Here is a 72,089-nt window from a genome sequence, read left to right as displayed (position 1 = left end):
AACGACGTTTAACACATTCGGATAATCTGACTAAATCGCCACAGTCTCTCTCTGGGACGAAATTTAATTTGATTCCGTGGTAATTCACTTATATGTAACTGAAACGATATCATGGGTCGGTCACCTGGCTTTACATGGATTTGTAAGCTGTATGTGTTTAATTAAGTAATTGAAATGCACCCTTTTAAATTATATTCAAAGGAGATTATGGTAAATATGATACGCTATAGTATATAAGTAGGAAACATGAGACTTAGGTACAGTTTTTGGTGAAACGAATTGTATTAATTCATTAACTGTATTACTGTTAATTTTAATTAAATAAAAATAAAGTTTTGCAAATAATTTTAACAGCAATCTAATTGATCTTTTTATAATGATAATTATAATAACAGATGACTGTATGGTGGATTCCAACAGAACTAAGTTTTTACGTCTATCAATCCTTTTTTTTTCACTTCAATCTAAAATTATTAGTTATTTAAGAAATCGTAACGAAATAAAGTACGGGGTGGTAAATCGGACGTTATCTCAACATTTATAATGACAAGCTTCATTGCTATTCACATAAAAGCAATGTCTCTTTACGTATTTGGGCCGACATAGAATCAATCACGTCATTTGGCTTGATGCAAACGTTTCTTGGTGAATGCAAGCGTAGGCGTCTTCGCTCTAACCTGACATTTATCAAGTTCATCTATTATTAATGCTTCACTTAAAATTTCAAGTAATGCTTCAAACGGAATATGTTTTAAATTATCACAATACAATCGGGTGACTTATTATCGCCATTTCATTTGGTAGCCGTATAAAATAATCTAACCGAGAGATCGATGTCTGATACGCGTTCTGCGTTCTTGCGTTTTGATAAATATCATTGTTTGAATCTGTAGAATAGATGGTCGGGGCGAGAGGGGGTATTTTTAGGTGGGAGACTAGCTGTATTGTCACAGAACGGCTGACGGTAACAAATTACAATGGCTGTCAACTTAGAAACAATATAACGGTTGGCGTTTAACTTATCTCTGGAGTTTTCGTCTCGTAGATAAAGCGTTGTATTACTAAAATGTCATTATGCTCAAGGCAGTACTCTTATGTCGGATAGATAATAATTCATTGGAAGTAGAGGCGGTATCTCGTCGGTCGGCATCGCGGTTGCGACCAGGGCTTGTAGCGTTATCTACGATACTTTGTTTGAGGTTGATAGGTCAACTTTAAGGTATCTCGTGCAGTTTAATCTACGTGTTCAATTGTTGTGAGGTTTAGAGTTAGATCGTTTGTCGGCTGTTTTTGAATATTCCACTAAAGTAGTTACGATTTATAAAACTGACTTCTACATCTTTTCGATTATGTACATTGATTGTATTTATTATATATTATACGAAGGAAATTTCTTGTAATAAAAATGGGAATGCTATCTTGTGTTTTACATATTGCAATACATAAATAGGCATAATACTATTAACCATGAATTAATATGAATTTAAAGTATAATATATCTGTTGTGTTTGGGCCTACAACACTTTCTATAAATAAGTAGGTAGTATGTTTTGAGAGCATGAAATGCAACATATTTCTGTTTGTTAATTATACGCACTTTTAGGCGACCGAAACGGAACGATTTTTTTTTGCATACGATAAATCTTTTTAAATTGAACACATCACGTTTACCCTAATTAAGAGTTAAACATCGGACAACCTCTTAGTTTTACAATTAAAAGATTTGCATTTTAAAATAAAAACGTGTTAATATTTGAATTCAAAATGCAATTGTTGTTTTTTGTTTGACTACACGAAACATGAGGTTGTTCTTGTAACTGTTTCAATGGTTAAATTTAAGGTGTAAATTGTGCAAGCAAAAGGACGGAATTAAGGAAAAATTGTATCTATAGTAATGACTAATGTGAAACATTACCAGCAAAGCGTTACGAAGATATTTGGAATGAGAAATCTTTTGACGCCTCGTGAGTTGTACCGAGTCCCCTACGGCGCTGTTCCAGAGCATTCTGGAAGCTTTAATATTAGTATTAATATGTCTCTTCCTATAATACTCCGGTACCACAAGAAGAAAAACCTTAGTTTTTTGGTGGGGTAAAGTGGGGACAGACCCAGAGCCTGTTTATATTTAAATGTGTTTTTGGACTTAGAGGAACAGTTCAGGCTAATTCGTGGTAGTCATACTTCGGACTAATGGATGAAATTTAAAGGAAATAACTAAAGGAATGGGATGGAATGTTAAATCATATGTATACAAATGAAATCTATGACATTAGAACTTTTAAAATTATGAATTTTAAAATTATGGGCAGACGTTGGCAAAAGTAATTAATACAATACTTACTAGAAAATCACTAGAGTTGACCTTATTTTTATACTCGCATGCATGGTTCCGTTTTTTCAGTACATATCTATAGGTATATACTTTTACCTCGTCATTTTCAAGCACATTGTATGTACCGTATAAACCTCGTATTAAAGCCGTTTTACTTCTTTTAATCTCAATTGAAGAACGTAGCATTGTTTTTTATTCTACAAAAATTTAAAGTAGACTATAAAAATGCGATCCATTAAATAACGAATGAATGAAGTTATTAAAGTCGCAATTTTTTTATATTTGTATGCATGTACCTTCTTCTAAGGTGATTTGTTTTATCGCTCGCTCACACTGTGAAGAGCCCTAACTACTTACGCAGTTAATTAACCAACATACGTAGTTCTTAATTAGAAGCCCACCTGCTTGTCGGGGATTGCTAGATTAGCGTCAGTAATCTGCTTCACCGTTATTTCATGTTTAATATAATTTAATACTTTCAGTAAGTACATGTTTGTGTGACGCAATTTTGTGTGTGCGTGTGTGTGTGTGTGTGTGTATCACTATTCGATGTGTTTTAATGAAAACCTAGATAGCGTGTGGTACGTTGCAATTGAGGTGATAAGTTTTTTGAAAATACTTTTTTGAATAGATGCAACCTGCACTCGTTTTAATTATTTTTTATAGATTCTTTTTGCCAATATTTTAAATGTAAGTTATTTAATTTCTTCATTAGTAAATTTTGTTTATTTAGTGACGCGAAAGATACATTGTTATCAATAGCGACTGCTGGTATTTCATATCATAGTCAATTTGCTAATAATTTTGTTAATATGACGTTCTTTTGCGAAAACGTTATTACTTATTACGCAAGTTACAATGGATAATAAAATGAATAATGGATTAAAAAAATTTCTATCGCAAGAAAATGTTTATTTCATGACATACTATATGGTTTATACGTTATATATACAAAGCCTACGGCCTAATAATGCGATTGTTTCCTGACGAGCGATAATAGGAACTAATGGTTAAAACGATGTACTCTTCGTTTATTCTTACGTAATTGCGAAACGAACTGTTTCAAACGAAATAGGATTTTATTCTTCAATTTAATTCCCCACTATATTTCTTTTATCAAAGGCTGTAATAAAAACAATTTGATTTACTTAGCCAGTGTGTTGAGAGATAGACATCGTCCTTTCTGATACGATCGTTAATGGATTTTAATTGGTTTCTGGGTATTCTTTTAGTGTTGTGAGTATCCTTTATAGAAAAATCAACATATTGAATGAAAAATGAGATTATTGCATCCATACTATAGTGTTTTATGATCTCTTGTTTATCGTAATTGAATCATCATATAATTTGAATCACCAGGAAATAGTTGTCCGGTGCGCTTGTCATAATAATATAATCAATACTGATTTCATATCAAAGTATTTACGTATTACGTTCATCGTTTCAGAGGAGTTCAGTAAACAAACATGATAATTTATGTGATTGGTGAACTAATTTTATGAAAAAATACCAGAAAAAATACCAGCTACTGTTAAATTTAAATTAATTAGGTAATTAGGTAGATATCTTCTTCTGATTCGAAAATACTTACCTAATGCTATTCTGACCTTTGTGTTTTATTTAAACTACATACTGTAATTGTAGGTCTTGGCAGTATTACGTGATTTAATCCCGTTTTGTTGAATGTTGCTCATTTTCTATGGACCTAAACGGTTTATCTGTCAATCACTGCAACGAACACAATGTCATATGTATAAGAATTACCCCAACGGAGTAGCCTTGAGAAAAGACTGACAAGAAAGGGCTTTACTGCAAGAATTGACTTCAAACACTGCGCTTGTAAAATCGTTATCTTGGTAACATTGATACGGTTTCGTTATTCTGAAGTTGGATGCGGAAGGAAACCTTACACGGGTATTAGAAACCTAGAACGTGGTACGTGTGTAACGTTTGTTACTGGAGCAAAATTCTAAAAAAAACCGTTGTGTTTAGAGCTGATTAATTATTTATCAGAATTGCGGTGGACTCGATTCTATTTTAAAATAAAATAATGTGTACGTATCGATATATTTCATCGATTCATGCTACAGCTTACGTGTTTTAAGTGTGTTTAAAAGCACGTTTAAAAAGAAATGAACTCTTCGTTGCGCTAATCACTAAAATTGGTAAATCCGGTGATACTAAAAGAGCCAATGAAAGCGAGAATCCAATAATGATGATTCGTTTAAATGTGCATCGGATAAAGTTAAATAAGATCCAATTATCTAGCGCGTTCTGTTTATCGAGCACTCTACTGAACTTGGAACGATGTACGCTTTATCGAAAGAGAAAAAGCATCAATTAAACTGCCTTCCATCATGTAGCCACGTAATTTTGAATGGGATTAGGGCCGAGTTAATCTGACAGAGCTGTACACGATAGCATCTCATCTCAACAGTGATATATTGCGTTCTTATAGAAACAGCACGGCCCACGTACAACAATCAGTGTGGCGACCGTAAAAACTAATCATACGACTTTTTTTACAGGCACCGTGGCTCGAAGTGATTTGTCCAAAGCAATGCATCATTTGTGGATGGGAATAATTAGTGTCAGCGGTTGCATCCTGGCGCAGTCGCGACTACAATGAACAGTGACGCTCCATTCAAACAAATCATTAATAATTCCGTGCGCTGCTTTTTTTGACACGTCTACTGTTGTAAATAAATGGTACTAGTCTTAAATAGCTACTTACGGGGACATTTTTTACGGCGGCCATTCGAATGTGAAAATACCTAAATGCCTCAAACCGCTATTTGCAGCGAACAAGCGTTAAAGAGTTAATGATTAAACGCGGGGTCGAGGGACTGCCGCCTTCCGATTACTTTTGTTTTGTGTAAGAAAAAATGTTAAAAATATTAAGGGAATACACGTACACGACCGCTGCGTATAGGCACCGATGTGATGTGAACGACCTCTGTTACGTTTCAAGATATGTTTTAATACGCATTTTAATAATGCTCGTATTGTTTGCTAGTGTGTCGGAATGTATTATGCATAGATGTTACTAGTTGTAACAGCGACGTATCGTTGTTTCAAGAAATATGACTACCATTGTTAGTACATGCTATGTCAACACGTGTAGAACTTTCGATATTTTATGTAATTATAGCTTTATCAAGAACAATTGCAATTATTTCCTTTTGATTGTACCAACATATTAGGTACATATAGTTTAAATACTAATGTTCAATTAACTATAATTAATCTAACGTTATTGTACATTGTTCTTGGTGTGATGGATTTTATTTGAATGATAATTTACATTTTTTTATAGTTTCCAGTTAATGCTATTTTAAGATATTACATTTAAATAATGTACAATTAATTTGAATATTTAGGCTCATTTATGTTTTTATAACAGCGTTTGTTAACGACTGTTTTAAAAGTAAATTCAGAATAAATTAAATTTCTGATAAGGTTGGCGCGTAAATGTAATAAGGATGTAATTAAACCATTTTGATTCGTATGAATACAGCAGATATTGTTTTTTTTTTATTATAAACATTATTTGTATCACTAACCGCTCAATAATAACAATGTTAATTGTTCTTTAAAATTGTTAAAGTTACATTAACAACAGAATATAAAAGCGCCAATAATCTTTTAGCACTAATAAACTTTATGTTGATGGGTGTGCAAGATCTTTTTACCGCGATAAAACTTATTTGGGTTTAGGAAAATCCTGAATACATCCTACTTATATTATAAATGCGAAAATTCGTGAGGATGGATGTGTGTGTATGTTTGTGACTCTTTTACGCAAACATTAGTGCACCGATTGCAATGAAATTTAGTATGTAGCTGGACAACTGGAATAACACATAGGCAACATTTTTATCCCGATATTCCTAGGGCATACAGACTTACGTGGGTGAAACCGCGGGACGCAGCTAGTGTTAACTAAAGACATTATAACGTTCGATGTTTAATTAGTTCCAAAAAATGTTGATTATATATTATGATAACTCTCTAATTCTTATTAGTATTAATTGCGATGATGGTTTATTTGCTTGTTTGTCTTTCTTTCACGTTGCAACGGGTTGAATGATATGATTTTTGTGTTCGGAAACAGTTTGTAGGCTAGAGAGTGAAATAGACTTCTTTTTACGGCGATGAAACGTCACATTCTCATGAATGTTTTCGGACGGACGGATGAAACTTTTTATAAAATACCTATAGTGCATTCCGTAGTACATCTAAACTACTTACTTCTTCTACCTCGTCAGAAAGTTTGAAGTAGTAAGTAGTTTTTATATCATCTGGGGGCACGGTAGTGCCCCCAAGTGGAGCAAAAAAAAGCGGCATGGCCGTACCATCCTTTTCTCGAAGCAATTCAGGCTATTTTTGACCCCCACATAATCTCGTTGTGGATAACCTTTTCCGTTAGTTTGCCATATGCACTTTGCAGGTCTTGTTCTTTATTTATAGATACCTACACTATCGGTTCCTACCGATAGTATAGAATATAGGTGTACTTTTTTCAAAATTATCGGGTTCGATTCCTGGTTAGGAATAGAAAATTTTAAAATATCTGATGATGCAGTTTTAGTCTTCATGAAAATCTGGCCCGACTCTCTTCAGCACGTGTCTATATTCCCTATAGTTACGGATCTCGTCCACCACGCCCTGCGAAAAAATCCACCCTGTATATTAATAGACATAAACTTTGTTAACACGTTTCCGTACGGTTGGCGTTAGTTCCAGAATTAATATTAATCCGCTATCATGACCATGCTGCGGATGAGATTGTAATTTAATAATGGTAACCGAATACGCGATACGTCCATAATACCTTTTTAAACCGTTATCAAAAACGGCTCCAATCATTTTTGTTCGCTGTCTGAAAAAATTACGCGGACACTGCTATATGATTTGGGACAACGTATCAGATCTTTGCCGGCTTTTCATGTTTTATATCGCTACATAGTATAAAACGAAGTCGCTTTCCGCCATCTGTGTCTGTGTTAGATTTTTAAAATTACGCAACACATTTATCCTTTTTTATATAGATAGATTGATTCAAAAGAAAGTTTATATGTGAAATGATATCGATTAAACTCCTAATTTAACGTGTGAAGCCGCGGACAAAAGCTAATATGCAATATAATTTTTTATTGGATTCTTTTGTATCATCAGATAGATTAAATAAGTAGTTGAATTAGTATCCATTCTGTGAAAAACTTCCCGTTAATATATTTAATAGGCAATAGTAAAGAAGAAGGCTTATTATGAAATAATACTTTGTATTAGCCAAAAACTGGATCATTATCATCAGCCCATATATGTTCACACTGCTGGGACACAGACCTCCTATGAGGGTCTAGGCCATAATCCACCACGATGGCCAAGTGAGGGTTGGCAGATGTCACATGTCGTCGAACTTTTAATCTTGGACCTGCCGTTTTCCTCACGATGTTTTCCTTCACCGTTTCGATCAGTGGTGACGCTACACATGCGCAGATAAATTGAAAAATCCATTTATCTCCTGCACGTTCGCCTGACTCGAACTCCGACTTGTCGATTTTAAGCCCGAGGCCCTCACCACTGAGCCACCACTGCTAAACCTGAAATATAAAGTGCTATGTCAAAGCATGATCGCTTTTTAAGCGCCACGTGCTTTTCATCATAGTGAATAACACATAACTCAATTATACCATGTAATTAACGTCAAGAGCTTAGTTAAAACAAGAACTACGCAAACAATGTATACGCATGACTGCCAAGCGAGTGGACTCAAAAACAGGTTGTATCACGTTGAATAGTTATTGCGGGTTTATCATAGTTATAATAATAAGTTAAAATGTAAGGAGACGTGGAATGGACGGGTGCGGAGAAGCTAATCTCATCCTTTGCGTATTGGAATAAAGATTAAATTACTATTCTGCGGTAGCGGCACGCTCTCGTGGGGAGGTTAACACGCTGATATTCATAAGTCATAGTATAGTAGTGAATGGTGATGTACTTATATGCTATCGTTGCCTATTAATTCCACATTAAACTAAGATATGAATGAGTTTTAATTTTTTAAACAGTTTTAATGGCGACGCAAGAAGCGTGATCAAAGGGCTAAGAATTTTTTTTATATATATTAGTTTTATGAAAGGAAAACTGACAATAGTCAGATGACTGCACTATATTAGAACTATCTGATAATCCAAACAGTATTTCAAACTTGTTTCGATGAGACAATAGTGTGGGGGTAAGGGGCGAGACGCGGGAAGTACGAGCCTGAGCTACAGATGGTAAGTTGTTAGCAGCTCGGGACGCTATTTAGGGGCTGCCATGCGCATGTTTCGCGCTTGTTTTATATTAATATATAATGTCTATGATTGAAGGTGAAACCTACGTAATTACATTGCTAAACGATGAAGTACATACTACCTAATACTACTACTTCTCTTTATAAAGTGATATTAGCATTTGTTAGATCTTAAATACTAATCGACACCAAGACTCGTAGATAACATAAAAAATCTGATAAAAATAAAAAATAATTATCACATGATTTAATACATTACACAAAAAAATATAGAATTAAAGTTTAAAACTTATAAAAATTATTTAATGCTACATTATCACTGTTTAAAAAAATGTAAATTTCATTATTAAAGACACGTTGAATATATAATTAGATCACATTCGTGACACCTTAGGTTACAAAGTTCATAACTTCGTCGTTCCATCTCTTTTCATTGTAGCAGAAGTAAAAGGGACGGATACATTATCAATGAGTAGGTCCGAATCTCGTACGGTACACGACTAACTTAGTAATTATGTCATATATATCCGAATTTGTATGTATCGATAGCATTTGTACACAATAATTTGATTTATTTAACCAACATTTATTTATGACCTAATGCGTAATATTTTATTGAAATATAACTCGATATAAATTATTATGGCATGTTAAAATTGTTGACTAATTTGATAAAATACAATAATGTGATTATTATGAAGATAGGAAAACGAGCTGATTGAATAAACCACGCCAGCCCAGTGCAGGTTGGCAGATGTCACGCGTCGTCACATTTGGTTTTAGGACATCGCGGTTTCTTCACGATGTTTTCCGCCTCTGATAATAGCGGGAGTCTTACTAGGCCTTCTCAGTTCTCTTTTATGGTTGCCAATACGTCACAGTTGGCAACCAATTCAACGTAGGCAATCGGGGTAAACTTTGCTATTCAGTATTATTCAAACATTACGATTTGAACGAGTGCTGTTTGGCAATTAAATTTCGTAGTAAAAATACACATCATTCAGTTATTTGTTGTTCGATAATCGATTAAAATGGAGAAACGATCCAGGCGTGACAGCGTAACAAACAGACAGTTTCCAAGTATGTAATGAACGCGATATTTCAAGCACTTCACACATCATAATGGGATATGTATACTATATCTAGTAATATTACTATAAACCTTTATTTCATTCAAGAAGGAAGTAATATTTTTATTGCTGCTTTACTAACTTCATAATATAGCTATATCATGAACCATTTAAAACTTAAACAACTCCAACGTAAAAGAATACGATCAAACCGCGTAATTATCAAATAATAACACAAATTCTAAAAATTTAAGGAAGAAAAAATTTGCAACATAATTTTTTATAGAGATTATATTTATAACTCAAAGTGAAACGATACAATTGCTTTAAATTCTTATTTAAACCAGTAATAACTAGGTATGAAAAACGGCATAATTCGCAACGGGGTGGCTTGTAATCTTACTTTATGTACGTGTTCTATGTGAATATTTTATTACGATTATAATTTTTTAACATGTTCGACTAGTACAACGATATTTCTGACGTTAATTAGTGTTTTTTTTTTAAGAAATTACAATGTAGTTACGGTTCAAATTAGAATCGTCGTGTTGGAATAATTCTATGCTTAATTTTTTATACGATAGTTGACTATACATGGGCTGTAACACTGCACGTTTATTTTATTTTTACATGTAAATTTATTCCCAAGCCTATAAACTATATTGTAGCTTTAAACCTATATAAAAATAAAGCGTGCGTCCGCGACCAACATCCTACTAATATTTGTTGTTTCAATGGAATATAACGCGTTGATTGACCCCTCTCATGTATCGCCAATTTCATAAAACCATCCGCTATGGATGTTTATTTGTCGTTTTATTCCTTTGATATCAGAGCAGAGAGATCCGGGCAGATTTTTTGGTATCATTGGCGCATTATACAGAAGCCGAGAGCCGATGACAGATTTAGCGACCCGCAGCGAACAAAACAGAAATCTTTCACCTGAGTCTTTAGCTCTTTGAATAAAAATAAATCTGCTCTTCTGGGAATAACAACAGTGTCAAGTCAAAGTGTCTTAGACAAAGATTATATTTGTCATCGACGATCGCACCGCTCGTTTACGCTTCAAATTAAACTAAACAGATGTTTTGTACACCTCGCCTTCGAACCTAAAATAAATAATTTTTGTACTTAGTACGTACCGATGCGCAGTCTTATTTTTAGATATGTCATTTTAGCTTAAAGACTTAATGAGCCGTTTCTAATATAGTCCGGTATGGTAATGCTCATGCGGCGAGATATATATCTATTTATTTAATTACTACTCCCCGTCACTGTTTTGCCTCGTTTGTATTGGGGGAAGTTTATTTATGGGTTCTCTATAACGAAATATTTCCGTTGCATTCATAATAGCAGCCTATGCTTTTGCTGTCACTTCAAGCGAATTGTGTATAGACAAATAAATATTGTGCGTATTAACCACGCGGATCGTGTATATTTTATTGTTTTTAAACGCATTAGTGTGTTCCTGGTTAAGGTGGATTCAGTTCGAGAACAATCGAGGTATCAACATTAAAATTATTCAGGTCCAAGGGTAATCAACGCAGTGAAATGAATGGCACAATGCGATGTGTTATTTGAAACCAACGCCGTGAAGGATTTGTTAAATATCTCCGCGCCTGCGTGACTCGAAGCTTGTCTCACGCTTTCTGTGTTATAGTTAAAACGAATTAACAATGTTGTTTGTATTAAAGGTTGCTTTTAGTACCCATTTGGTATGAGGAATTCCTATTATGATATATATATGTAAATATGTACATACCCTTACTTATATGATAAATTCGTGAGCGTTTGCTTGTTTGTTTCTCTTTCATTCACGTCGCAACAGAGATATTACCACACCAAAGAAGTACCACACCCGCACAGAAATCCGTCGTGAAATAGTAGCATGCTGCAATGCACGCATATAATGTATGTTTCATACGGTGAGTGGGGGAGTCTGGGTTTAGATTTTAAATGTAAGCAAATTTGTCAGTAGCGATGCGTATGTAATCATTAATACCTACCTACTCAATGTTAGATTCCTAATCGTGTCATTAATTGATTTAAAACTTTTATGTAACATTATAATTTGTTCGGCCACGGTGCTCAGTGAATACGCAGCTTAACCAAATCGTCAGTATATACTATGTCCAAACGGTTTCTGCCCATGTGTACGTCAGATTAGTCACCTGGCTTCTCCCACAGTCGCAATTTTTCGGAACCGATGCAAAGTTCCTTGTTAATATGCAAATTGAAATTTATCTGCTCGGAAGATTGCGATTTAAGGTAACTTTCGCATAAACAGCGCTGAATGAAAACTTAGTTCACGCCCTGATTCGGATTTTAATAATTGCATAAATTTTCAATTTTTAATAACCCCTTGGTGAAAAGGTCGCTCTCATTGCTTTATTAAACACGTTTAAATTATGTCGTTGATATATTTTTGTAGTAATTTACGAACAAAGCTTTGAGTACTGGTCGCAAAATTCACTTTTTCTTTTATAATATTGATTCGAAGTTGAAACCATTGACTGTATTCTAATGCACTCAATCACGTTATAGGAATTCTATTATTTGTATAAGCCATACATTATCATATGTTTAAATATAAAAATTGGGGCACAACTAAATAAGTAAAAATTTTAATAATGTGTTACAACACTCACATTCAAGAGAACCATAAAGAAAGGCATAAAACCGTTTATAGCTTGAATTATCTTATAGAAGATACAAATATTTAAGGTGTATTCATATGAAATACATTTGAGATATGCTCATTTAATTTTAACATTATCGTGATAATGGAGACGTAATTAATGGTTTTGTCCCATTGTTGATGTAATTAAGTGTTTATGAGGTCATTATTGAGTTGAATAACGTGGAATTAAAGTTAACTAAGCTTACTTTTGCCATTTGAACTAATTGAAATCATAATGTGATAGTTGAGTTGTTCTTGAGAAGTGTAAACTCTCGAGAATGTTCGATGAATACAGAATGTGCGTTGGTTATACAGTATAGTATTATGTTATCTGTGGTTACACTTAGTGTAAAATTTGTGAATAAATTATGGCCAGGATTTTTTATTTTATTTTTTATGTCACAGTCGGCAATGGAGCTGGTGGGACGCCTGATGGTAAGCGCTACCACCGCCCATGAACATTTGTAGAGGCGTAAAGTCGATTACGTCTCTACAAATGGATTGGGAAGGGATTAAGAAAGGATTGGCGAGAGGAATTGAGGGAAGGACTGGGAAGGGGAAGGAAAAGGATATGGGGCTCCGGCTCCGAACGAAACACAGCAGAATGCTATTTCACGCTGGTCTTCTGTGAGGATGAGGTACTTTCCCGGTGCGAGCTGGCCCAATTCGTGCCGAAGCGTGCTCGACTACCACATATAAAATTGATCACGTGACTTATTCTAGTGTGTGTAAAAACATAAATGTAACAATACAGTTAAATAAGACAAAAATTTGAATCCAATTGTGAGTTAAGATGACATTTGCACACTTAACTTTATACTAATACATATAAGTCACGTAATATAGTACCAAGTCCTACATCGGTACTGGTATTATTTAGACCCTTATCCTTTCGTGATCCTCATCCTTCCCAGTCCTTTCCTTCATTCTGTATCCCTTTCCTTTTAAGTTCAGTTCCAGTGACTCTCCGTGCAATTGTGCTTGGGCGGTGACGATGCTACCACCAGGCGAATAACCTTTTGTAATAAAATGCTTTTGCGCATACCTTAGTAACGCGGGCGAAAGCATGGTGGACCACTGGTTGTACGACGTACGTATATGTGTCTATTCCTTGTATTTGTGTGTATATATACCTTCATTTGTATTTTTACTTGCAAGTAAGAAATTCTGTATTAGAAACTGTATGGACATCAGATTGGACCTGATTTAGGTTGTAAAATTGTATGTTTACTGAACTTTACAATTTGTCAATGTATTTGCAATATATTATCAGTTCCCATTTAAAACATTTTAACATAAAATCATATCATTCATGTTTTGTTTTTGAATTATCAACATAATGTTCCGTATTCACCATAGTTAAGTTTGAGTAGTTAGTTTACATTATACTAGTTACAATTACATTATACAGATTTATCATAGTGCCAACATTATAAACAACGTTTTCTTTTAATACAATTCAAAGAAAACCTTGTTAAAAATACACTTAGAAAACTAATAACCAATAAATCAATCCATATTGAACTCGAATAAATGAATGCGTCACATAATGGCAATTAGGTATAACCCAACGCTGGTATATATTTGATCCACCACGGAAAGCAGTTCGTTACAATATAGCTGCAACCAATTACCGGGCGGCCGAGCCAGGAGCTATGACTGCGTGCAAATAAAGATTTGTCGCACGCTACTTGTATGGTTTCTTAGGCCGGAGTGGTCGGGGCTATTGATTTCACGTAGTCCTCGAATATCTAGAACAATCGCGTCTGTTTATTGTGTAAATTAGATCGGCATAAGATACTGGTTTGATTGAAGATTTAACGAAATTTTTATTTAATTGTTCCAAGACGATGTAGCGATAGAATATAGAAATATAAATATTTGTTATTATGGTGTGATATTCAAAGACACGATTTCTAGATGTTTAAACGCACAACATTTTTCGTTGGTTACATTTACAACTTACTAACACAGGAAGCGTACGTCAGGAATACTAATTGTTCGGATTACAAGTACCTATCCGAAATAACATTTTTTAATGTAGGTTATTCTTCTACGAGGGGATTTATAATGCTCATTATTATATAGCTTTATGTAAATGCATTATGTAAATACTAAAATGAAGAAATGAAAAAAAGCGACGTTAACGAAGCTAACGGTATACGAACAATGTTAAAAATTGTTCGAGTTAGTACCTACACGCGATTATCGAAGCGCCACAGCTAATTGCCCTAATTATTATGTACAAATTAAAACGTATCGAATGACAAACGACAAATAAAACAATAAACGATTTTTAATTCATGAGCCTCCTAAATATGCCAGCCGTTAGCATCATCAGCGCTGATTGAAGTCCCGAATTAATTATATTTCAAATGTATCACAAAGAAAAAATAAACCACAATTGTTTATTTGAAATTCCAATAAAATAACATTTAGGCGGCATGACAAAACCGATGCTCGACAGGATTGTTGGCTGAATACTAATATGGTTAAAGAAGAAATAAAGAATCGCATTATGTTGTGTCGTATTTGTAATATGGACGTCGATAAATCATAGGGAATGAGCACAATCGTTCCGATGACATGGTATGTCCACAAAAAATAATACAAGCCGTCATTCAGATGGTCTGGAGTATTGGGTGGGAGTTCGAACCTCGTAGGGTTGGCCATTGGAAGTGCGAGGGTTTAAACAGACAAGGTAGAAATAATACGAACGCAATATTGTGACTGCTGATGTACTGACTGCTGGTATAATATATTAAATATATTTAATTAGTAAATTTGTACCAAGTTATACCCGCCAGGATTAAGGACAGTTCAAACAATTCTATACATTTTTAGTTCCCTAACAGATATAGCTATTAAGGGATAAATCAATTTATTAAGCAAAGTTCTCTTCATTTCTCTATTTATATTGTGACATACGTAATTAATACGTTTGTGAAAACCTCACTTATATAATAAATACAAATATATCTCTGTCTGTCTGTCCGTCTGTGTCTTCTTCATGCCTAAATCATTGCATCGATTTGGATAAAAAATTGGTACAGAGATAGTTTGAGACCCGAGAAAGGATATGGGATAATTTATATCCCGGAAAACTAACGGGAACGGAAGCTATATGCACAAAACCCCTGAACTCCATGTTTTGTTTTTGGTAAGAGTGCAACGCAGTGGCCGAAATGTATATATTTAATTAATTCAAGAAGTTCATTAGTTGATGTTATGCTTAGTACTGGTTCATTATTTAAAAACATATTTGTTCCATGACCAATTACGTCATCACTTATTAATAGCTTCGTTAAAGGTGTAACGTTCTGTTAAGGAAACTCTTATTATAGTATTTATTCCAGCTCTTGGCAAAATTATATGCAATTTATAACAATTTAATGGTGTTGTGGTTATAAATTGACTTACCTCAAGACAACCAGTTGATCGATTTCATGTTAAAAGATAACATGCTTAATATTGCAAAAAGTTTATTTAGTTGGTAAATGCAACAGCACTATCAGTTTTATAAGCATTTTGTTCTATCACGTTATTTCTTTTATTGTCTAATTTTCTGCTAGATATATCATTCCTTCATTATACACACAGCCCTGATATTATCAATATTTGTTATAAAACTAATATGATAACCATGTAGGTACCAGGAATAAATTTAAAATTAAATTATGAATTTTCAATAATGTCGAATCGCTTTTTGTCAACCTTAGCGGATCACGACTCGATCAGGAACAAAATATGTTTTTAAGATAAATGTTAATATGCATTTAGTATCTAATTTATTTATCTATTGTATCGACTCAAATAAGATTATATGAATTGGTCAGATATTTTCCTGAATGTAATGTGCATTTTTGGTAATTCAGTACTCGTGTGTTATTTATCTAAATATTAATTGAAGTATACATATATGGATTTAAGTATGTTTTTAAATTTTGTCCATTTTATTATGAAAAATTTTCTTGTTAACTCTTCACAGTCTGTAGATTTCGGCCATGTGGGGCGACGAATCTTTAAATATGCATACATTCTCTTGACGATACCGACTCATTGTTTGTATCCACAGAAAGAGCAAAACAGCAACCGAGATGGAGATGTCCAATATTTTAGATGGCATAGCAGTGGTCGCTACGAAATCGAAATTCCAGCCGTGGATTCTCACAAATGAGAAAATAGAATAGCAATTGTAAACCGTGTGCATTTAAGGTCCTAATTACTTTGATACATCATTGCACACTCAGACAGTATCTGGTCTTTCGAACAGCGCTTGGTTACTAACCAGGTATGCAATAGATAATCGTGTTTTATGCTAATTCTGTAAACAGTAACATAACTCAGAAATTTTCGAGGTCTACACGGGCCGATGTCGGACAAAGAAAAAAAATTTTGACGTATCTCACCCAAAGTGTCTGCTCGTTCATTTATACTTATGAGCAATCAACCCGTAGATTGTTACATTTGACTTTTGCTCGTCATCGACTATTAAGACATCTTTGTTGTAGAAACATGTTGGACTATTTACCCAACACGCTTCTCAGAGTGCTTTATAAAAATAACAGATTTTTTTGGCTGGTCAGCGTGTATCACTGGGGCATTGAAGGAATTCTTCAAGTCACTTAGCGCTGTGACGTTAGAATTTGCTTTGATTATACGAATCGTTTTGATAGCTTTATTATATGAGGAGACGGAGGTTATGGGCCGGGTGAAGATGTAACAATATAAGCGTCCGATGCGACAATGACGCGTGATTGCTGCATGAGAGTATTAATTGAAACGAGAAGACATTCAGAAGTGAATCATCACGAAGAAATGTCGATTGCCCTTGTTGGTTTCATTAAAAGTAATGTACAAATGTGTCGACTGCCAAAAGTTGATAGGTGATAAAATGTTAGGCCGACGTGTCGATAAACATTTCAATGAAAACTTTAAAGATCAGATTGAAATGTATATTTAAGTCGCTCCGTCAAGACTCTTTAATTAATAAATATTATTGTTATTAATCTCTTTTGATTGCGACTTAATAAATGATGACTTCACATAACAGTCTTGCGAATTATACAAGTGACAAATAAAACTTAATTAGGTGTCATTATTATTTTAATGTGCATTATGTATTATTATTTTGTTTTTCATTAAATAACTGGTATTTTTTTAGGTTTTATTGAATTCCAACTTCCGATCCCTCTCATTATAAGTGGGAAACGTAATAAGTATTTTTTTTTAATATTTATGATGCAGGCACGTTCCTGTAAAAAGATCGAGGCCCGTCACGATTCTTCACAGAACCACCAGCGTCAAATCATACACCATCGCCTCAAGACATCGTTCTTCTGAATATGCGGCCCCTATCACCGTTAGGTGATGCAAATTTAGAGCAGTAGATAAATCACGGTTTCACCTTTGCTTCGCACCTCTGTTACTTGTTTCTCTTCTTTGCAGTGCACTGTCAGCTGTGCCAGGCTTTAGAAGTGCCAGTAGGAGTGTAGGTGGGAAACAATAAAACCCTCTCTTTACTTTCTTCAATGTAGACTGTATTTTTTTCTTAATGTGTATTAATAACGGAGGCTCGTTCTTATACAAAGCTATGTGCTTATTAGACTATACTGAAGATTAACCCGTCGGTGGGAATTGCTCTACACATAGCGAAATAATAAAAATTGAAAAAAACTTGACTATAAACTCAAGTGGATAAAGATTAAAATAGCAATTAAAAAGACATAACAATAACATGCTTTGATGCAATATAATTATGCTAATATCATGAGTTTACATCATGCCAACCAATCATGCTATGTCCACAACACCCGATTGTATTTATATCAATGATATAAATTATAAATATAATAGGTATTAACTTTTAATACAAAGTATAAAATCCTTCAACTCTATTTAGATTATAATAACTATAACATTAGCAATTAACTAGTAAAGTCAAGTTTCACCTTAAACAAGTATTAAGCATCGTTTAAAGAACTGGTTTATAATTTATTAAAGCTTTGTGTTAACTAGAATTCATTTAAAACTCAGAACATTTTGGTACAGGGAAACCAGTGCAGCACTAAATCACTCATTGCGCCGAGATGTTCAAACAGAGCGGATGAAATGGATAATTGAGTAGTTCTCACGAATTCCAATATCGTACACCCTTTCAGCACCGTCACAGGCTCTTTACGATTTGTTTATTTATATTGTGCGCGCCTTTCATCTACGATACGTGGGCAAATAATGAATGTACGACACATTATAAGGTGAAAAGATGACGTCACCGGACACGGTCACATCAAAGGACTATGTGTTCTTGATTTATGCGTATTTGTTTAACTACGACCCAATTACGCGATGGAAAATTTGTGCATTTTCATAATGAAGTTATTACCAGTTTGCCTCTTTGATGTTCTAATTAGATTCGCGTGAGCTAAGTCTAAATTAGGTCTTATTTGAAATTGATTTAGTGGGCTCTGAAAGGTGAGTGGATCCGTGTAGCTCGTTATACGAAATTGCTTCATAATTTGAGAAGTATTCCACTGATACATTTGTAAGTTATGTAAGTATTATAGCGACTTGCAATATTGCCTGTTAGTTTGAATTGCGTTCTGTTTTGCGTTGCAAATTCATTTTGAAATATATTAATAAATAAGTTACAAACATAAATAAGGATGATAGAAGCAGTAAGTTCTCATTTTGATTTTTAATTGTTTTTTCAAGGATTGTATTTATAAGGGATATTAATAATGAAAAGCGAATATATATTTTGTGTATTAAATTTTATTGCATCTATTCACACACCTTCCTGTAGTATGGTCAAGAGTTTGAAGCTCACAAAATTATACATTTATAAACAATATTGCTTAAATTAATTTGTGAAAGTGTGCTCGTGTGAGTAATTATGGACAATTAAACATCGAAAACGTAAATCTGTCTAAATTTTAACATTATTTCTAACACATAGGAATATTTATTGATATATCATATGTTTTTGAGTGTTTTTTTTTTTCACAAAGAACCTACGTCCTCCCAGATACGATCGTTGCACACGCATTTATATATTTTTCTGATTCGATTATTATTTACATGAAAAACTTTCCTCTAATACAGAAATTATTGTGTTTATCACTCTTAAATATTCATATTACGATTACAATATATGTATACTAATAACAGAGACGTATGTATGTACAAAACTATAGACTCAATTTTGGACTTTCAGTCTCTACAATATTGGAAAAAATATTTTACACTTTATGGAAACAAACAAACGATGTCACTATACAAGTACTTTATTACAATATACAAGGCCATTCAAGACATATTTTGAAAGGATCTAGTAAAATTATAGGAAACAAATTGAGTAATTGTATGTTAGAAATTAAGATGAAATATTGTTACTTCGTTTATATACGCAAAAAGGAGTCTTTATATAGGAAAACAGACTGGGCACGGTGTAAGGAACAAAATTTACATATAAACTAATTTCTATTATAAAAATGCTTCTTGGTATAGGCATTGCATGGAATATCGGTTTAACATCTCCGCAAACGAAGAATAGCGGCCCAGTCTTTATATGATAACTAATCCCTTAATATTAACAGTTAGTCCATCTAAAGCGTCATTTCATTTATTGTTTAACATAGACAATCGTAGTCGTCTGACTAGAAATTAATAATTCAGATTTCTCAAAATCTGGTATCGGTAGACCGTAGATTAATATCGTACAAACAAACTGCTATTACTACTGACCTCGTATCAATAAATATTATAATTCGTATGATAGACATTTACGAAACTATTACACAATAGAGAAAATTGGACGTAATTAGGCACTAAATATAAAGAGAACATCTTCAAAATAATAATTTACACTCTACATATTAAATAATAGTCTAAAATAGTGACGTTGTTGTAGAAACGTAACACGTATTAATACCTATTTTTATTTAATCACTTCGTTTACCCCCTCCAATATAACTACAAGTAACATTTCGCAAGGTCCAATTTGAATTAGCACCTAGTATTGTCGGTCAGTCGGCGCAGAGGCGGCGACTTCGTTTGCGAGTTGTCAACCTCACGGCTCGCCTGTGTCCACTATCACAATCTAAGCTTTTCTAACGGTGCATAAATTATTATCACGTAATATGTATGTATACATATTTATAGTTATCGTTATTTACAATCGCATCACTCATGGGCCGAGATCGCGTTTATTGTCGATGCGCCAGGTGCGGACGAGGGGCGAGCGGTCAGGCGCGGGACGGGGGCGGCGGCTCGGCAAGCGAGGAGGTTGAGGACGAGGACGGCGACGGGGCGGGGGGCGCGGGCGCGGGCGCGGCCAGCGCGAGCGAGCGAGAGTACTCCAGCAGAGCCACGTCTGCTGGGTGCGTCGGCGGGTACAGCCCCCGGTACAGCTCAGGCCGGCTGTAGGGGTGCGCGAGACGCGCGGCCGCTGCGGCGGCTGCAGACTGGTAGAAAGCTGAGGCCGCCGCCGGTGGCGCGGGAGCTTCTCCATCTTTGCTGGCCATGTCAGCGAGTGACCATATCCTTGGTTTAGCTGAAGCCGGCGTGCTTCCCGGCGGGGCCCGGGATGGCAGATGCTGGAACGCAGGATGAATGGGCCTTTCATACGGCTCTGGCGACTCCGGTCCGCTATCGGCGCGGGATTCAGACCATTCTGACTCCGTCCTTTGCCCCAATAAGTCTAACCTTTGTTGCGGTCTGTCGCCGTCTTCACTCGATCCTGTTCCGGAATCCTTTCCATCTAAAATGATGATTTGGATGTTTAAAATCTATCGTTTACACACTTAAGACACGTTTATATTGACAATTGCACAAAATTAGCGAGATATTCAGATTTTAGTTAAAGTAAAGTAATCGCAAATATACGACGAAACCGAGGAAATGTTATTAGAAAGCGCTTTGCATCGATAATAATACATACCTAAGGCATCCTTTCCATCATTACTCTTGTGATCATCGTCGTCATTATTGTTATCATCATCATCCACTCTGTTGCGCGGCTCCCACGTCATTTTATTCTCCTTCTTGAGGCGTCTGCGGGCGTTTGCAAACCAGGTAGATACTTGCGTGAGAGTCATCTTTGTTATGATTGCGAGCATTATCTTCTCGCCTTTCGTGGGATATGGATTCTTCTTATGTTCATTCAGCCACGCTTTCAGTGTGCTCGTCGTCTCTCGAGTGGCGTTTTTCCGTCTTGCCCCGTTAAGATCCATTCCATATCTGCCGACAAAAGCAATATTTTAGTAAAATGTCATAACGGTAGTTGAAAATTACCTTACCCTGGAATTGGTAAATATACAGTAAAAACATGTTATTGTTTAAGATAACATTTCAAGCTCCAATTAATATAAATTTCTTTAGCATTCCTTCTTTATACATTCTAGCATTAAATTTTTTTTTTTTTAGATTGATTTAGATTAAATTTTTCGACTCAAACAAAAATGTCCAGATTTGATTAATGTGTTGAAGTTACGAACACATTTAAGGCTATATTTACTTAGAAACAAAAAACAACACAAAGTATTGTTTCAAACGCTGTAGTACCTACGACTGTAACGTTTTAAGTTAGGCATAATCAAGCGTAAATGGCTGTATGCGATTTGGAAGAGATTTTAGATAAGTTGGTTCGTGACCGCCCCTTGGCCGCCTGCCTCCCGAGACCGCCTCGCCGGCCCAATGAACGCTAGTATAATAATTGAAATCGAGATAAAGCTCTGGCTACTGTGCCGGCTTTAGGTTGCAGCTTATCTCCCGTCCCGTACGCATTCACTTGCAGGCCACGCACCGATGTATGCCTATCTTTATGATGCCCTGGTATCAAAATTCTATTAAGGTTAATTAAACGCCAGGCTAGCCCAACATGGTGGTAGTAATAATGTTTGATTAATTTGATAGTGCTTAATGAGTGTTATATTGATATGATGGTACTAGTTTTATTAGGTAATGTTACTTTGATCTAATTTCAGAAACATTTATCATATAGCTACGCCGCGCGGTTTCACTCGCGGGCGAACCTACGGGCAATAGCAAGTATTCATATTTCATACAGCGCATGTGTTATTCTGATGTATAAACTATATTATTGTAAAACTTTATTTAAATCTATTCAGTAGTTTTTACGTGAAACAGTAACCAACATCCATCCATACTTACAAACTTTCGCGATTATAATACTAGTAGGATATAACTAGAATTAAATAATTCTAATATTATAATGACATTTCCGTTTTTAATTTTATAACTCGTTTATAAAGGGAATAATAAACATAATAGTATCCATATGCCGCCAGTGCAGTAAGTAACTGAGAAGGGTGGAAAATAGGGATGAGTACTATGGGAAATTAATAAAACTGTCACTTAAATCGCAGAAGTGACGGGCATCGCCCCTGTCTCAGCGCGGCGCAATCGATTCCCTCCTTTACCAGATGAGATACAAAGTTCCATTTCACTCAACAACCCACACAAAATAAACACGGTGTCTATTGTAAGTTCGTTGTTGACTTAATTCTTCTCGCCCCCAACAGAATGAGATTCTCGTAAATAAATATGAAATGGAATATTTTGTTTTGTTACCGTTTTCATTAACTCAGCCGACTAGCCTAATTTAATAACGTTTGCAGCCATTGTGGCATTTTTTGCAATTATTAAATGGCGCATTTTGTGAAAGCGTTACATAAGCAAGAGCAAATCTTGGTATATTTTAATGACGTTGCAGATGAATGAGCTAAACAACCATAGAATTGAGGCGATAATGCGAAAGTGGAGCGACGCGGCTTAGGCGTATTCCGCACACAAAAAATCTTCATTTATTCACAACGTGCCACTTTCACAGCATCCGAGCTCGCGGGGATGGCGACGCTTCATTTTTTTATTATTTTTCAACGGCACAGCGGGGGGACTCCCCAGCCTTCAATTAAAGCCCTCCATCCACCTCGCACTTCCTACTTAAACTCATAAAAATGAGATAAACACAAAATTATTGCTGCCACCTATCGCTGTTGTTATTAAAACGAATCACGCCCTCGCCTTATTTGGATGCTCTCTTTGATAATATCTATTAATTGGTTTTTATCGCTTTCATTTCGTGAATGATTTTATAAGTCTGAAATGTTTACGCTTTGTGTAAATGTTCGTTGGTAAATGTGGTATATATTTGTAAAACATTTGATGTTTTTATTAGAAATTCGATAATAAATATTTCATAGCTTTCCAGATACAAGTAGATACAAATTTTTTACACAGATTCCATCTCGACTAATGCAATTAAAAAAACACATGCAATTAGACAAATGTCAATTAGGCATGATATTGCTTTGTGAAAGTTAAATAAAAATGTTTATTATGCACGGTTCTGGTCAATTGGTTATAGATAATTATGGATGTAATGCTAAGTCTGTACACGTCAAGCTCATTTAGCCTTGTGTGGACAAACCGTAATTTGCTTCTTGAGGTATACCTTAGTGCAAATGGTTTAACAAGGCATACATTTTTAGCTTAAAACCAAATTGACACCAATTTGAAAACTATCGTAAAATAAACGATCAGTATATACAAATTTCGCCATCATCATCAGCCAATATTTCTCACACTTCAAAACTCCGAGTTTTCTATTCCATATCAACTTTACAAACTAGATTTTATGAGCAAGAATTAATTGTTATTATGTAAACCGAGTGTGAAATAATGATCCACTAATTATTATTCAAAGAATAAATACGCTGGTAATTATCAAAGTATGTTAATTAAAATAAGTTATTACTAATATGATTTTTCACGATTTCATCACCTTGAGACGTAAATTATAGAGTTAATATAACTATAAACACAATAAAAACTGTGTGTTAAATTGAAAACGAAAGAGGGAAATTAATTTGATAATCCAATATATATGGAATTTTACACATATAAGCTTTAATAAAAACAAATAGCCCATTGAATATATATATAGTTACTGATGCACATCAATGAATTTTATTGCTAATTAAATTATAACATTTACAAGTTACAAGCAACGTCACATAATACACTGTTGTTTTTATTAAAAAACAAATTAATTGTAAAAATGTATTGTATAACATAAGGTATAAATTCGCGAAGCACAAGTCAACAGTGCCTTCGATTATTATAATATTTTGCATGTTATAAACGTGGATCTAATTTTAAGATACGTGTTCATGTATAAACTAATAGATAGTCACGTCATGTGCTCACTTTTTATCTAAACAAGTACCACTTTTATTTCTTCAGGCTTAAATGAAACAAAAAAGTGGACTTTCCTTTGACGCACCGCCTCATAAGTTGGTACAACTAGGATCATATTACGAATTCGATTTTACCAATGACATCGCCCTCAAACAAATGTGCACAAAGCAACGTACAGTTAGCAACAGCAGGGCGGTGCTATTTTGAACTTAGTTGCATAGCTTTAGAGGCGACAACTTGCCATGCCGACTGTTCACCTATTTCTTCCAGATCAACGAGTTTATCAGTCAAATGATACACCGCCTATGAAATTAAAGACGCCTTTTAACTCTCGGTGACAGTTTTGTGTTGAAAATTTATCGGGCATTGTGTAGGCGATCAAATTACAACTAGACATCGACTTGTGTTTCGTTACTGAGGGAAATTAGAAAAAATGCAACGACGTTGAAGCGAATTACTAGCGCATTTATTTTGAGTTACCTACTCTGCAACTTTGTTAGGTTGATAAATGTCAGTACAAATAGTCTTTATGAAGTTCTATTCCAGTTTCGTTTTGCACGGTTTACGTAAAAAAGTGATGGACGTGAGTTGTCAGATATCACGTGTATATAATATGAAAAGCTTTCATACTTCTTCATTAGGTTGCTAACAAAGTGACAGGAATAAAGCAGTAAAGCGTATCACAATTTGTTGGTAATTTACTCATCCAGATTCGTTTGCGGCATCATATCATTTTTAAAATATTGTATATGAAGAAGACGCTTGTTTTAGAAGTATCTCATAGTCATAGATAACTGACATTCGGAAACTATACACAAAAACCGTTGTTATTTAATCAAATAGGCAATATATAAAAATAGCCTTTCAATAACTCTTCAATTATACAAGACTGAAAAATTAAAAGTTTCCATGGAAACAAACAAGCTTTGATTACAACTTGCATATGGTATCATTACCTACTTTGCTGTGCAACTGTTTAATAATGTTGCTACAATTGCTACTATAATCATTTGTCCGTTTTGGCCGGCATCCAAATGAACCCGCTAATAACAAAATACAAAACAAGAGTGCACTCCGTTACAACTCCAACAACCGCGAAACAAGCTGTATTGAAAGAGTAAATAACGCAAACATTCTTTCATGCCACAAATAAATAACAAAGTTCGTAAAAACGCTGTCCGATAAAGCTAATTATTCGTCGTAGCAATATACGAATGGACTCACGCAACGACCAATCTGAGGGTATGGACGTAGTTTTAAAAAGGTAGTATACAGGTACTAAATATTGTTGGCAGATACGCGGGCAGGGGTGCGGCACGCCAAAAACACATTACCCGCTCGGAACGCGCTATTAAGGCCTACCGCACGCATCCACGTCGCGATAACCGTCCTGGGTGTATGATATCAAGGGACTAATTGGCCGGCTTCGTGCATAAAAAGCCCTTATAGAAACAGTCGAGGGATGCCTGTAATACGACGCAATAAGCAATAATCGGTCGGAATTTCGGACGAGTTTAAAAGCCAATCAGTAGGTTACCTTATTAAACTTGTAGGGCGTTCTACTGGGCGGTGCGTGATGACAAGCGAAGCGTGAACACCACCGGTGTCCTCAGCCATATTTGTTTTGTTTAGAGGGTTACTGCGTCCCCACAATGCCCAAATATTTTTCAGTTTCCTAACGTCTATTTAAAAAAGGTCACAGTAAATTGTCTATATGTATGTGCTGTATTTTGGGTCGTAATTTATTAATTATCATGTAAAATGTTTTATTACATGCTTGATTATATTACGCGATCGTAAAATTTTTAATTTTATATTCGTTGTAGTAATTTGCTTCAGCATCGTTATGAGATAAAGCGCATATTTTTAAGCAGATTGATTAGTGTTCAATAAACTCATCTGAGTTATCTAAAGCGTTGTTTATAAATTAAAATAATATCAATATTTTCTTGTAAGTTCGATTGGTTTACGAAAACAAGGCATAAATTATGATTGCCTTTATCTTTGGCAAATTATTTTTCTGTTTCACTTGAGTCTTGACCCCTTTTTTACGTAGTTGATAAGATGGTTTATTGCATACTCGGGCAGTGGGTTTTAATTAATTTAACAATAATAATACATCACAGTGATATGCTGTAGGTCTGGCAATTATAACGGTGTGTGCACATTGTTTAAAATATCTCACCTTGTTAGAAAGTAATCTCACGGTTGATACACGTGTAAAAATATTTTAGTTATTTCTTTTTATACTTAATTTAGAGAAAATGTAACGTTTTATAGTACTTTCTTTTTATATGTTACTGTTATTTAGTTGCGTTTTACACATTTACATATATGGTGGCGACGTTTTAATTTTTTAAATTTCATGTTTAATTTATTTGCAGTCTGAGCTACACTGGAGTACGATTTTTAAAAATTATATAAAGTAGATTCAGAAACTAGTCTAATATGTCGATACATATTATTTTTGGTTCTTTATACATTCTCCGATGAAAATATATATATAACAATCTTTTTAAACCTATTTTACATTCCAGCTTCTTAGCTATCTCCAGGTACAAAATACTTGTCAAAAAATAACTCCGTTGCGTCGTGACAGAAAGGCAAATGAACAAACGCATTTATTTATTACATAAATAGATAAGAATTGCACAATAAATCAATAAATATATTCACCAATCAATCAGAGAAAGAGCGCGAAAAGGTTACTCTAAACACCTCCTTACCCGATAAACTTACACAAAAATAACAATGATAAACGCGGTAAATAATTCGTTGGACAGTGTGGCTAATTAATAGAAGTGTTCAAATAACCTTAAATTAATCAATTTAGTATATAAACAATCGTTTAACCGGGTTTTATCTCTTTCACATTCACAGGGGTCATAAAGAAACGTATCGGAGCGTTCCCACTGCAATTTATAATCTAGTGATAAATGTTATCAATCATTGTTTATTAAAGTGAATAATAATTAATAGTTCTGATGCGGTAGCAACCGTGACTGACATGCTGGTGTACATTTGCAAAAAATAACAACGCCTATACCTTTAACTAGTTGGCTTATAACATGTGCTAAAAAATTATTGCTGTTTAGATTATGATGGTTTACATAGTTCTTTGAGTTTATCAAAAGGAATTTCAGCATCGGTCATTTACGAGTCGGACTAGCGACTAAGGGTTTAGAACGAAGCTAAAGATCGACTGTAAATTGGTGATACATTCAATTGATGAGCGTATAAAATGTTGCTGATCTAGAATTTTTATTATTTCAAATACAATACTCTGAAATTTTCAACTGTCAATAGTTCCTGAGGTAAAGACTGGTAATGGACAAATGAAGTAACATGGACGGCGAAATAATAGAGTCCCGTTTTACTCTGAGTCTACGGTAGCCTTAAAAGTGTAACTTAAGAACGTCACAAATTTATTTCTAGCAAGTTCTACATCTTAATTTTGTAAGTTATAAAAGCATTCTGTCAAAGTGCTTTTCAAGTATATATTTTGGTAGCGTTATTTTTGAGTTTAAAAGCAGATGAAGGCCGGCTCGGCTCATAGCGCATACTGCAGATAAATCTAAAATTATTTCCAGATACAGCAATAGGATAAATCCGCACTCAACATGTATAATAACGAAATCATTTCTTCTTGGCGTAATTTAAATTAAGTGGATTACATTTTTTAGTTCCATACAATCTAAATTACATAAGCATAGATGTTAACATATAGCCATCAATTATGTCAAATTATTTTTTGGGTTCTGGCAAGTGTTGTTGATTAATCTTATTATTTATAGCGACGAATGACCAGATATTATCCAAAGTGCAGTATCCACATATATTGATAAGCCTATATTAAAACAACACGTTATCTCCTAAGTGAAACTGAACAGAATAAGACTTAAGTCTAAATTAACTAGTTTAACACACTAATTCCATAGCACAGATTACTAAATGCTTCTATGTAACCCATAACAAGAAACAACTATCCTACTAATTTTATAAATGCGAAAGTTTGTAAGGATGTGTATATGTTTGTTACTCTCACGCAAAAACTACTGTACCAATTGGAATTAAATTTGGTACGTAGACAGCTGGACAACTGGAATAACACATAGGCCACTTTTTATCCCGATATTCCTACGGGATACGGACTTACGCGGGTGAAACCGCGGGGCGCGACTAGTATTATCATATACACCATAGTTCCTAACAATTGCTTACATCGAACAAATTTGTTTACCACCCAGAACTTATCAGCTCCCACTAGACATGTCAACAGTGGCTATTTATCAAATGTCAGTCAGCAGTTTATTGAAGTTCTCCGGTGTACACAAACAAGGGTATTCGTGTGCAACTATTTACGCGTTATAACCATATTCGGATATTGATTTTATCACAACCGTGGCGTTAGCAGATGCGTATCTTTTATAAAGTGACTACTAAATTTAAGCTTTTTAACTCTGTTAATATGATTGGACCGTCACTTAATATTTATGGTAATTGTTTAACAACATAGTTGAAGCAACACATTGCAATGTTCCCGTCAAAACGTTGCTTGCGACACTGCGTGATGCAGAGTTGATGAAGCACATTATAAAGTTCACGTCCAAGGAGTGACATCGTATTTGTCTCCAATACATAAGTCACTAATACGTTAGATCATTGCAGTTTAAATATATAGTGCATTTCGTAGAGAATTAATATTAAAAAAAATTCAAACAGAAGAATAAATACATATCACAAAACTACTTGATGCCTACGTGGCAAATGCATGCGATTTGCTGTGGACAATAAATACCATTTCCAATTTAGATTAACATGCGGCTAAATCATCGACATAAATGCCGCGTATCTCGTGTTCCCTCGAATGTTCTGGTTTCTCCGCACCGCTCTATAGCATCGGTGTTTGGCGCCGAGATCCGCGGGCCGCACAAGACGATGACATGACTATGTGGAGCGCATGAACGCAGTGAAAATTAAGTGTCGCGACCACGGATCACATATTATCATAGGTCACGTCATATTTTATTACTCACATATTAATAATATCGATGAGAACATTGAATTTTATGAACTTCCAAGGCATTGTTTCACAACGCCATTCGATATCGCCCGGTAAGTTTTTATCGACATGATGGTATAAATTAATTGTATTATTAATGTGCTTTATCTTGAACGCTTAATTATAGTTTAATGTTTTAATACACATACGCACTTTTATTTTAGATTGACGAGCAACATTTTATAACGTTACGATTGAAATGACGTCATTTTAAATACAATACATTGTTACTCTGCCTATCTCTAGGTAGCCAACACTGACAGAATCCGTCCTCAGTAGAGTTGAGTAGTTTAGATAGAATAATTCAAGTAGAGTTGCCATTTAAGATAATATATAGAGAAAAAGAAATTGTTATTTAATGGATTCGGTCTGTCAAAAATGTCGTTCATGTAGTTTTCAAATTACAATTCATTCTAACCAAAATATATAGAATAAATGTATGTTTACGCAAACTGACCTTTGGTTTTAATTGTTCTGGATTGAATACTAATTTGTTATATTTCCATTTGCGTTATAGCAAAAATAGCCCGAATGTAATGAATATTGGCGCGGTCACGAAGATTGAACTATTGACCTACAATATTATTTTTAGGTAGCACAATCTATGAAGCTTCCATTTTAGGTGAATGAATGTGGACTATACATGTCCTTCTAGTTTAGTATCGCTTGAAGCCTTCTTGGAATATAAGAAGTAACCAACACAATTTTTTCTTCACATTGTCTCATATCAATTACACCAATTTTGTGTAAACGTGATGTAAATTTACCTGAATTTGCTAAAATTTATACATTGAAGTGATATGTCATTTACGATTTTGACAGCAAAAAATTGACTTGAAACCAAATCAGTTTCAAATTAGTTTACATTCTTTGCGCTTTGACAAATTTCTATCTTCACCTGTATGTTCGATGTTATTTTTGAACTTGACTTTGACCCACTTAAAACGGACAGATTTAATTCAATTTTGTAATTATCAACGCTGGATGACATAACAAAAATCGTGAGTTTAATAATTATGCTAAAAAAGATACTGATCTATACGCCAGGTAAATTTCCTTACGTATACCCAGCATACAAAAGTAATTGACAATGATTCTATTAAAGTGAGTTTGTTATTGCCTGTATCTATTCATAATTTAATAATCCTCGAATACGTAAAGTGAATGTAATATTGTGATAAATATATCGGCTACACAGCTTTGGCCATGCCATAATACGAGTACATAAGGCTGTTAACGTAACCACTAATTCGTTGTTTGTCCGACAACAGATATTATGTACACCAAACCCAGATACACTCCACATGCCGCTATGTAATACATATGTCGACGGCGAAGTGTACACAAGATGCACAGGGATCGTATTAAGGTTCACCGTGTGTACTGGCCTTAATTCCCGTATAATGACCGAGCAGTGCGCATTGGCTTAAATTCGCTTACATAGTTACTGCCGTGCTTCTACTGTTGTTCCGTTAAGTCATACATAGATTCGTTTAGGTAAATGATTGTAAAATGGATCGCACCTACTCACGTTAAACTCTTTATACAACTTTTTTGTTGATTTATTATATGCCGGCAATTAGTATTATATTGCATTGTGTACATTAATAAATTTAATTACATATTGTTTGAATGCATAGCCGTATATTAATTTACTTACTACTTTTAGAACTAACATATTAATCGATAATCTACAAGACCGACACGTGTCCCCGAATATTCAATGACTGTATCCGAAAGGACATCCAGCAATATTAAAGAAGTAATGACAAATCCTGTTTGTGAGCCGCCTCGTGGCTGCCGCTGACCGATAGGAAAAAGGAAAGAGGAAGCGTTCTATGCGGCTAGAATGAAATTAGCCCGTCGGTCAATTACTTCGAACCGGCCGCGGCGTACTAATGGCACTAGCGCGCTGCCTGCATACGCCACCTTCATTGATATGCAGTAACGCGCTCTCTTTATTGTTCCATACTTCGGTAATACACGGAGGACTGGCAGTTTGTGCTGTAAATCGTTGTCTGTACACGTATACTCGATTAACTGTGGCCAGCGCCGTAGAAGGAACGCAGTGCGTGTCGACACACGCCGGCGGGGTGATGTCATGTCCGCACCGGCCACACAAAACGTGAAAATACGTGAGCGGACGATGATCTAGATGACACATTGCTATCTTATATAATTGATTTGTGTTTTATTAGTCCGGTACGGATCGCTGGCATGTGCATTCATGCTATCCGATAAAGGTCTGAGGTGCATTGCGTGAACTACGTAGAATCGAATGTCATAGTTCCTTTGTCTGGTTCATAAGATACGCGAAAAGATTAGTATCCACTCTGTATTCTTTCACAGTTCGTTGAATGCGGGTCATAGATGTTGCTATATTATATCTTGTAGATAATATATCAAATAGTATGATAGTACAAATATAGACTTCATAGTTATCACATTGTTTATAGTCGACGCTATATACCTAAGTTTTTCATAGAGTTGAGAACAAACTACAAAAAAGTTAAAAAGCTGCTTCAAAGAAGTTTTTATAATAAATTAGCATGTTCAAACAAACAAACTCATCGGTTTTATATTATTAGCATAGTTAAATAAAAAAAAATACAGCTCTACCTAGATGTTTCTAGAACACAGTATTATAAATGTTTTGACTTGAAAAGCAAAAGTAAATACTTAAATATCATAGCTTCGCGGTTCACTGGCAGTTACGTGGTAATTTTCTAGCGCCCTTTTCATAGCTATGTCAGGGATAAATATAATTACTTAGTTACTTATTTAAATTAACCAGATTTAAATGTCATAAATACTTTGATATAAGTTGTCATTGACAAAAAATAATTAATTTTGATTTTCCTGGCAGCTATCGAAAAATCAATTTATCAGAAATTACAGGAGTAATATAAATATATGGCGAATTTCCGCAACTCATTTTTGTATGTCAGACATATTGCAGGTACGTAACTGATTGATATAAATGAACTGTGAAATAAAACTTAATCACAGACAAACGTTGAGGCGTGTGGTATAAACAAATATTTTATATTCCACTAAAGCAATGGATATTTACCACACGATACTGCCACCAAAAAGTCAAGCCCAAAAACGAAAAGGCTTAACTCTATACAAAGCTAATTAAATAAGAAATGCAATACGATTATATAATTATTTGTGCTAACAATCGGGCGCCGACGTATTGGGAAGTTATAACCATTAGGAGAAAACAATCGCAATTTCTTCCTGTCGTAAATAAACTTCGGCATGAGTAATCATTACTTTGTGTGCACGATATCGAATCGAGTGGAGGCCAAATAGATTGGTACGTGCGTCGCATCCCGACTCTACGACACTCTAGGTTCAGCTGCTAGCGAGTTTCGCCCTTAATCCCGGACGGTTCGGTCGAATTTCTCCTAAAGCAATATTGTAGATAATTTTCGTTGTACTTCGACGAAATTCGTCTCGATTGTCGCGAATGGTGTAGTTTGTAATTATGCGAAGAGCGGAAGTGTGGCCAGAGGTTGGTACACTGGTCACGATCGTGGGTGACGACCATCGGCTAACGGGTTCGAGACCTTTATGGCGTTCGGCGCGACTATATCGCAAGGGAGTCTCTGTTATACAATAGGAGGAAAATTTTCGATTGTATTCTGTACGTACTGCATTATTTTTCTGAGCGAAGTGAGACATGTCAGTTTGCCACTAGTTCCAGAACATTATAAGCCAAATTCCGCTGTCCTATCATATCTACAATGATCTAATTGTTCACGCTAAGTGTGACAGTTACGTAATCAATATAATATCGTTGTAAATAAATGGTTAAATGTTACCTACCGCAACGACACCAGAAAGATGTGTCGAAAATGTATTTATTCAAATAAATGCAGAATTTTTCGGAATAGTCATTTTAATTTCACACTTTGTATGTTAATGTGTACCAATATGTTAATTTAGCTAAATTCTAAGTTGTTAATTAGAATGCCTAATTCGTTGGACGAATAACAATTCTGCATTGACGAAAAACCTTAACCTTGATTCATTTATGTAACAATAACAGTATCAGTTCGACAATGTATGGTAATTTATTATGCAAATGCATATTTTTTATAATAATATTTCTAGTCAATTAGTAAGATAGCGATACGAAAACCACGTTAATTAATAATTAGTTTAAATAATAATTAAAATTATTTCTATACTCATTCTCAATTACAATTGTTTTTATTCACAAGCAAGTGCCAACAGTCATAATTTAAGTGAAGTAACCACTTCATAAAATTATACTTGTTTGTAACCAACCCGATAAACATGGAAAAAATCTATGAAAAACTTATATCGCGGCGACGTATTAGTTTATGGTCATTTGAAAAATAACAACACAGCGTAATTATAATTCTTAACAACTTATTGTATGTACAGGTGTGTGTGTGTATGTGTGAGTGTATTTGTTTGCGCTTAAGTACTGGAACTGACATCTGAGCGGAAGTATTATTGGTAAAGGTCGATTTAAAATAATTAAAATTAAAATATCAACGGACTATATAATTTAAGCTTCTTCACAGTTATACAGATCGTAAGTGGGTATAGTAACAGGTACATTAATATTGCGTTAGGTTTTTATGATATTTATAACTATAAAAATATAAAGTTTGATTATCTGTTAGTTTGTTTGTTGTAAGCGCTATTCGCAGGAACATATCGGTCCATGATGAAATTTAGTACAGAGATAATTTAAGACCGAAAAATGTAATTTTTATGTTTTTATCCCGAAAATCCCACATTTTCAGGAACTACGCGGGGGAATCTCTAGTGACTATATTTCCCGGACAGAATTCTAGTGTAATTATATATCTAGTGATAATTAGATAATTTAAATAAATCAGTGTCACATTTTACTCATAGTCAGTATAACTAAGGTTTAATTATATGGATAAAGTTAGTTATATATACTTTAAATCACTTTCAATATGTTGTTAGATATATTTTAGCTTAACCCCCACTTTTATACTATATTGCATATGCTACGCCTATAACGCTTATTCGCGAAAATATAACTTGCATCACGTTATGGTCATAGTGTAATTCGTGATGTGGCTCTAATGAAAACGCCCAGGACGCGCTCTGACAAAAACAGAGAGGCCACAGCAAATCGTGTCGTGGCTGATACGCTATTCGACCACAACGCGTTGTTGTAATTAAAGAAACCATGACGCGCTTTGAACTTAAATTGGTTTACCATAACGCGATGGGGAATAAGTGAAAGAATGAAATGGATTTGATTCAAGCGTTAATTATTATTGATGGAGAGTTTAAGTTGTGAATCGCTCAGAGAAATATGTATTTAAATTATGCGTGAATAAATCCGTGCTAATCCCTATGCACGTCTCTTCTTCACGCCTAAACTAATCGACAAATTTGGGTGAAATTTTGTACGAATAGTTTGAAACCCGAGAAAAGATTGTTTTCATCCAGGAAATCTCACCGGAACGACCAATATGCAAGTATTCCCTTGATGACGCGGGCGAAGCCGCATACAATGTTAGTGTGCAATAAATATAATTATAAGTGAAGTTACATAGAAATGTTTGCCGTTTTTTGAATTTGCATACGGCCCGACAAGCCCGTGTCATACATAAAACTATTAATTGTTTTATAAATAAAAAAATGTGTTAAAATATACATTCAATGATCGCTAATATGCATATCCTTGCTATATATTTTGTTAAACGTATGGATACATGAGTACGATGACAGACGCCTTTATTTTATTCCTAGACTAACACTAAAATAAATACATAATTGTGTTTATTTTACATAAATTTTGACTTATCTCAATAATTCCACCGTTAGTTATTCATTTACCTAATGTTTAATGCATAACATGTTCTTTTATAATTATTCCACTAATAATTGCGTTAAATCTACAAAACTTAATAATATAATTACACGTTACTTGGTCTCATCTAATCGCTGACGCGAGGTGCTAGATCAGATAAGATGGACTGACACACACCTGCCTTTGATCGCATCAAAAACGGCCTATTACACCGTTTTTAGTTTCTGTAACACCCCCCAATTTACTATAATTTTATTGTCTTTAATACTAAATGTTTTGTGATTTTCAAAGTTTTTAATTTGAATTGCATTTGTTGTTTTGTTTAGTTATTTGTTTCATTGTGTATTTAACACTTATTGCCTGATGGAGGTTATTATTTAAATTAAGCTGATAAAATATCGTTTGTTTTTTATCAAAACATACACAATGTTATGCGGGGTAAGTTATTTATGAACTGAGGTATCTACTTTTTTATAATTTATGAAAGACATTTTTAAATAACACATTCTGATTTTAGTACCGATATTGCATAATGATATAAAGTTATTTAATGTTTATGTATAGATAAACAATAAAGATTATTCGTTGGATAATCAACATAAGTCTAGAATCGAACTAGTATAATAAACAATGGATAAAGAGGTGCAAATTGTGCTTTTACAAAGTGTCATAAACACATAAATTTCATATAATTGAATCAACCATTAAGTGCAATATTATCGTCACCCATTTGTTTACTTAAAGTAATTCATTTTATCTATCTACTTGAAATTATTTTAGTTTATATTAAAGTTTATATCTACTCACTGTTTATAGCTAGCGAGTTATTCAATTAGTAATTAAAATTAAAATAACGGTTTCAATAAAGTACTTGAGAAAGAAACGTGGTACGTGATATATATTCGATGTATGGAGTCGGTAGAGTGCGCCAATTAAAAACAAATAAATCATGTTTTCACCCACACGCCAAGATTTACTAATATAAAAGCGTAAGGTATTTTGAGTTAATCTTCGAAGTTTAATCGGGAATTTTTGTAAAAAACGTAATGTCTTTTTGTGGTTACGATTTGATTAATTTGTGTTATTTATCTACGATAAAAGCAAGTTTTAATACGATATTAAAATTAGGAAAATTCATTATAAATTTTTTTGCATTCATTAATTTTTTATTTACAATATTGTGGGCTGTTTAGAGATGTGAATATAGGCATAACTAATTTATTTGCCATGTATTATTTACGTTTTAAAATCTCAACACATAGATAATAAGTTTTAGCAGTTGAGGCAAAGATTGAAGTATGTATGTTAAAGGATCAAATTGTCTCAATGACTTTTATTGATGCATAACAACACTCTAACACTATCCTTTTATTACTGTAGTTTGCAAATTATACTTCATAAAAGATAAAAGAAAGACAATTGCTTAATCTTTAATTATCATATTCATGTAACTGAACTGCAATTATCATAGTGCAAGTCTATTACTTGTCTGCAAGTATAATGTGAATGAGTAAAAAAGTGTGTAAGTGTATATTCTCTCTATATTATTTTACATTTGACAAACAACATAATAAATCCATGAGGGATATTTATTTTTAAAGAATACAATTCTATAAAACTACTTAAATATCAATATAAATAACATTTACAATATATAACACGCATAATACCGCCCGTAGTTTAACCGGAATACGCCAAATTTATTTAGAAAAAGTAGGTGGTTAATTACAGCAATTCCATGTGGGCGGAGGAATCTGCCAATGATGATGTTGACAAAGTACCCACTACCCGTGGACAATATTAATCTTTCTCTCCGAACTCCAAACGTTTCATTAACACCAACGCATGCGTATCTTTTTACCGACACAAATTAATGGCCGTTCTGTAATAGAAAAATCATGTTTCACTCTTTAAATTGCTAATTATAACTACATCGTCGCGGCTCGCTAACTCTCTGGTAAAAACATCAAGAATGGTCTTTAGTATACGATCGATGTACTAAGACTTAGTTTTAATTAACTTGGGCAAAAAATACCAAGTGGAGGCGCTAAGCTAATTATGTGAATCAATAACAGTGACGAAAAAGGTGTCAGCTATTGCCATATTATACCTCCGCTGGTTTTTCTCGAATAATCTACCGTGTTTGGAATGAATTTAGATTCAAGTGCAGTTAACTCAGTCATGAGGTTCATTAGTTTCTAGTAAATTGGTTTCTTAGTTGAATCGTTATTCCACTGTCCTATTGCGCTGAGGAAAATAATTCAATAGACCATACAAATGAGTAATTCATAGGCTCTATCTAATTAATTACATTCCATGACGTCACGCACTTAATAAGAAGTAAAGATTTGTTTTTTTGTAATTAAATTAATATAGAATTGATTAACTATCTTTGTTAATGGCAAATTTATATAAGTAGGTATATTTTCGAGCAGTTTAACGGGAGTTACAGAGCTTTGAAGATCCTATGACGCACTTCACATTAGTTGATCGTTATTAATATTACATTTGCACCCAATTACACAATAGATAAAATTAATTTATAGAAAAATTATCTCGGACTAACTACACTTTACACTGTGACTGACATAAATAGAAATTAGACTGGCTTGTTTAATTCATCAGCGCTGATCAAAATCACTGACGATAATTAAATCAAATTAGGTTCATTCGTGATTGCGGCTTAAGTAGGAGAGACACTATGTAATCAGGTAACGAAATATGCAATGAAAAACGAAACTTAACTTGTGCGTATAAAGTTCAATATCAATAATAAAGGGCGAGGTGGTTTTGCTACATGAGAATGTCCTATATACCCGTCTATTTCATTAATTCTTTATAGATGCGAAATAGCAAGCAACAAATCAACAATAAAAGAATGCAAAAAAACTCAAAAAGCGTTGACTTATCTGCGAATAACGATTTTCCATACCTTTTTGTTCAATAAAGAATATTTCCGAACAATTATTGGTACTTAACAAATATCTCTCAATGAATGAGCCATAGCTTGATTTACTCCGTTCTGTTAGAGTGGTCATAAACAAATATGTATATTGCATAATATCATATGGATGAAGACTCCGCGATGGCTAGAGGCAATGCTGTCATTCTTGCGTACACGGTATATACTGCAAAGCCCTAACGTGTTTTAATTGTTATAACATATAACAATTTATAATTGTGGGACTTCAATTGATAATGATGATAGATGTTTAAGATCGTGTTCAAAAATGAAAATTGTCTATTTCGTGTTCAAATAATACTGCTTTAAGTGTCGCATGTGTAAAAAACATTCTTTACATAATGTGGTCTGAACTAATGTAAACAACATGTAAAATACATACAATACATATTCTTAGGTGTGCTTCCCTTATTTTGTAAGACCTATTAATATGCAGATCATTAACTTGCCACATTGTATATATTTTTCTTTATAAAAACGGGATAGTACTATAGTATACAAGTAGCCAATCATTTGTTAATTAAATTTTCATGTAATTCGACTATTACACATTATATTACATAGTACACACCCAAATTCATTGAAATATCGTTCTAAAAAACAATTGACATGTTTTCACTTTACTTATAATTAACTTGTTATAATCGACACTAGATTAAAAAAAACTCGATATTGGCAAGCCTGAAATCGCTTTCAAGTAATCTAACCTTGATTTTATTTTGATTTCACGATAATAACCGTTGTGATATGTATTATGTTTCAAATGAGGTAGCATTTCCATGTAATTATATATGTATACAGCGATTACGATTAAAATAAAACACAAGTAATGTAAGAAATATCGTATTGAATATCTAAGCTTTTTATCTTTAAAGTCAGCTTCAATATTTTAGTCTAAATCGATAATTCAATGTTGATATTTTCATAAAAAGCTTTACTTTAAATGGTTAATTCATTGTACTCTTCGTATTTAAACGTTTCATCAGAGCAGGCGTAATGTTCCCTGATAAATATTTATTTTTTATTACATGTTCCACGCCATCGTAGGAGTCAGCGCTGATCGTAGCTCGCATTGAGGGTACAGCCTAAATCTCTATTAACACCTTTTAATCGACGCATTAACACAATTCTCATTTCATAAATAATCTTTAGCAATTTTTTTACATTTATCCTAGTTTTGAGCTGATGATTCTCTTGATGATAAGTGATCACCAAGAACATTGGAAGAGGATGGGTTATTACAAATGCGTTGCAAAGGGCTAAAGGATAACGAAAGGATCGATGACTTGAATAAAGGAATGGATGAGGTCTCCGGCCTAGTACTTAGTGATTTTAGTTTCATGACTTTTGCTTCAATTCAAGTTCCATTGTTATCTTTCTTCCCTCTAAGCATCGCAGATTATTAAGGTGAAGGTAAAGAAATTACGAGGTGAGTAGTAAAACACAAATAGTGATACATTGTTGAATCTTTAGGTATTTCATTGGATATAATCAACCTGAGCGACTCTTGGTACAGTGGTGAATGCGTGAGCGTAACTAGTAGCTATACCAAGAAGAAGAACTAAGGGGTCCTAAGTTCGATTCCCGGTGGGGTCGCAATGTCTCGGCCTAGCAGGACACAGAAGACCAGTGATCGAAAGAAAATCGATCAATGAAAGTGTTAATCATAAGTGTTGATATTAATCAATGAAGAGGGGATTAACGATTGATACTGGAACAGTTTGGTGGTAACTGCTAGGGTATGCTAGAATGTGAAAAAAATAAATATTTGATGCGAAAAACTTTCATATCGATGTGTTAATTTAATGAGTTGGACATGGATATATTATTTCTATTGTTAAGTTTATCTTTTCTATTTCAATAAAAAACGAATAATTTAATCAGTCTTTATCATATTTCTTAATTGTTGATACATTTATATCGTGCGGTATTTTGTCACAACATGGCTATTGAATAATTGTTATTCCACGGTTTTCCGTATTTGAATTAATCACTAAAATCAATCAGCTTATCAGATTTTCAGCGGCTACCAACAAACACGCTATCATATCAATTGCATTGCTAATTACAAATCAAATAATTGCCGCCACCATAGAATCGTTTACGAAAATTGATATAAAGCGCGTTTGGCGATAAGGCGCCATGTTCTATGTAACTTGCCGACAATCCGATACAGTTTAGATAATCTCGTACAACATTCATATCTAATAAACTCATGTTCTCTGACCTTTACAAGGCGCCGCTATCGGTTAACATAAGATCCTTATTCCTTCAATTCCAACAGTACACACTGATAAATGAATGTTGATGGACGATTGGGGACCGATACGAAAAAATCGGTGAAAACGAGGCGAAATGCCCAAAATTCACGTATTCACGATTGCCAGACCCAAAAAGGAACGAAAGACAACGCGAGGTTTTTGGAAATTGGAGCGTGAAAGACTGAAGCGTGTGTGAATGCTCTTTTTCGAATTTTCACGTATGTTACGTCGCTAAATTCGCTAGCAAATCCCGAGCCATGATTTCAGCGAGGCAACGGGTAGTTAAAAATTAATTATGCCGGTTCTAAACAGTGCTCTGACGCGTATTCGGGGATGCATTTTAGATTAAGCCGGGCCGCTGCTTACGGATATATTTGATCATTCCCTGGGAATCCATTGCATTGCAAATTTATTAATTTGCCTATTTCAGCGTTCCATGGATTCATTGTTAAACGCAATGGACGCTGAGGTATGGATATCTAGTTTACCTCTTCGTAACGTCAATCAGAAGTTCTTGTGTAATGCTTTATTTTATTTTCTTGAAGAACAATTGTATTGTGAGGAAATTTATAGAGCATAAACTTACCCATTAAAAGGATAACCAGCAAACGCAGCATCATAAGGATGATAAACAGACGGGTAGGGCCAACTTGCGGCGCTTGCTGCCAAATTTTCTTTCAACTCGATCCCCGCAGCCTGTTGAATATAATTTAAACCATCAATTTAATACACAACTTAATTGGACACTTAATAGCATCGGTTATAGATTCCTTATTTGTACATTAATTATAATTTTATTATAATTAATAGGACACGATTGGTATCTTTTTGTTTCAGCCTGATAATGTTTCTTGGATAATAACTCGCTCAATGCAATTCGTGCTAGGTAATGAACATTAATAGCCGATATTTTAAAATAATATTCGAGTCTCACAAACACGGTTATTATAAACACAATGATATTAATATAATACAATCTAAACTATCAAATTCCGTTCAGGTATACGGAAGCGTTAACTTAATCCATTACAAAAGTGAACCTCAACGGATTGATTTTTTGATCGATCGCTCGGTTGTCTTAACTATTATTATTTAATGGCTAAAGATATGAGAGGCGTTCATCAATCATCTTGGAATAGACAAATGTATCTTTAAAAAGGGATTTGTTTTGCCCTCGCCGGTCGTGACCTTATTTAACAGATGTCTGATTCAATTATTACGAGAGAATAGTTTCTAAATTACAATCTGTTGATATCTTATTCGACGATTCGAAATTCATTGTAACGGATTTTTAATTGAAGTATAATAACAGTCTGTCTTTTACAATGGCAATATAAAAGAGAATAAATCGTTGCAATTTTTGGATTTCCACGTCGTAGGTACTGTACGATGAGGGTCGAAAATTTATAGTGACACATTAAAAATAACTCAGGAGCGGATCTTAATGCGGTCAGCCAGGATAAATCTATCAAAAGATTTTGTTGTCCAACAACTTCATTGGTGGCCGAATCGAAAATCCGATAATAAATTTTACTCAAGTACGACAGCGTAATCCAGTCGCAGCGACGTTCTTTGTTGCTTCGATCTCTCTGGTACGTTTCCAGTTTTCTGTTAAATAATCGGGCTAAGCCGTGACGAGAATCTGCACTTACTTGAATTTATTGGCGTGACATATTGTTGTGTAATGTTTGCTTTGTCGATTATGATTTGTGTTTGTTTCGGCCTTGAACACCGATTTCGGTGAGCGTATTATTTTGAAACGGTATTTTTGCCATTCTAATAATTCAGTTCGCTGTTATGAATGACTATAGTGTCTTGTTAAAATTTGAAATAACACAACACAATTGCATCGATTAATTACTCATTAAAGGATTGGATTCAACGTTCCATATTCATATATTTAGTTTACAGAAAACTACGTTTAAAATAGCAATTACAGATACCCTTCAAACTTTGGTTGTATTTAAAACTGTAATATAATGTAATTACATTAAGCAAAATTAATTAAACGAAGCTATTGCAAACTGCTTGACGTAATGGTCGTATTCATATATAAAAAAGGTCGACCGTAATCTTGATTGGTTCTGTAAGCTTAATGGAAACTATTCTTCCATTAACATTAATAATACTATGTTCCAAAGGGATATTTTATGTGACGAATGTGTTTATAATCCGTTGAATTATATTGTTGACACGCAATCGGTGGGGGTAGCGAGCAGGGTGAATTAGGAACGTCATTCTTTGATAGTTTCGACTTTGTGTTATGAAATTTTATACGCTACGTGTTATAATTCATAACTTTTGTTATAACAACTTTCAAATTACACTTCCATCACAACCCGATATTTATCATGGTTATAGCGTTATTTGAGATGGATGTCGTAAATAGTATTGTCCCTCATTAGGACAAGGCTATTTAAACTCTAGTGACTAAATAAAAATTGCTCATTTATAAAGATAACTATATCAGTCACTTCAATCACAATTATCGATTCATAAAGAAATAAACTCATGTTATCTTTAATTGTATTTATAATATAGTTTTTAGCATGTGTGTAATAAAGTTAATTTATTAAAAGACAAACGAACATAAATAAGTATTTTTATCAACGTAACATAATTTATGAATAAGAAGAACTTTAATTCATAAAAGCGTTATAAATAATAGAATATCTATTAAATCAGTTCTAGAGAAGTGATGAATTTATTTCTGTCCACTTCATTGTAACTATAAATTATATTTTTGTGGTTATGATTTAGGCAGTTTCCGTTTTGTGTCGCCATATGCGTAGACGCATCGATCAATTAACTACGTCGTAAATATTATTTCGACGCATCATGAATACTCTAATTTGAATTTGTTCTTTTGTTTTATAAAAAAAAATATTAAAAAGTAATTGATTAGAATTTCTGAGTAAAAATAAAGTGGCGATATTAATTTACGTATAAATTACACATCACTACATTCCGACTATTTATAGTACCCTCTTCTTTCTCAGACTTTGTTTTAACAAAGTCGCTTTCTCTTGTCCCAATGTCCCTATGTATATTTAAATTTTTAAAAATACCCAACAGTTTTAGATGGGGATTCTTAAAGGATGAAGTGGTTCAAGAGTTTAAAAACATTTATTGAACTACTCGGAATTTAACGCGTGCGAAGCTGCGCGCAAATGCTAGTATATACATAACACCTATGACTCTTAAACTACCTATTTGTGACTACATCGGTCTGCAAATTGAACGCCCATATAGGGATATAGGTATCGCGGATTTATCAAACCCGGAATGCAATAAAAACATCAAGCTCACGTATTAAGTAAAAACTTACAATATTTAACATGCCGGCATATTTATAACTACCGCTGAACGGAGGAAAAGAAAAAAAAAAAGATCGGAGAACGCTCAAACTTCGTATTCAAAATAAAACGTGTGAATGGAAAAAAAGATACCACCGAGAGCACGCATCGGACGCAAGTTCACACTTTCGCTATATGATAAATGATCATATCTCCATGAATGATTGAATCGTCTACCGGCACACGATCTCGACCACACCTTTTAACACCTTCCTCCAGCTTTACTACGTCACATATAACGTGCGTGGCCACTTTTATATTAACATAATTATCATTCCTCACCCACACCGCGGTGTCTACAGCGTTTATTATCGCCGATTCATAACAGTTTTCACATGTGAAATGCGGCAAGACAATACGATAATATTCAGTATCACGTACCTATATTGAATTCGGTAGGCGATAAATTCGGTGCGTCGCTGGAATCTCAATACATTTGTTAAACGTATTAAGTTATTAAACCCGACCGAGGTAGGAGCATTTTTTGTGTGAAAGAACATGCATCATCGGATTATGATTCTAATTTATATGTATTCTTTATACGGGGACGGTTATTGTTAAATCTACTTAACACGATGAAAGATGCTCGCAGCCTCTTTTACTGGGATATTTTGACATCGGATCCTAATTATTTCAAGGTAAAACTTTTTATAGAGGACAAAAAAGTTATTAAAAAAGGGTACTTATAAGTGCTGACACTTAATCTTCTTTAGTTTAATGATATCTCGATTTGACGAAACGAGTTTTCGTATGTTGAAAACGTGCTCTAACGTATATCATATCATGAGCGCGCGTGTTGAGACATTTTCAAAAAACGTTGATTGCAAAATCGAAAACATTACAATTAAATTTGACATTTTTACGGCTCCGAATAATTTCCTTTACGACTGGTATAAAACGAATTTGCTTTTAAATGATAAAGATCTAATTTGTCCTGCTTTTTAATAATATATATCTCATATTATACAATGTCTGATTGTCTGCTGATACTGGCTAGATAGTGCTAAAACGTGTCAATAACTCGTTTCGTATATATTAATGAGGGGTTTGGTATCATCATAATTTTATAAGTATCGTTACCGTGTCTATATAGTTCTACAATAGTCCGCAAATTGATTAATTGATGTCTACTCTAAAAGCTGTTTGAATGTTTTCTTAATGTTAGGACGTGTGACGCCTAGCGGTTACAGGCTAGGTCCACTACGACCTGCCTGTAACCGCTACTAAGCTTTGTAATTTATTAGTTTCGTGTTAAAAATAAACATATCAAATCAAATGTGTATGCCTATTTTATTATTGTTTACCAAAACATAAATCAACTTTTCAAACGAATAAATAAATAATTCAAACGTAGTTATTATATTGATAAATACACTACATTTTTTCCTCTCCTTTCCCTATCCTCGTATAAATTTAAAAGTTCGTGAGGATAGAAGTATGTATCTCTTTCACACGATAACCACTGAACGGATTTTGATAATACTTGACTGTAATTAACAAAAGCACATGAACTGTAGGAAAACTTGGTTTTAACCACTTAGTTTATAATGAAAATGTTATCAAATAGCAATTTTATTGACATTAAACACGACACGTTTCTTACTATAACTTTACCTGTATAAATAACATAGCTAATTACAAGCAGCGTGGTTTCATACATATTAAACCAAATGTCTATTACATTAAGGTGACTTATACACTAGCGTTTTTTGTCACACTTCTGTTTGTTATTATGAAATTGATCTTACACATGTCCTTTTAATAATGTATGACACTGTTTTACCGTTCATACAAACAATTGAATGTTACACTAATCAGCATACATTTGTGTCAATCACTTTTATGTTTTAAAGATGCAAAACTATTTTTTACGTTTCGTTTCGTATAACATTGATTAATGTTCATATACAAATGTAATCAATACTTATTTGTGTATATTCTCAACTAAAATAACACGACAAAGAAAGCGACAGAGAAAGCGGCGTTTGAAACGCGTCACGTTATAAACGCTCGCAAACCGCGTCTTCAACTAACACGCAATTTAATCCCTAATTGAATGAAATCCTCATTATAAAAAAACAGTAAACATGGTGTTAAGGTCACAATGGCACCTGTTGTATCAAATGAGGTTTCCCATTTGAAATTATAATTAAATAGATTTAGTTCATTAGGTCCACATTAGCATGTCAGATAAAGATCAACGGCATACTATGAGCGAACACGTTTGTAAATCGTGTTTTTTTATCTTGCTTCAAGTGACGTAGAAACTAGAAACTATTGTGAATGTCGGATTTATTGCACTCATACAACTATATGTTTAAATTATTTCATACACACAGATTGCCAAAATTTACTATTTTCATTGGAGAACAGTGAATAGATACGATAGTATAATATATACATAGTATAAATAGATATATTTAATATGATGGCAGCTTACAAATTTTAGCGTTATTTTGTAGGTTGTGACACTTTTTAAATTTTTCAAAATCACATCATGTACGGGTTCGAAATGAAATAACAGACGATTTTTTTTATCAATAATTCATCGATGTTAATTTCACGGCGGATGTTTAAAATGTATCGTTAGAAATTTGTGTCAATAAGTACATATAATACTAGCTGCGCTCCGCGATTTCACCCGCGTAAGTCCGTATCTCGTAGGAATATCGGGATAAAAGTTACCTATATGTTATTCCAGTTGTCCAGCTGTCTACGTACCAAATTTCATTGCAATCGGTTCAGTAGTTTTTGCGTGAAAGAGCAACAAACGTATACACTTTCGCATTTATAATATTAGTAGGATGTTCTGTATGTACACATTATACAATTTCAACATTTTGACATACATAAAAGCATAACACCTTAACACGAATCATTTCATATAAATTGATCAGAATACATAATTAGTTTAGCACGTTGATTGACGCGGAATTCAATTAAATCTATGGAATGTGGGTCAAATATTATTCTTCCGCGGGCTGGGTCACTTATTTGTTTAGGTATGAGGTTGAAAATATTTATGTGTAATTACTTATTACATTGTGGGACAGTTCTGTGTGTAAAAGTTTGATTTGTCAGTCCCGGAGGTTGTGAACAAAATAAACTTTACTATTCGTAAACTACTATTCAAAATTGTCTAAATTATAGAGATTACACCTAATAAATAATAAGGTTTTAGCGTTTATATTACCTTGTGTATTTAATGTTTATGCATATATTTGTGTTTGTATCGAATTACGTTTATTGTTTGTGTATATTGATATAATGATTTCAATCGGCCACGAAGAATATGTTACTACTACTTTTAAATATTGATTTATTTATTGTTATAAGCCAAATTGATCTCGTATTATATCACACGAATTAAACGTACACGGTTTACGGTAATGCGAACGTAACATGTGTTTTATGTAAGAACTTTAGCAGAATTTTACATGGAATGTCCTAAAAACTGGATGACAAATTGTGGATAGGCGATACTTACTGTGTTCGCATAAAAGGGCGGTTGGTCCGCAGCCAGCGCTGGGAAGTAGGCAGCCATGCCCGCTGCGGCGGCCGCATCAGGGTACGGCGCGCTATACATGGACAGCGGCACGCCAGACGCCAAGCGCTGGTAGTTGAGGAACTCGTACTGACAAGAGCAGACGGTCTGACCCGTGATCGGGTCCTGGAAGATAGGCCGGCCTGTATCACAGCATCGCGTGGTGGTGGCGGCAGGCGAGCTAGGCCGAGCCGTGCCGCCCCCCGCCCCTCCGCTCATCCCCGCCTGCGCCGGCGGCGGACTGTTGGAGGCTGTCGATATGGTGCTCTGTAAGTTGTAAATTTTGAAATGCCTTTATGGCGAGTTTCCACATTCGCGTTTGCAATAACACACATACACACAAAATAACGGAGGCCTCCTCGCACAGCACTGTCGCGTTGCATGCTCGCGTAGTTATCCATCAGTCTTGACGCATATTGAAATACGAGCGCGAAAAAATGGGTTATAGATGAGGATTTAACGATTGCAAGGGGTGCACCCTGGGCGTAGCCGCTGCCTCATCAGTCGACGGTACGCAAATCGGACACGCTCGCGAAACCCTTTCAACGCATTGTGCGAATTAGATTATGCGTCGTCTTGACGCTAATGCGATGCGATTGATAAATTTTGAATACGATTACAATGGGTTCGGGCAGAACACATTATTGTCATAATGGAATTATCTACCGGACTACCTGAATCGATTGCGCGGACGTAGAGTAAATATTGAATCGTTGAAAGCGAACAAAGGAAACTCGCGATCCATCCCTTAACGTCCTTTCCGATTGAGCGTTGCGGATTCATACGTGGATAAATAACTTTCTAAATATTTGTCATTCGAATGAAAAATGGTCCCGGTGACCTAACAAATGCTGCTCTCAATAGGATTAAAAACCGAGAAATGCCACCCGCTTATGATACGACCCGTCAGTTGAAAGAAAATAAGAATACTCGCTTTGTGTCCTTTACGTGTTATTATAGGATATTTCCGGACGAAATAAATTATATTTAAGTAAAGATCTCTCGCATTGTGATAACGTTCTCTGACATTTTCTGTACGGCGTTAAACATTTCGCTTGTAAATGTGTCGTTTTTAACCTTTACTTGCGTAAGACAGTTGCGAACTGCGATAGTACCGTAGCTGTCACGACGCGGTTGCCGACCAGCCACGAAGCTGTGACCTAGAAGAAATAGGGTTTCCACCCTAAACGCTTACGCCATTTTACATGGCTGTTCGAAAATTTCGACCTATCGCGAGGCAACGCTTGCCACCGCGCCTGAAAACATTTATTGTGCCGAGGGTATTATCGAGGTAATCCCGAAGCCGTTAAATGTCGAATCCCTGCATTACGTACATTACATACCCTGCATAGTTATTTAATCCTTACTCGCAACACTACCTACACCGCAGGTTCCAGGGCTATAGGTATCATTGTTGTGCCGTTGTTCACCTAACCTAATGTACATTGCAATAGGGATCAAAATGGCGTGTACCGTATCACCCACTGAAATTGACGCCGGTGCTTAAAAGGGATTCAATCCGTTCAAATGATACGAATGTTGGTTGAATGAAACGACGAAATATCAGGATAACATAATGTTTGATTTATTCATGTAGACAGACTTGTACTAGAAAATACATACGTATGGATAAGTACATAGTTATAATTTATAAAAAGGCATGGTTGGTGTAAGCTTGGCATACATTCACTTATCCCAGTCATGACTGTAAAACATCGTCACGAATCTTAGTTTGTAATAAAATGTTTTTCCTTTACAAACCCATGTTTACAGGTACTTGACACTCAAAGGTCTTATACTCATCACATGTGATTATCATCACCAGGTCTCGAGAGACGCTTGCGGAAACGGCCACTTATGAAACCATTTGTGCAAGACCCATCGACATCTTGTCAACGTTTTTGCAATATGACGTCATATTCCGAAATATTTCTTGCTTTAAATATAATATATTCAATTTATAATTAATAGTGCAATTATATCTACTGTTCCGTACCGAGTAATTTCGTCTATAATACCTCCTTATACAAAATACAGTTTTATATGATTAATTCGGTTACCTTATACGAAATTGAATAATTTTCTTCATCGCTACTAAACAACACCACACAATTAACATTGTATGTCACAAACAAAAGTAACGAACACCTAAATGTAAGCAATTGATTTGAATAGTGTTTATGAAAACAATAAGTAAATTTTATCTCGAAACGATATATCACTCGGGAGTAGTTTATACGATTCTAAGTGGGTGTCTAGTGCATCGATGAGTGACTGCCCGCTTTATCAGGGCCAAAGCATTAATTGTTGGAGCAGCAAAACGATTTGATAATGTCCTCTACAAACTAATAAATGGTTAGCTAGCATGGGTTTTTGTAAATCTGTGAGCCTATTTGTTTCGTTTTTTAGATTTGATTTGAAATGATAGTACATGATTGGTAACTGGCATTTTTTTCTGTTTGTCCTGGATACTGGTATATGTAGTTATAAGGTTTTGTAAAAGACTTAGTTGGGTCAACTTTCAACTTGTATAAGAAATATTAAACTTTGTAATTACCGTGTCTATATTTATACATACAGGAGAGACGAGACAAAGAATTGGATTGTCAACCAAGAACACATATTTATATAGATACCTATTTATGACCAGTGTTATAGAATTATATAACAAGATAACTTTATCCAAGAAAAATGAATAAAAAATGAATATTAATGATATACTATTGTCAACCAGATCTGTTTTACGCGAGTATTAGTTACACACATTAGTGTATTTATTAGATAAAAAAAATTAAAACAAAAAAAAGTTGTCATCGCATCCTTTTCAAATATCGGACGGTGCAGGATTAAAGTGCCGCTCCATCTTATCTCTTGCAGACATCTTTTAAAAAACAAACACAAGAAGTATTCTCCTTTTCCTTTTTTTATCGTAACCCGCAGGATGTGTTAAAGTCGTTAAGCCCTTTTAAGTGTTAAACCATGTATCTGAATATTCGAGAGTATCTATTTGTTAAATAATGTAAAAACTTTAATCTAAGAGAAATCGGACCCAATGACATCGATTTTGTTAAAGACATCAGGCGAGCAAAAAATATTGGTGACATGTTGACGAGTGACGACATAGCAGGTACCTATCTAATGTTTTTTGCCTGGCGTCTTAAAAATGTACAGTAAGGTGGATTTTGTAGAATAGTAATTCGACTAATGTGCTCAAAGACAAGATGAATCAAGCAACCTGTGTCACCAAAGCGTTATCAACTTTTTCCGAGGGATTAAATTACATTTTAAATTACATTGTGCAAGAATTTATTTGGTAGATAGACACAAGGTGGGTAACTTGCTTTCTTTGTCTTAAGTTTGTTGTTTTTTATTATTTTTATAGAATATCTAGTTGTGTGTATAGAATATCTAGTGAATCATGAAATGTGTTATTGTAATTATAAGTAATATAGTTGCGGCATCATTTTTACTACAGACTTGAATTAAAATGACAATATTCAATTAAGCGATAGTATGTAGTGATATCATAATATAATTTGCAAGACGATTGAAATATTGCACTATAATAATATTTTTATTTATTACAACTAAAATCTAAATCAAAAGCAGTGCTAAACGAAGTAGGTACCTCGATTTAATTACACTTTTTCTTTGTGTAACACGGCATTCAATTTATAATTGATTGATTTGTTTATTAAAATGGAGGGAAATCAGAAACGTCCATTTCAGTACAAGAATAATGAATTAACACGCAATATCATTTGCATTATTAATGTAAGTATAACAAAGACCAATACATTAAAATCAGAGCTAATTAATAATGTTTTTGTTACAGAGCTCAGTTAGATATTTGCCATGGGAGAAACATAGATGAACTTTGTGTAGATAAACCTATGGATATAACATGCTACATACAAACAAAAACTATGACAAAGTGATTAAATTGTTGATAAGAGAACAGCGTCACGGTGTGTTGGCTTCCACGCCATGCATGAGAGTGATTCTCGATCCTGCACTTTGTTAATTGCAATTAAATTTAATTATATCATAATTTGTTCAATCTACAATCACGTGGCCATTAATTTTGTACAAAACTGTATTTATGCGCGCAAAAAGCCCGCTCAAATCGTCAATTGTTAGCAATTAAAGATATGCACGTTAAAATAATGTATGAGAATTAGTTAACAATTGTAACATTAGACATATTTAGTAGATAGCGAGTTAAAATAGTCCTCAACTCCCATCTTAAACCAAACATTATTTAAAACAAATAGAATATCTAGAAATCGAGAGGTGTAAGCTGGAAAGGACGTGAATCTGTTCGTCATAGGGGCTGAACGGTAACACCTGGATTAGGGCAAGTGAACGCTCAGACGTGTGAAATCCCCCTTTATATAATGACTTACCTGGATTTAACACTGCGCTGAATTTAAAAAATAACATCCTATACATACCTCAGCGCAATACGTCAGCGTGAGTTTATTATTACAAAAGTAATTACGCCCAATAATTATTTAATGCAAATGCATCCTACATGAATATTAATATCTATATATTAAAGTATTTGCTATCGTGGTGCATTCGCAACCTATAATATCTACACAAATATTGAATAACAACCTTCAGTTAACTGCTATAACAGGATACAAGACTATAACTAACTTACGCCATTTAAATAGATCAAGTCATATCGAATACCTCTGGGGCAGTTTTTATAATTTCCTCTTCGAATAAAAACATCGTTGACCTTATCAATATGGGTAAAAGTACTGCAAGCTTGCATTTAATGTGTAACGTTGCAACATTTACTGTTACAAAAAAACGTTATTCTGTTAAACAATGAACACCTAATAATCGTGTGATTTTTAACTAAGCGATAATAGGAGAACATTAATTAATTACTACTATTTGCAGTTTCTCGAAACATCGACGTTAGAAACATGCGATCAATGTGGAACTTAATTCGAACTTTCATCGGATTCACACAGGTCAGTGACTCGGCCGAAACACCTTTCAAACAATGTGTTATTGTAAAATTCAAAACGGCTGTTATTCTGGTGTAATCATCTCGCGTTATTTACATAAAATTGTGTATTTAATTGGACAATTACATGGTGCGTCAAGCGATTATTACCCGCCCGAATCCTTCCTAAAGATATCCACGGTGATAAGTTAAATTGGCCCACCCCCGGACGCATAATACCTTTGGTGGAATTCACACCTTCCCTAATTAAGGTCGATTTAGGGAACAGTGAAATATAGGAAGGATACCGGTCAACTTATAAATATGCCACAGCACTAAAACGATAAATGCGTTGTAATGGTTTTATACATGCATAATGCAGGGTGTATCTTGATAGCTGAGCTTTGCTCGGTGAAAAATCAATTCAAAGGAAAGCATGTATAACGACTTAGACAGATTTAATTTTAAGTGTCAAGTTGAAATGCATAGTTACTTTAATGGGGCGTTCACCGCTATTTATAGGAAACATCGAATTATATACGGGTCCGATTAAGGTAAGAAGTGTCCAAAAGACGGAGATTTCAAAAATCTGGATTTGAATGTCACAACTAACAACCGATTGCATGTGTTAAAAATTTGGCTGTCTTTTAACTTTCAAAAAATTCAAATCGGAATTTATTTTATCGTCTCAATTTTTTCAGACAAATTATCAGAATAAAAAATTGGTACCGAACTGTAATCTATAAACAATATATCTGGGTAGAACAGCTGCTTTTTTGTCTCAAAGAATATTTGTTCGTAAATGCCCTTTTTGTTATAAAATATGGCAACATATGTATTGTAGGCACAAACATAATAATTAAATTGTAACGATGTTTCGTCCTTACTCAATAAAAAGTAACTGTTTTTCTATATATCTAATTTATAGCAAATTGAAATGCAATTAATATCGGTACGGAATATTTACAAAAAATGTGTTTCATGCGTTTGAATATTTTATCTAATCTCCTAAATGTTGATTTTTGACGAGATCGTTCCGGCACTAACTATCCAGATATTAGCAGTGTTGATTATGATACATTTAGTATGTTTAAGATTTGTACGTACTTCAAGATAATAGGGGCTGAAGTTTCGAACTGACGAATATTCTATTAATTATTATTGTATAGCAAACAAACATTTCAAAATGTGCTCAAATTGAAAACTATAGACATTTCACGAGTAACAAGCTACATTTCACATAATAGTGTACCTAATACTTTATTGGATGATTAAGTTTTACTAAAAAGTCACGCCTAAATGATGTGATTTTATTTTAATTATATTTTGTTTATTTTAACCGCAGAATGCTGTTGCATGAAATACCTAAGTCGTGTTTAAAAATATATATCATAAAACCATTGATACGTATATTATGGTCATCTCAAGCGAAACAGCGTTATAATTGTGTTTCATTCAAACAGCTCATTCATAAAATTGAGATGGCAACAATCCGAAACTTTAGATTCGGTCAATCAAATCTGGTGTTTTTGAAACTTTTACGAGTGCTTTGGGATATTGGTTTGTATCCTTTTAATAACGTTTCATATTTAAATAAAATTAAATTATGTGCAATACAGACTCTATAGGGCATAAGAGTATCTCTGTTAAAGTGAATCAATTAATTTTATAAAATTGATAAACTAATTTGAATAGCCTTTACATCAATAATATTTAAATAAAGTATAAAAAGGAAAAACATTGAGCACATTTATTATTAAATGTATACTTTTTAGAATTATCAGTGAATAATTTGTACCGATTATATTTCATTTAGGCTAGGTTATAATATTGCTTTGTATTTTTCCTTTCCTAATACATATCAATTATGTATATTACACACAACAGTTTTAACTCATTGTATGTTCGTTTAATGAAGTTGTTTTGCATTGAGAGATTTATCGGCTTTCAGCATAACATGTGTTTGAGTAAATCTAATAATAACGTCGCTATTTTACTTGACCTGACTGAATTGATTTTAATTTAGTCGTCGCTCTTTGTGTGTAATTATGTAAAATCATATCATACTGTACTATACTATAATCCTACTAATATAAATGCGAAAGTTTGTAAGGATATGTGTGTGTTTGTTGCTCTTTCACCCAAAAACTACTGAACCGATTGCAATGAAATTTGGTACGTAGACAGCTGGATAACTGGAATAACATATAGGCAAATTTTTATCCCGATATTCCTACGAGATACGGACTTACGCGGGTTAAACCGCGGGGAGCAGCTAGTGTTTAATATAGTAATTAAAATTATCCTTGTTTATTTTAGGAAAGGATTGATTGAGGGTATAGAGGAAAGGACTGGAAAGGGTAAGGAAAGGGATACGGGTCTACAACTCGCCCACTCACCGAAAGAAAGGCATTGGCATTCACATATGATTACTTCACGATCTTTTGTGGGGGTGTACCTTCGTTCCGAGCTGGCCCAATTCGTGCTAAAGCGTGCTAGACTCCAACATCCAAAACGGAAATAAATAAATATATGTTGGCAATCCATTTGCGAGCGGTGCTGGTCGGTTACCAGCAGGCGACCTACTAAATTTCTTTGCCTACTCTCACTTAAAAAATCTTTACCTTATAGCACAAAGTCGATGCCTTAGCAAAAATTAAAAAGGATAAAACTATAGCGAAATACTTCAAAGGTAACAACAAAGTTTATTTACAATATAGCAAATACTTATTCAATAATCTGTACTAATACATAAAGCTGGAGAGTTTGTTCGTTTGTTTCTTTGAACGCACTAATCTCAGGAACTACATCCGATTTGAAAAATTCTTTTAGTGTTAGATAGCCCATTAATTGAGTAATGTTATAGACTATTTATATACCACGGGCGAAGCCGGGGCGGACCGCTAGAATTATATACCCGTGTGATTCAACTATGCTTTAGTAAGTACCAATTAATTGGATTTATTTTCGAATTTGAACAACTACTGAGGTTTCAAAGAGTACATTAAAGTTATTACATTAATATCAGTTTATCATTTCACACCGATAAACACAGTATGTTCCTAAATAACAACATACAAAATGATCAAAGATATTTAAAACGTAGTGTAATTAAACAAACGTGTTATTCCGATAATTCGCGAAATAACATCAGTTTCGATAATTAGTCCAAGATATGGTACAAAGATTAATTTTCAATTATATACCTAATCAATTACGAAGACAAATCCCTATATTTCATCGTTAGGACGCCTAAAATTACGTATCTAGGCAATCGTGGTCATCTGCAGCGTTACGGTCCCGTACCCAATCCGAATTTATCATTAACGTCATAAAACTCGATAGCCCTACACATGTTCAAATCGCATAATGCGATCGTATATTGAATTATCGAATATTGGCGCCATTAAAGCGCTGCCAATTCAAAACATCCCGTGCTGTTCCCGAACGATCCTTTATTACTCCCTGTCGTTACCTACTAATCGACCACTATTACTAAAATAACTGCGAATTCCAAACCAAACACACGGTTGTGGAATCTACATTTAGCCTCTTTTAACTCTTTAATGTACAGCAATAAAAGGAACCTAGTTTCCATATGATATTCACATTATTCAGCAGTGGAATAACTCCACGTTTCTTTCTTATGGACGCATAAGTGTGACACTTAATTATTTTATTGCGGATTCCATAAGAAGCTTATATAAGTTAATTAAAAGAACCACCCCGTATTCGCAATACGTAATAAGTAGCCGACAAAGCTAATAATCGGGTAATTATTTTTCTTTTGAAGTCGCAATCACTTGTAACAATACCGACTGATATGCGGCAAATACAATGAACCAGTTGATAAGTTATATCTAAGATATAATCATTACAACCTGTATATGATAAACGTTTGATTTGGACGTATCTTTGATGTTTTTGAATACGTAGGTCTTCTAATTTCACCGGAATCGCCTGCGCACCGATGGATGTGTTGACATGTCGTGTAGAGCATTAATGTAACTAAGCGCCGATTTCTCGAAAATTCTGCGGCGTGATGAGGTGACAAGTGACAGTTATAGTATGTGTGCACCTCATACGTTTCGCTTGTGGGCGATACAACGCTACTAATTGTCAAACACGAGTAATTTAGATACTCAGATCCTTCCCCAGCGGCAATTTAGATACTGTGAACAATTCAGTACGGCTGAAGTGAAGCTCACCTCAAGTATGACGCAATCAAATTCGACATTCCTCTGCGATAGCAAAATGATTTCTGCCAACAAACATGACTCTCTAAGTCTCTCATTGTTGCGTGATGATATTACAATAGATGGCGTTCGTTATCTCTTTCACTCACGAACACAGCCACACAAATCCGGTTACTACGCTCATACGCTTACGCCACCGTAACCAGTGAATAAAATAATGCTTATCGTCATGAACGACTCCCATGATTTCGGAGAAATTAATTAAAGTTTCTCAGAATCGCTTCGCCTATCTGATTAGGGGTTGTGGCTCGCTTGAGGATAATTTTAATGTGTTTATCGGCATCATGTATAACGCCAGGTGTCGGTTTGGCCATCTCGGTCAAATTTCACGCTCGACTAAAAATCGATGTCCCGTGTGCGAAAATTATTCCTCTTTTATTTTGATCTGGTGTTAATTAACTTTTGACAACTTTTTTTTTTATTCCGACACTATAATACCAAACCACGTCATCTTAGCATGCATGATAAAGTTTCGTTATTAAAAATTTTCCGTCAACATTTTTTGTGCTTAAGAACTCGCGCATAAAGTATGTAGAAATTCAATAACACATGCAATATACGAGTCCGATAGAAAAAAAGTAGCTAGACATTAAAACTTATTACTCGACACGCGGATTATTGACCCTCTTTCGCGTTCGGAATTATTGTATAACTATAATGCTTTAATCCAATCATGAACGACTGGAATTTTTAAATTAAAATATATCGTATTTAAGCTTATAAAAAATATCACATTACGTTTGTAAAACAAACTGACTTGAAGAACAATAGTGGCTGGAGTTTACTTAATTACGTCTTTATTATTCTTTATTTGTGAATCGAAAAGGTAAGTATGGAACGTTAAATTGCGCGTAGGTACGAGCAAAAAGGGGTCAGGTCTCCGTCGCAGTGCAAACTGCAGAAATGATGAAGATTGTTCATGGCTCATTATGAAGTTAAATGAATGGTGCTGTGTTTTGTTCTCTTTTGAGACCCGAGCTGTTGAGTTTGCGACCAGCCTGGAACGAGGTTATGTCCATGAATTTTTTCCTTTGTTAATTTTAAGTGTGGCAGTTGGAGTGGTTAGGATTACAGGTTAATAAGAATTTTTTTATCAGACGTTATGAAGATAATACGTAATAGTTGTGTGCTATATTAGTAAATGTTAATCTCTTATTCAAAATAGTGAACACGATTTTATGATTTTATAATTATCAAGGTTATCGTACTTCTTTTAACATATCTGCCTAATTTATATCAATTCAAATATAAGGTAATCAATAAATGTAACATTTCACAAAATTGTGAAAATACAGCTTGTTCTCTCAGTAACAAACTCGGATATAATGTCTTCGGGAGGTGAAACTAATGGCATCTCAATATTGTACCTAAGGAAGGAGGGAGGGAATTTTAATCAGTAGACAGAGAGATCAGAATACTCGAGACCTCAGGTCTCGAGTATTCATGAGTACCACGACCGAAAGTTTCACACTCAGTGCGAGTGTGACCTAAATAACTAACTTGTATGTTCCACCTCATTTGTGTACAAATACTGTTTGTAAGCTTTACTTTAACTGTACAAATGTTATTTATTTTAGACGCTTCAATTTGTATAAACATACATTGAATATAGCAATATTTAACAATATCTCCTAAGTGGGCATCTTTTTTGTAACAAATTACAGTTGTAAGGTTATGATTAATATTGATTTAGATATAAGTCGTATTTCAGATCACTGATCAGGTTTGACATTAAATATAAGTGCAAATTATTAAATTTCTAAATATAGAGAAGCGCATTCACATGCGAATCAAATATTTTAACTGTCTTTTATCCTGTACTATTAATAGCTACTAGATAACAGATAATGGTTGTGAAAAAGCGATACAGAAATACCGCAGATATAGTATCAACGTCTTCATCAAAATCACTTCTTAAAATAGTCGAAACAACCAACCCAACACATATACGTATCCAGAATCGTGCGTAAATAAGAGTATTAAAGTTAGTTTATTTAGAGTAAATTGTAGAGCTTTAGTGGGACCGTGCTCTTAAACCTACGACACAACTCTGCATAAACATTTACAGCCCATTCTTGTTCTTAATTGCTATTTAAATAAAAACCATGAAAGCAATGGGATACGCCTGGAAGGGAAAAAATGTCGCGTTCCTCGTATTTTAACGTTGGACCGTGGCGAGTACAACAAAAATTCTATACTTTCATTTTTACGACGGTTTTTTACTGTGAGTTCTTTGTTTAAAATGTCAGCTTTTTGGTCGATTTGCGGCAGTACTTATCGGAGCTTTTAATAATATTAATGGATACGGAAGGTTCGTACGCAATGGAAGTTCATACGTAGTATTAAAATATACGTCTGGTTTGTTCTTCAATTGGTATGAATATAAATTTGTACACTATTACAATGCATGTATTAGTATTATAAGATACAAAGAAAACCTTTTTATTCCATGCGAAGATAACGAGCAGTAATTCTAAATAGTTTAAAGTGAATACGCATATAATGTGCTAACTAGCTTATTAATATTCGTATAATGACCAGAAGATACGTTACTTAAAAAACTACTAAACAAATACTTCACTATAAAATGTAATAACTGCCAGATATAAAGAACAATGAACATAATCTATAAATCAACCACCAGCACTTTACTCATGTAATTACGAACGAAATTGAATAAAAAGGAACGATAATTGTTTTTTTCAAACAGGTGATGAGTTATCCATATCTATATTACGCTTATCTATTCTCAAAAAATTTTAAATAAGTAAGGTTTTTTGTTATATTTCGTCCAAAACGGAAACGGTATGTAGATAGGGAAATAAAATAGTTAGTCTCTGTTTGCTATCTCAAATTATTAATGCTTTTGTGAGCTAAACATGTAAATTGTATTATACTATTTTCGTTATCGATTTAAACAATGAGTTAACATTGCATTTAAATTTATAAAAACACACTTAATGTCGTGCTGGTTATATCGGCTAACTGAAATTGTACTAACATGTACTCTTATAACTGTTCTTTTTAAACAATTTTAAATTTTAATATTCAACTAATTATGTTGAGTATTTCATAAGAATTGATATGAAGGTTGTTAGGACATTGGCTTAGATTTTGAATAAGAGGATATATAACTTTTTTGTGTTATTTCATATACGTTTTACTATTTGCTTCTTAAACAAGATTCTGTTTTTACAAAGTAAATCATATTATAATTAAGTTTTTTATATTTTATAAGTGATAGTTATCAAAGATGGGTTGCTTGGTGGTAAGCGATGCAGGAACTCTATGCATGTGCAAATGGATAGCCAATTTTGTTTGAATAAGGGATAAAGAAAGAATTGACCGAGGGAATAAAGTAAAGAACTGGGAAGGGTAAGGTAAAGGAAAGTCCTCTGGCTCCCCCACTCGAATGAAACACGCTACTACCACTATTTCACGCCGACATTCTCTGGGATGTTTGACACCTATGTTTCGCATAAATTAGGTTGTAGGGCGTACTTTTATAATAATGGTTTTCATTCTATGAGAAACAGCTTATAAATTACCATTCACCATATAGGATATATAAAGATACACATTTAAAAATATTACTTATATCATTAACAAATAAATCCTAATAACAACGATGATAACAAATGACTTGTGACTCATCTATTCCGCGATTTGGTGATGCAATAAATACACTTTTTAACATTAATCCAGAGCGATGGAAATAATTACCAACTATTGTAACATCGGAACATATGTTTATATTGAATCATTAATATCATCACTTTACGTAATCTGTTTATAATATATTTATCACATAACATTACCCGATCTAAAGCTCTGAGATTGATCACTAAAAAATTCGTCTCAATAAATAATTAGAGACTATAAATCATAAGACATCCCATTCGATAAGCCAATAAGCTTTTGAAGTGGTGGCTAAGAAAGGCGACTGACCGCCCACTATATAAAGCTATTAGGTAGCAGTCGGTTGAAGCTAGAGAATAAGAAATAATGAGGATAATCCTCTGAACCAGGGGGTCGAGCCCTCCACATGGTGGCATCTTATCGCGGAGATAGCAAAAGTAGTTCGCGCCCCGCGGCAATCAAATCATTCCAACATTATCTTTAATAATGTCCTAACATATTAACTGTTTCAATATACCACACACTACACGAACAGATAAATATAATGAGGCCGATATTAATACGACAGCCATGAAATTTAATAAACTTTTATCGGATAACAAATAAGTGACTATGACCAATATATTGGCTAGCTTTGTACTGATTTTTGGATAATAATTTGATTAAGCTGATAGTGTTTGTTGGTTTTGAACTTACGCAGTAATGTTTTATTTCTTATGACGATTATGTTTTTTTTTCGTGTAGTTTGTTGTAGTAGGTACGTACCTACTAATGTACGTAGATTCAAGTTCTTGAAATGATAAATAGTCTTGGGCTTTCATGAAATGTAACCTCAAAGATGAATTCTAACTAATTGTCTTCTCACAATTTTTAATAAGAAAATTATTTATACGCTATGTTTCTTATTAGAGAGCAACGACAATATTGGACGATTGACTAATTCGAATTCCAACTCAGGTTCTTGAAAAGGCTTAAAAGCCGTTCTCATAATTTTCCAATTCATGTTAAACGTTCAAATTATTCTATACCAGTCATTGCCAATTGTCGTATGAAAAGAATATTAAAACGAATGTAAAACCTTACGGCGCACCACTATGTACAAATGGACTTATTTGATACTCGCAGCTCATATTTATTTAGGACCTAATTACCTCTAGGCCGTTAATTGTTCAACATTTATGCAAACCGTCTGCTCTGTAATTATAAGGAGTTTGTACACGTCATAAGAACTATACCTAATTGTGGGTTACGGTAAAATTGTCTTACTATGGGGGCGAACGAAATATTTTATGGTGCTATTTTGTATGCAAATAGTACGAAGCCAGTTTCAAATCGATATGGGGTGATAAATTGATCGGTCTGTTTTATTCTTTTTATATGCTAATTGTTAACAAGTTGACAGTGAAGCTTGTTGTTAAATACATTTCTTTAAGAGTTTGGTGGCCATTTTTAGAAACACGGGTATTAAGTTACAAATAAAAATAGAACTGTCAGCGATATCCTATTGTGTTACCTGTATCTCTTGTACTTATCATTGTTACATTCAAATTATGATACGCTTTCAATTATAATAATTATACTCACCTATAATTATTATTGGAGTGAAGTATTAACACGATGTATGTATGGGCTATACTTCTTTATAAAACAATTTATTATTATTGTAGAAGTTTTGTTGTACGATAATCATTTAATATGCCAACTGGAATCACATAAAAACTTGGATATTATTTCACATTATTTGAAGCTATGTTTCCAAAAACGAAGGATATTGTCAATTCGGCTGCTTTTTTATTATTTTGGTTACTCCGTAATTCCGTAGGTTATTGACGTGATTCTCTTTGTTTAAAACAAGACCTTTCGGGTTGTATTCGGGCCCATTTTGAATATGGAATGATACCCAGGACGACTAGTTTTTTGAATAAATAATTTAATTACTTTTTATGTCATACATTTTAACCTTACATAAATAGCTATGTGTATTATGAACGTATATTATTAAGTGAAGAATAAAGAGTTTGAAATTATATAAGGACGTTACATATAATAGCTTTAAATATAATTTTTAGAGTAGGCTGTATTTTAGTAATTGATTATATACTTGACTGATTATTAAATTAATATAATAGATTAATTAATATTTTAAATTAATAAAGAACATGAAAATTGAAAACCATTACAATATTATTCGTAAAATTACTGTAAAAAATGTTTTTTTTTTATTTTTAGTTGTCTTAAATACCTATATACCTACATTACACAAAATAATATTTATTTTCTATAGCTCAAAAATAAAGTCCCTTTAATTTATCATAGAGAATTAGATGAAAGATTTATCGAAAGATCTATGTGCATAGCAAATATATTTAAATAAAAAAAAAATGCATTTTACCCATATTCATAGTGGTAACATAAAAGATAAATATTCTTATTTAAGCGAATTGATTGTGTTAAAAAGGAAAAATTAACTACTCAGCTATTGCAACATTATTTCTGTGACTACTTTTTATACTGCCTCTATTTAAAGAAATTGAAAGTTTAGCGAGGCATTATTAATTTAATTACAGAAGTCAGAACTAATATTTTATAATTACAAGACCAGTTCAACGTTACACACGTCAAGTAGTTTTTAAATTTAGAAATTTGTTTCAATTAACCACTTAATTAAGTGTGAATTATGTGTTATTTATTTACTTCGAGGATTTTTTTTAAAGACTACAATTATTAAATAAAAATGTAGTAGTAATCCATAGGAAATCAGTTTCTGAAAATAAATAACCGCAGTATAAAATACTATAAAATATATTAAAACTAAAAACCATTGTTTTATGCAACTATTTATGCTTTTTATTTACAGTTCTATTATTCTTAATATTATTAAAATCGTTCAGATATTTTATGCACCCGATAAGGAATTTTGAATTAAATAAATTCATTATAACAACTCTACATTAATTTTAAAGGTTTTTAATAACTTGTAATCAAAGTTACTTTACTTAGTTACTATGGTAAAAATAAAATAAACAAGTCCACGTAGGCTCTATTTGAATTCACGAATCGCAGTACGATTTATGAGTTTTAAAATATAGTCATAAATGCTAATCTTTAATCATGCATATTGTATGCTGATTAGATTTGTATGCGTCTAAGTACCTATCGCTTTTCAATTGTTTATGCCTGCATCCAACAACAATAATATATGTTATTGTTCGGCGGAAACGCATCAGTTAAATTTAATTCGATTTATTTATACGTAACTTTTAAACTTTCCATTTATTTTGTAAAGAACACGAATTTATTTTTCGAAGCTGCGACGCACGACAAAATGGATAACCACGCAAACATTCCAATTAATAAATAAATTAAATAACAAATAAATTTTTTCGCTGTGCATCAAATGAATTTCAATGGTACAGCTCTCGGCTGGAGCCGTTACCTGATTTGGAGGAGATCCACGAAACGCGAACTGGGAGGTCATTTTCACTTTATAAATTGCTCGTAAAAATCACGCAATGTCCGTCACAGTCACTCAGTGTCACTTCACAGTTTCATATTGTCACTAGGCCGCTGAAGTCCGATGCATGACCAGTACGGTCGGTTGCAGTCGCGATCGATCGCGAGCGGTTGCCGGCGGGCCGAGTCGGGGAACGACCGCGTGTTGCGAGCGCGTGGTCGCGCGCGCGGCGGCAATGGGTAATGCGGTAGCTGCCCGCCAGGTGATAGTAATTGGCGCCGCCGTCTCTCTCTAGCGTCGGCCGTCCCTGTCGGCGCGCACACGCACACTCGCCTCTGTGTGCGTCGCGTGCTCGCTGCTCGTACACCTCTCCTTCTTTTCACGCTCGTCGCCGTTTGACCCCGCGCGGCAAGCGGCAACCGACGCTCTCGATTTTTGCGGTGCGATGGGTGGCGCCCACTTCAGGGGCGGCCCCGTTCGGTGGGGGCGACGTAGGTGGGGGAATGCACTCCTTTCTTTTTTAAAAGCGTCTCTTTCTTTTCTCGTATTTTTTACGCCGCTGTCGGTATGAAGCGGTCCCTTTTATTTCATTTTCATACTTATATATTGTGATAATTAACAGTGAGGACACGCACGACGAGCGACTTCGAAGCCGACTTAATGATAGCTTTGCATGTGATTAAAGGTAACCATGACATTTGTAATTTTTATTTTCGAGCAGCGTCGACATTAGGTAGCTATAGAGGTCTCGTAGTCAATCGTTGCGGCCTGCGTACTCGATAGCTTATACTACTGGGGTCGCTCCGCGGTGGGAACGTGTAAGCGGTGACAGTGTATTAACGGTCTCTTGAATGTGTATCTCCGCTGTGTATGTATTGCGTTTACTGAGACTAACATACTGCTGCTCTTTAGATTCTCACTCTGCACAGTAAGCGGCGCTCTATATCTACACAGCTGGCGGACAAATTTATTGACATCCATATTAACTAATCGTCTTATTTACAAAACGATAACACAAAAGAGTTATAAGTAGATATATTTTTTGCATAAGCGAATACATGACTTTTTTTTTAATTGCTTTATACAAAATATTATAAATGCCAGGCTAGCATAACTCGATCGAACGTTATAAAGCCTATAATCATGTACATCCACACACCACCGCCATCTAATAGGCGGCAAGATATCATGACTGACAATAAAACAAGAAGACGCCGCAATTAAACAAAAGCAAGTGTCGAAAAAGCGCAGCGTTCGATCGATCCCCTCTTTCTTATCGCGCGAATATTTCACAGTGAACGCAAAAAACTCACACAGATATAAAATATTCAAACGGTGTAACATAAAATAAATTATCTTAGGTGTTATTTGTGTGAGTGCCCCCTCCCCTGGGCGGTGACGAGCGACCAATTGGGTCGGGCGGCGCGCGGTTCGACTTCATTCGCCGTGAACGCTGCGCCCGAGGTGCACGCAACGGCCATTGCTTCCTCTTATCTAGGATTTTATTAATCTTTATCGAACTGTGAACACAAACAAATCTTGCGTAGCACTTATTTATTTGATCGCTTCTTACGTTCATCTCTTGTGATGTAAAAACTTTATGAACACTTGTATAAAGATTATTTTATGATATATTTCAAATTTAAATATCTATATTTGATATAAAAATTACAAATTCGTATTAGCTCTACGATTGAAGCTAATAGAAACCATAATATTACCGTTAGATATCGAACTGAAATTATTATCACGTAAGTCTGTCACAGCTGCTATAAATATGAGTTATTTCGTACAGATAGCAATCAATTACATTTATGTCATAATCATATATTAAAATATATTGATATGTTTACACATTATTAGTTATTTGTCGCGTATCTTATTTATTATTATGTATGCTATTTACAGCTATCGAGTTTTATCTGCCTTGGGTTTATATAATTGAAAAGTTCCATATAGAACGGAAATACGACATCATCATCAGCCCATATATGTTCCCAGTGCTGGAACACAGGGCTCCTATGAGGGTTCAGGCCATAATCCACCACGCTGGCCAAGTGCGGGTTGGCGGATGTCACATGTCGTCGAACTTTTGATTCTTGGACATGCCGGTTTCCTCATGATATTTTCCTTCACCGTTTTCAGCAGTGGTGATGTTATCCACATGTGTAGATAAATTGAAAAATCCGTTTATTTCCTGCACGCTCTCGTCCGGTCTCGAACCCCGACTTATCGATTTTGAAGTCCGAGGTAGTCACTAATGAGCCACCACTGCTTTCGGAAAGTACTTATAATTTATTTAAATACAAAGTTAGATACAACAGTAATTTTGTAATAATAAAATAACAGTATAATAAAATAGTTTGCACTTTACATATAACATGGTAGCTTGTTTTTTGTAAACAAAATACTGTTCGCAAAATGCTTCAAATGTGAACTCAATTTATCTCATATGCAAATAGAAGGCCCCGTTTTTATATCTAGTTAACATCTTTTGAATAATTAAAGGATGAAGATGAAATTAAATAAGTGTATCAGGCAACTATTAAATTCATAATTATTTAATTGTTTTATATAAATCACAAAAAAAAATAAGTCCATAAAATGATATGATGACGTCACACATACGGTAGAAATAAGATGTATCTACTTTAAAAATTTTGTCGGGATACAAATACAAATGTTTATAGTTTATTGCTATGACATTTACAGTTATGTTTTAAAGTTTTTTTTTTAATCCTAACTAGCACAGGAAATATGTATTCCTGACCGTAAGAATGACGTCATTTGGCGCTTACAACATTTTAGACTGAGATGATTTTTAATCTCAATAAAATGAATGAAAACCTAATTATACAAATATTTAGAAAAATAATAAAATATAGCTCCTGTTGTTTTTATCTTGTTTGGTTTAAAATAAAAAAGCAGCTTCTAATTTTGAAATGTTGTCCACTATCCATGTTTTTTTTAATATTTAATGGCTTGGTTACACGATATTTCGTACTCACAAAACAACATAGCTGAATGAATAATGAGGAAATTTTCTTGAAATTCGAACCAGAGATCGACTAACATTTTTTTGTATAATAATACGCAACAACACAACAAAGTAGCACTACTTTTTATCCAGTAACGTGAGGTAAGACACCAGCTAAATGCAGTACAGGCAATTATGTCTGGGATGTATTGACTGGCCAGTATATGGATGAATATTATTGAGTCTACTTAAATTTGTTTAGTATTTTTTTTATTTCAGCACGCGTTACTCTAGCATGTAGAGACAAGAGATGACATAAAATATTTTTATATGCAATAGATCAATTATATGACAATTATTAATTCTGACAAAAAATTGAGTAGTTTTGTCTTGTACGCACGGCACGCTCGCTTCGCTCGCTCGGCTCGCTCGGCGCTTCACAAGCTACCTAACACGCTCGTCGCTTTGCTCCTTGTTTAAATTTACGTTTGTTTGTTTGTATTTCTAAAATAAAATATATGTACAGTCATGAATACGCTCTAGTTTAGAATGTTCTAGTTTACTACGCGTTTTCTCTAGTTAAAACTAGTTTTATCGAAGGTGTTCAGTTACAACTAGTTCTAACCGGGGGAAACGCGTTGCAACAACAAACTGGTTTTAACAGTAATATTACATATTTTTTGAAATTATTATATGTTATAGATACAGAACTACTCAAAAATCTGATGTCGTTATTTTTTGCCATCTCTATAAAATATTAAATCCATCACTTCAATAACTATTTTATTATGAAATTGTAAAAATAATCATATTTTAAAAATTACTAACACTGTACAAGAGCAATAAAAATATGATAATAGTAAAATAAGAACAAGCTCACCTAATCTGTTGTTTATCATTATCATGATATGTTCACTGAGAGTTTGGAAAAAAAGGTCTTTAACTAAATTGCCTAATCCAATTATATTTGTATGCTACTACTAATTTTGAATAATTGTTATATATCTATTATTCTATATGCATTATCGGAAATTAAATTATTAATTATTATGTTACAGAAGACAAATGGACTGATGTCCCCTCAGACAGTGATATGAAGAACATATGCTTTTTTATAAGCATGGAACCTTCTCGAAAAGAATTAAGGAACCTGTCCTTTGCTTGAAGAAATATGTGACTCATACACATACGGAATACTTAATTACAGACATATTACGTGTTTTAATAATGATAAGGTTAGATGAAGCAGTGGCGAGTACGCTTTAGGATGAATTGTTGAGTTTGTGAGGTTATTGAGGATAAGTGGGAATACAGGATAAATGGGAATATGAGAGAACTCATGAGGGGATAACGTGGCTGGTTATAACAAACTTTTAAAGGGGTTTACAGAAGGGAATATTTTAGAGAATTGTTGAACAAATAGAGATATTTGATTCCAGAACTCTTATATACAATAGATATCATAAATACCACACAGCCTTATTTATTTGTCTGTATATTTACTATCATGTGTAACGTAATTTGTAGTTACCTACTAGTCTGTTGCGAGCGTAACTCAATTCACGAAGCATGTTAACAGAACACACATAATACTATAGAAAGTCTACAAGACAAAACACTAAATGTATGGGTGAAGATGAAATTTTGTCCTTGAGAATATATTACTGTTATTATTCCAAAACACACCTTATAAATTCAAGATTTTACGTCAGTTCACACGTCAGTTTTTGGGAAATTTTTATTTTTATTTTTAGACTCGGAGCCTGTTCTAATAGTCAAAAATAGTCCATTATATTGATGAGTATATTAACGTGTGTGAAATTAAATGTTAGCACTATAATTAAAATAAATCTGATAATAAAATATGCAATATTAATTAAAAAAATATATCATACTCATTTATTTCCTAGTATTTTTTTATCAAATGCTGTCTGATATGGCGTTTCGGTAGCAATTTTATTAACATTTAAATTATCGCGAAATATACGACAGTTATTGATTTTCCATTAGTGGAGATGAATTTTTTTTAATTTCTCGTGGGAATAACGAAATTAATTTGTGTTTTTTTTTGTCCATTTGAAACATTTAAATTTTTAATAGCTTTATTAAGGCTAATACGATAAACATTTACCTAATCAGTATTTTTTGCGGTGTCTCATTAGAATACCATCTGTGCAATGCGCGTGTCATTTTTTCACCGCCATTTTAATAAACACGGTGCAATAATATTAGTTTTAAACATAGAACACGTTTATTTTTAAAAATGTGTATGTAATCGTGATATATTTGATTTACGAAATTGGCGGGAATATTCTTCCATTTTTTTTTAATTGTGATATCTACACTCGTTGTCGCTTTCACAATTGATACAGTATAACCACACCCAATACAAAAGGTCAAGGCATTTTCTCAGATGATGTTACATACATGTATAATAGTCCTATATTAGTTATTATTATTCCTTTATCAGTCGGCAAGCTTTCTCATTTACCTTCTTACTTAAGGGTATGAAAGTACATATTAACTGATTTTCAGACCTACCCGATTGGCATACATACAGTTTTTAATTAATATTATTATTAATATTAATAAAAATCTGTCCAACCGTTTCGGTGGAGTTACGTAACAAACACTACACATTTTTTATGTTAGATGCTCTCTAAAGCATTACAACTCCAAAATAAAACGAATTATTTTATAATGGGTTGACTTTGACATAATGCATTAACTCTTATCTTTTTATTAATATGTTTAGACAAAATTAGTTTGTTTTTTTAAGGTACTCTGTTACTATTTCCTTATTTAGTTATTACTTTATATTAAACGTTGTTTTAATAGTGTTACTCTTCGAAATCAAAGTAGAGGAAATGGTAATGAAATAATAAATTAATTATACTCGACAGGATATATTTATTTTACACTTAAAATAAACCGATTGTAGCTTTATCACATAAACTAGCTGCGACCTGCGGTTTTACCCGCGTATGTCCGTATCCCGTAAGTCGTACCAAATTTCATCGCAATCGGTTCAGTAGTCTTTGCGTGAAAGAGCAACAAACGCACACACATCCTTGCAAACTTTCGCATTTATAATATTAGTAGGATTATTTTTTTTAACTTTTACAAAAATACATTAATAATTAATCTACAATAGATAACATAAATATAAGAGATGAAATAATTTTACTCATAAATATAACATTAAACATTGTCACAATCGTTATCCACAAATAAAACTTCTAACAAACAATTCACATTGTCACACTTACGTACAAAACCAAGAACATTTCTAAGTATTTAATTATCCATATACAATTATGTCACGTCAAGATTTCATAACATCAAAACGTCTGTGTTAAAAATAATTGTGGCGAACCTTTGATCTCATGGAAGTTTTCAGAAGTCACATCTGCTGAACGGATAATATTTTCACATCACCGCGGCCGTTTAATTCATCGCAAACTGCCTCAGCGACAGATTGCAATAAAATCGGAAGCCCCATCGGCGTCTTTAAAGCGACTGAATAAAAATGTGATTGTTTACTTTACCCAAATGAGCTTCTGAGATCTCATATGCCTTTATTAACGTCTGCATGGAATTCAAAGACATTCAAATAGGTATCACACTAAAAGCGTCAATCTACATACGTCCTGTCGCGATCCTAAGAGTGATTTATACCGAGACCCTATTCCATTGGAGTAGATTACAAATAATGAATAAAATTGCATACGAAATGAGTCCACTGAGAGAGTCCGTGAGTGTAGGATTGTTTGAGCGGAGCAGGAGGGGCGAATTGGCTGGTTTATTGCTAGTAAATACTTGGTATAAGATGCTGATGTGGCCCGTGTGAATGCGTCAGGCTTCGCGCTTTGATCTCAGGAGGTGCGGGTTCCGTTTTGCTGTGCACTTATTAAACCGGTCGCCTAGCTCCACATATATACTTTTTGCTAACGTCTCCTTTTCGAGAACATGTTATCATTTCTATAAAGAACGTTTATCCTGTAATGGGATATTCATGAGAGACATTGAGAATATCAGAAACGTTAAACAGAGTTATTTTCTATTTATAATTTATAAAAAAGTTTAATAGTTGATGTGGGTTTATTTGATGATATAATTTGTTTAGCCTAGTCCTGACACCCTTATCACTAAGGGATATAAAAAATAGATAAAAACTGATTTTCAGATCAACCGAATATAGGTTAATAATATAGGTAAATGATATTTCATAAATTCCACATTCCAGTGGCAACTAACAGAGAAACACGAGCCTCTTTAGCATACTTTTTATTGTACATTATATCTGTTCATAGAAAAATCATTAATCGAAATAAATATATAAATTAAATGTCACGCAAACAAATAATAAGTATTATATTACTGTATTCTTGTGAGTTGTTCTGAGAACGCAAAAACGATTCTATCGTAATTACCTAGACATGATTCAATAAAAAAAGTCTCGATTGAACCAAAGGTATAAAGCCGTTGATCTCTATTTCAAAGGAATAACCATACAACTAGGAGGTCTACTTATACTGGTTCGATATAACGATGTATTGTTTCGTTCAATGAAACACTGAAGAGCGAATCAAAGGAACTGAGGGTCGCTAGTTGGCTATTTCTTACATTTTATTGTTCAAAGTATTATCATTGAAATGAAATTTTATTTAGGTAAAAATATAATACACTTTAGTGGCTGCAGAAGTATGTCGAATGATGGCATAAGGCTTTGAAACGATAGGTAAATACAAAGAACGTACTTAAGTTTCGGAAGTTACATAAAGCGATAAGGCCGCCAAATTGTACAGTAGATATTGTTTATTGGTTTTTGTTAACTGTATGTGTATTGTACAATAAAATGTAAATAAATAAATAAATAAATAAATAAACCAATCAAATTATTCATAATATACATTAGTAACTCTTGGCCGTGGCTTCGTACACATTAAATTCAGAGAAAATTAAAAAAAAAAGTTGCCTATATGCTATTCAAGTTGTCCAGCTGTCTACGTACCAGATTTCATTGCAATCGGTTCAGTAGCATTTGCGAGCAAGAGCAACAAACACACACACATTCTTACAAACTTTCAGATTTATAATATTAGTAGGATTAGTAGGACTAGTAGGACTAGTAGGACTAGTAGGACTAGTAGGACTAGTAGGACTAGTAGGAC

At 33.9% G+C, this 72,089-nt stretch overlaps 1 protein-coding gene across 2 annotated transcripts; it reads right to left on the bottom strand.

The window, feature by feature from the left end:
- Nucleotides 1-19,137: 19,137 nt before the first annotated feature.
- LOC119835787 (homeobox protein caupolican) lies at nt 19,138-64,347 on the bottom strand. 2 transcript variants are annotated; one of them, XM_038360781.1, is made up of 5 exons: nt 63,921-64,347; nt 47,570-47,893; nt 41,313-41,422; nt 21,325-21,623; nt 19,138-21,144 (listed from the first exon to the last, which is right to left on the bottom strand). In XM_038360781.1, the coding sequence occupies exons 1-5, from the start codon at nt 63,960-63,962 to the stop codon at nt 20,630-20,632; spliced, it is 1,290 nt and encodes a 429-aa protein (XP_038216709.1). In that variant the 5' UTR covers nt 63,963-64,347; the 3' UTR covers nt 19,138-20,629. The 2 variants fall into 2 exon arrangements, with proteins under 2 accessions (XP_038216709.1, XP_038216710.1); XM_038360782.1 differs by having other exon boundaries at nt 47,570-47,877.
- Nucleotides 64,348-72,089: the final 7,742 nt, after the last annotated feature.

The sequence above is a fragment of the Zerene cesonia genome, chromosome Z (assembly GCF_012273895.1).
Source record: "Zerene cesonia ecotype Mississippi chromosome Z, Zerene_cesonia_1.1, whole genome shotgun sequence".
Taxonomy (NCBI): Eukaryota; Metazoa; Arthropoda; class Insecta; order Lepidoptera; family Pieridae; genus Zerene; species Zerene cesonia.
The sequence above is the reverse complement of the archived record's forward strand: the minus strand, read 5'-3'. Positions and strand labels throughout refer to the sequence as shown.

Coding starts and splice junctions, on each gene's coding strand:
- LOC119835787 (XM_038360781.1), bottom strand. CDS start 63,962: ATGACCTCCCAGTTCGCGTTTCGTGGATCTCCTCCAAATCAG. Junction 21,624..41,312: donor GCTGGTTATCCTTTTAATGG/GTAAGTTTATGC, acceptor TTTTGTCGGCAG/ATATGGAATGGATCTTAACG. Junction 21,145..21,324: donor TGATGGAAAGGATGCCTTAG/GTATGTATTATT, acceptor TCATCATTTTAG/ATGGAAAGGATTCCGGAACA.